Source organism: Mustelus asterias, chromosome 23, assembly GCF_964213995.1.
Source record: "Mustelus asterias chromosome 23, sMusAst1.hap1.1, whole genome shotgun sequence".
Lineage (NCBI taxonomy): Eukaryota > Metazoa > Chordata > Chondrichthyes > Carcharhiniformes > Triakidae > Mustelus > Mustelus asterias.
The window spans coordinates 18451160-18523248 of NC_135823.1; positions in this window are offsets into that span (position 1 = coordinate 18451160).

Sequence of the window (72089 nt, forward strand, 5' to 3'; positions counted from 1 at the left end):
CATCATGTCTTTTGGACTGTGGGAGGAAATTGGAGCACCCGGAGGAAACCCACGCAGACACGGGGAAAATGTGCAAACTTCACACAGGTAGTGACCCAAGCCGGGAATCGAACCCAGGTCCTTGGCACCATGAGGCAGCAGTGCCAACCACCGTGCCATCATGCCGCCAGGAACACAGGTTATATTAAAGGCTGAGACAGAATGTAGGTCTCGGGAAATTGAGGGATTTAGGGAATGGGTGGGAAAATGGAGTTGAAACCCAAGATCAGCCATGATTGTGTTGAATGGTGGAACAGGCTCGATGGGCTGAATGGCCTACTCCTGCCCCTGCTCCTAGTCCTTGTCTTCTTGTAAGGACATGACTATGATTTTTACTCTAATTCTCAGACCTGTGATATTTTCAACAGGACTGACCAATGATTTGCCACAAATTGTACAGAAGTTGTGTTGTCCTCCTGGTGTCTCATTTAGTTAACTTATATCTTTTTCACTGCTTTTCATTCCTGCGGGTGGCACAGTGCTTGGCACTGCTGCCTCACAGCTCCAGGGACCCAGGTTCAATTCCGGCCTCGGGTGACTGACTGTGGAGTTTGCACATTCTCCCCGTGTCTGCGTGGGTTTTCCCCGGGTGCTCCAGTTTCCTCCCACACTCCAAAGATGTGCAGGTTAGGTGGATTAGCCACGGTAAATTGTCCCTTAGTGTCATAAGATGCGTAGGTTAGGGTGATTAGCAGGGTGGGGTCTGGGTAAGATGTGCAGACTCAGTGGGCTAAATGGCCTCCTTCTGCACTGCAGGGATTCAATGTATCTTGTCCCAGTTTCTAAAATAAAAGTTTACTCCGTATTATAATGCAAATATTTCATGAAGTCACTTTGCGGTTTGAAACACAGGTTTGTAAAGGGCAGAAATGACAATGACAAGGGGGCACAACTTCAAGGTAAGGGGGGAAAGGTTCAGTGGAGATGTGCGGGAGAAGTTTTTTTACACAGAGGGTGGTGGGGGCCTGGAATGCACTGCCAAGTGAGGTGGTTGAGGCAGACATGTTAGCAACATTTAAGACTTGCCTGGATAGGCATATGAACAGGCGGGGTATAGAGGGATACGGGCGGTTGGTCTAGATAGGACAATATGATTAGCACAGGCTTGGTGGGCCGAAGGGCCTGTTCCTGTGCTGTACTGTTCTTGATTCTTGTTGGGAAGCTTCTTGGAGGCTTTTTGGGGTTGGAATGAAGACCAAGAGACCTGGGTTTGGCCAGCTCCGCAGTTATTGATGGCCCTGAGTTAATGACATCTCTCCTTCTGTGTAAAAAAACTTCTCCCGCACATCTCCACTGAACCTTTTGGAGAGCCGGGTCCCCTGAGATCATTACATTCACAGCCTGCAATGCGAGAACCCCTCAGGGCCCAAAGCTTATAATCCAGAGACCAAACTGACATTAACGTCACGGGCAAAATGCTCAGCTACACCACAAGACTTTGAGCACTCATTCGCTGCTGACATTTACTGCACATTTCAGGTTGGTCTTCTGGGGCGGTGCATTATCGACAGTCAAAGCCAAATGCAGTGTTCAGTTCAGCAGTGACAGGGGGGGTGAGGGGGCTAAATGATTCAGACAGGTTGGACGAGAAAGGAGGATAAGGGTTAAAAGCAGAAGGGGACTGGGGCAAGGAAGAGGACTTCCCTAGTGGTCTAGTGGTTAGGATTCAGCACTCTCATCGCCGCGGCCTGGGTTCAATTCCCGGTCAGGGAAAACAAATTTATTGTTCAGCAACAAGCCATTAATTAATTAGTTGCCAGTACCAGTAAGGGAGATGTACTGTTTTAGGGTGGCACAGTGGTTAGCACTGCTACCTCACAGTGCCAGGGATCTGGGTTCAATTCCCGGCTTGGGTCACCGTCTGTGTGAAGTTTGCACGTTTTCCCCGTGTCTATGTGGGTTTCCTCCGGGTGCTCCGGTTCCTTCCCACAGTCCAAAGATATGCGGGTTAGGTGGATTGGCTGTGCTAAATTGCCCCTTCGTGTCAGGGGGACGAGATAGAGTAAATGCATGGTGTTATGGGGATAGGGCCTGGGTGGGATTATGGTCGGTGCAGGTTCGATGGGCTGAATGACCTCCTTCTGCACTGTAGGGATTCTATGTTCTATAGGAGAATTTAAAATGGGGGATGGGGGTGGTGCTATAGGAGGAGAGGGGGATGAGGAGGGGAAGGAGCGGCCTTGGGAACTGTCTTGACAATCAGTTGACAGGAAGGAAGGAAGTGGATGATTTCTCTGCTCACAGGAAGTTGAAGTACTCCAAGGTCAATTTTTATTTTTATTCATTTACGGGATGTGGGCTTCGCTGTCTAGTCCAGCATTTATTGCTCATCCCTAACTGCCCTTGAGAAGGTGACGGTGAGCTGCCTTCAAGATCGCTGCAGTCCATGTATTTGCTACCAAATAAACCTGTTGGACTTTAACCTGGTGTTGTGAGACTTCTTACTGTGTTCACCCCAGTCCAACGCCGGCATCTCCACATCATGTAGATACTTCCACAGTGCAGTTAGGGAGGGAGTTCCAGGATTTTGATCCAGCAACAGTGAAGGAACAGTGATACATTTCCAAGTCAGGATGGTGAGTGACTTGGAGGGAACTCGCAGGTGATGGTGTTCCCATGTATCTGCTGCCCTTGTCCTTCTAGATGGAAGTGGTTGTGGGTTTGGAAGGTGCTGTCAAAGGAATCTTGGTGAATTGCTGCAGTTCATTTTGTAGATAGTACACACGGCTGTCATTGTGCGTCAGTGATGGAGGGAATGAATATTTATGGAAGGGGTCCTAACCAAGTGGGCTGCTTTGTCCTGGATGGTGTCTTGAGTGTTGTTGGAGCTGTACCCAACTAGGAGACTATTCCATCACACTCCTGACTGGTACCTTGTAGATGGTGGACAGGCTTTGGGGAGTCAGGTGGTGAGTTAATCACTGCAGGGCTCCAAGCCTCTGACCTGCTTTTGTAGCCACAATATTTATATGGTGGGTCCAGTTCAGTTTCTGGTCAATGGTAACCCATAGGATGTTGATCGTGGGAGAATCAGTGATGGTAATGCCATTGATTGTCAAGGGGAGATGGTTAGATCTTCTCTTGTTGGTGATGGTCATTGCCTCTGGCACTTGTGTGGTGCAAATGCTACTTGCCACTTGTCAGCCCAAGCCTGGATATTGTCCAGATCTTGCTGGATTTGGATGTGGACTGCTTCGGTATCTGAGGCATCGCGAATGGTGCTGAACATTGTGCAGTCATCAACGAACATCCCTACTTCTGACCTTATGATGGAGGGAAGGTCATTGATGAAGTAGCTGAAGATGATTGGGCCTAGGACACTACCCTGAGGAACTGCCGCAATGATGTCCTATAGTCGATAAGATACAATCCAACAATCACAACCATCTTTCTTTGTGCTAGGTGTGACACCAACCAGTGGAGGGTTTTCCCCCTGATTCCCATTGACTCCAGCTTTGCTGGGGGTCTTTGATGCCACACTTGGTTAAATGTGGCCTTGATGTCAAGGACAGTCTCTCTCACCTCTTTTTCCATTGAGAGTGGGGAGTAATTATTGGCCAGTGCATTTCCCTGCTCAGTGAAGTTTACCATTTAATTATAAACATTGATGCTGCCTGTATTTACCAATACTGATAGAGCAGCAGGCACAGAAGATTAGGTTGCTCCACAGACACAGTTGGATAATTGGACATTGATGTACAATATACCGTGTTTTAATAGCAAAGTTTACATAACATTCAGTTAAGAAACACCAATGCAACGTCACTTACAGGAGTGAATTGCGTTCGTATTTAAAACTTGATACTTGTGTGATGTCTTTTGCTCCAAAGATATCAGGCTCTGACATGCATTTTTGAAGTTATATGTTGTAGGCCACTCAATTGCTTTAATATATCATCGATCAATTTTCAAAGAATCATAGAATTGCTACAGTGTAGAAGGAGGCCATTCAGCCTATCGGGTCTGCACTGACTCATACCCAGGCTTACCCCGTAACCCCATGTATTTACGCTACTAATTCCCCTAACCTACACCTCTTTGCACACTAAGGAACAATTGACAGAAAATGCTGGAAAATCTCAGCAGGTCTGGCAGCATCTGTGGAGAGAGCACAGAACCAACATTAAAATGTTGGCTCTATTCTCTCTCCACAGATGCTGTCAGAGCTGCTGAGATTTTCCAGCATTTTCTATTTTGTTTCCAATTCCAGCATCCGCAATACTTTGCCCTTTTGATGAGGGGCAATTTACCATGGCTAGTCTACCTAACCCGCACATCTTTGCAGTGTGGGAGGAAACTGGAGCACCCGGAGGAAACCCACGCAGATACGGGAAGAATGTGCAAACTCACACAGACAGTCATCCAAGGCTGGAATTGAACCCGGCTCCCTGGCGCTGTGAGGCAGCAGTGCTAACCACTTCCTTGCGTTTTTTGCATTGTGTCAAATAAAATAAATTCCAAAAAAAATAATTGCAAGGCTTCTCGGCCTTTTGTCTCAGATCGAGCCCCAGGTGGGGTGCAGTGCCTTTGCTTGTCAGCTTGGATCTTGTTTGTCTCTCTTGTTGGGGACCATGAATTGGATTCCATTTGAATTGGGTTTTGGAGCAAGCAAGGAGATCGATTTAGGTCCACTCTGCATGTTGATTTTGTAACTTAAAGAATGGAGTCAACATAAAAAAACGTTAAAAATGAATAAATTGCAACTTATGCAGTTCTCAATTCTCAAGAATGACAGGTAAGATTAAAGTGGGCTGGAGAGTTATTAAAACAGGAGCTGAGTGATTTACATTGCCTGCAGTTTGCTGAACCTTTTCTCAGCCTATCGTTCACTATATTAGCTTTACTTTTGCTGGAGTGTGGTGACTAGGGGATTTTCCCAGTAACTTCATTGCAGTGTTAATGTAAGCCTACTTGTGGCACTAATAAATAAACTTTACTTTTCCTCCGAGCTTTGTGAGCACAGCTAGGTTCGCACAACTTCCTCATAAAAATGAAATGGATTCCGTTTTGAGATTTCCAATTGCCTTCCTCAGAGCTATGATTGATTAGAATTTAGTGGACACCTTTTAGTACATTTTGGACCCCTCTGGAACCTCCTTGTCACAAGCTACGAACAGGTTCTGTGTTATCACAGCAACATTACGCAGGCCTTCAGGGCTGTCACAATATCTCACTGATGTGAATCAAGAGCTTTCTACACATGATAAATAACCCTTTACACATTTCAAAGTCTGTAAACATGCAGTGGCTGCAACGTAATGAATCAATTTATACCCTTCATTTTTGCAAAGCAGCTGCTCTTTGCAATGGTTTAATGGATTTGGATATCATTGGGATAATTGCTGTCATGATGCGTCAGGTATCAGGAACTTTCCTTTAAACACCGCTAAAATGTAAAGCATCCAAAGGTGCTCTATTAGTGAGCAAAGTGTGACACCGACCCACATAAGGAGATATCAGAATCGATGACCAGAAGGTCATGTAGGTTTGATGGAGTGTCTTAAAGGAGGATGGAGAGATGAGGAGAGACTGCAAGGTATAGGGAGGGAATTCCACAGCTTAGGGACTGAGCAGCTGAAGATACGGCCAATGTGGTAACGTGGCCCCTTTAAGGAGGTGATCCATTGTGGGCCACGTGATCAGGTCAGACCCTATGGAGAGGCCATGCGGGAAGCCGAGCCAATCAGGCCGGTGTGGGGTGACGTCAATGGGAGTTCCCATTGACAGCAGTGGGACTGAAGAATCCCACCGCCAGCAAACAACGCGCCACCTCCCGCCGGCGGGAAACACGCGGCTGGGAAGCCAGCGAATCTCGCCCGTAACTAGAGGCCATAATTTGAGAATTCCTTTGTGAACAGAGCAACCCAGGACAGACATTATTCATACATTATCTCTCTTTTATGTGGTTTTAAAAGCCATCTCATTTGATGATTAACAAACTCTTAATAGCCGAACAATTTAGATCCCGGTCATTTCAATCCTTATGTAGATAATCTGTGAGAAGCATGCCATTGGCTACCTAATGTTGCTGTTAACACCTGAGAAAGCACATACTACTGATAAACTTCACAAAATGTGGAGATTATGGAGCGGCACAGTGGTTAGCACTGCTGCCTCACAGCGCCAGGGACCCAGGTTCGATTCCTGCCTCAAGTCACTCTCTCTGTGTGGAGTTCTCCCTGTGTCTGCATGGATTTCCTCTGGGTGCTCTGGCTCCCTCCCCCAGTCCAAAGATGTGCCAGTTAGGTGGATTGGCTGTGCTAAATTGCCCTTAGTGTCAGGGGGACTAGCTAGGATAAATGCATGGGATTGTGGGGATGGGGCCTGGGTGGGATTGTGGTCGGTGCAGACTTGATGGGCCAAATGGCCTCCTTTTGCACTGTAGATTCTATGTTTCTAAAAACAGGAGTAGGCCGTTCAGCCCCTCGAGCCTGTTCCACCATTTAGGCATGGCTGATCTGATGAAGTGGTCAACTCCACTTTTTTGCCCCTCCTTCATGTCTAGCTCAGCCTTGAATATATCCAATGACCCGGCCTTCATTGTTCTCTGTGGAAAAGCATTCCAAACACATACAACCCTTTGAGAGAAGAAATTCCTCCTCACCCCCGTCTTCGAAGTTTATTTATTCATCACAAGTAAGACTTACATTAACACTGCAATGAAGTTACTGTGAAAATCCCCTAGTCGCCGCACTCCGGCACCTGTTTGGATCAATGTACTTAACCAGCATGTCTTGCAAAATGTTGGAGGAAACCGGAGCACCCGGAGGAATACCACGCATGGGGAATGCCCAGAACTGTGCCACCCTCTTCCCACTAAAGGCTGATGCGAAAGTGTTTGGCACACTTGCATTCATCGGTCAGAGCATTGAGTACCAGAGTTGGGACGTTATGTTACAACTGTACAAGACATTGGTAAGGCCACATTTGGAGGACTGCATACAATTCTGGTTGCCCTTCTATAGGAAGATTGTTATTAAACTAGAAAGGGTGCAAAACAGAATTTACAAGGATGTTACTGGGACTGGAAGCTTTGAATTATGAGGAGAGGCTGGATAGGCTGAGATCTTTTCCCCTGGTGTATAGGAAGATGAGGGGTGACCTTATAGAGATTTATAAAATCATGAGGGGCATAGATAAGGTGAACAGCCCAAGGTCTTTTCCCCAGGGTAAGGGAGTCCAAAACTAGAAGGCATAGATTTAAGGTGAGAGGGGAAAGGTTTAAAAGGGACCTGAGGGGCAACTTTTTCACACAGAAGGGGTGTGTATAGGGAATGAGCTGCCAGAGGAGTGGTAGAGGCGGGTATAATTACAACATTTAAAATACATTTGGACAGGTACATGGATGGGAAAGGTTTAGAGGGATATGGGCCAAACGCAGGAAAATGAGACTAGTTCAGTTTCGGAAACCTGATCGGCATGGAGGAGTTGGGTCGAAGGGCCTATTTCCGTGCTGTATATCTCCATGACTCTATGAGAAAGCTGCCCAATGCTTTCAGAGTTGGAGGAAGCAGAACCCATGGGTGCTTTTTGGAATAAGTTACTCAGGGAACAACACGGCTATGTAGAGAATCTGCAGAGTATATACAACAGCTGACAGGTGTGTCTCTACATCTGTGACCTTCATTTGCAACAGCATCAGGGAAGCTTTATCTTTGTTGCAGACATTATTGAAGAATGCAGATACCAATGTTTCTCTAATTGGATTTTGTTTCACACATAAGAACATAACTAGGTCAAAGAACTAGGTTGATTCCAGAGTTGAGAGGGTTGGCTGATGAGGAGAGACTGAATAGACTGGGTCTATACTCATTGGAATTCAGAAGAATGAGGGGAGACCTTACAAAGACATATAAGATTATGAAGGAAATTGATAAGAATAAAAGCAGGGAAGTTGTTTCCACTGGCGGGTGAAACTAGAACTAAGGGGCATGGCCTCAAAATAAGGGGGAGCAGATTTAGGACTGAGTTGAGGAGGAACTTCTTCACACAAAGGGTTGTGAATCTGTGGAATTCCCTGCCCAGTGAAGCAGTTGAAACTACCTCATTGAATGTTTTTAAGCCAAGGATAGATAATTTTTTGAGCGGTAAAGGAATTAAGGGTTATGGTGAGCGGGCGGGTAAGTGGAGCTGAGTCCACGAAAAGATCAGCCATGATCTTATTGAATGGCGGAACAGGCTCGAGGGGCCAGATGGCCGATTCCTGCTTCTAGTTCTTATGTTCTTATGTTGTTAAGAATGAAGACACCAACGTTTCTCTAATTGTATTTTGTTGCACACGGCCTGTTCATATCAATGAGTAAGAAGCTTAACAACACCAGGTTAAAGTTCAACAGGTTTATTTGGTAGCAAAAGCCACACAAGCTTTCGGAGCTGCAAGCCCCTTCTTCAGGTGAGTGGGAATTCTGTTCACAAACAGAGCATATAAAGACACAACCTCAATTTACATGAATAATGGTTGGAATGCGAATACTTACAACTAATCAAGTCTTTAAGAAACAAAACAATGTGAGTGGAGAGAGCATCAAGACAGGCTAGAAAGATGTGTATTGTCTCCAGACAAGGTACAGTTCACTGGCTGTCTTGTCTGGAGACAATACACATCTTAGCGTGTTTTAGACTTGATTAGTTGTAAGTATTCGCATTCCAACCATTATTCATGTAAATTGAGGTTGTGTCTTTATATGCTCTGTTTGTGAACAGAATTCCCACTCACCTGAAGAAGGGGCTTGCAGCTCCGAAAGCTTGTGTGGCTTTTGCTACCAAATAAACCTGTTGGACTTTAACCTGGTGTTGTTAAACTTCTTACTATGTTTACCCCAGTCCAACGCCGGCATCTCCACATCATGAATATCAATGAGTGGCACCTCTTAATTATTCTGCCTGGTGGCACCCATGCAGTGTCTTAAATGTGATGATGTGTGAGTAGCTTGCAGGCTATCTTCCAGAGAGCTGCACATCTGTGCATGTGTGCATCTTAGAGAGGGCACTTAGAGATTGCCAGGCAAGAAATGCCCAGGAACCACCCTGTACCTTTATGGAAACACAGAATGTGGCTCTGGGGGCTGGCGGGTCCGGGGTAAACAGCACCCAATGCACCTGTAGGCCGGAACTCTACCACCTCGCCCGCCACAGAATCGGCGAGGGCGAGGGTCCAACAAGCAAGGCTGTAAAATCCCGCTTATAGTCTCTCAGGCTGCTCCTGATCAGATAGCCCTCATTAGCGTGTTTTATAATAAGCTGCTCAGGGGCTTGCCGAGCCAATCACAGAAAGCACGAGGTCACATGTGCAAACTCTGGAATCAACCTAGTTGATTGACCTAGTTATGTTCTTATGTGTGGAAGTCCCATGCTTATGTTGTTGGAAGCAGCCTCACTGTGGTGAACCATCGTTGGTTCCCACCAGGTAGTACTGAGCCAGGGTCTGGCCAGTACTATGAGTCTGTATATATGTTACTGTTGGGGTTAGGGTTGGGCTGTTCTACATGTTACTGTTGGGGTTAGGGTTGGGCTGTTCTACCTGTAATATAGTTATTATGGTACATCCCAGTCGGGCTCCGCCTCCTGGGAGAGGTATAAAGGTCACTGCTCTGTCTGGGACCCTTTAGTCTGGGATCGTGTATTATATATGGTAGCTCTATTGTAGTAGTCAATAAAAGCCTTTATTTCCTCGAGCATCTCTAGCCTTGTGAGTTATATCGCGCATCAATTTTATTGACTATTAATTGAACTCTCGTCGTTGAAAAAAAAAGAAAACGACACAGAGAGCATGGAGCAAATGCTTAAACCCGAACGGCTTATGCTGGACCCACGTGCGGCGGGCGCCTCGAACACCTTCGACCACTGGTTGAAATGTTTTCAGGATTACCTCGAAGCCTCCGCAGCGGTCACCACCGACGCCGACAGACTCCGGGTCCTCCACGCGAGGGTGAGCGACGCTGTATATTTAGCGATCCGTGTGGCCACCGACTACAAAGGGGCCCTCGAGCTTCTTAAGAAGCGCTACATTAAACCGCCAAACGAGATGCATGCTCGATATCTCTTAGCCACTCGACGACGGCAGCCCGGCGAAACGACGGAACAGTACGCGTGCGAGCTCCTACAGCTAGCCAGGGGCTGTAACCGCAAAGCAGTGTCAGCAAACCAGAACATGAACGACCTCGCTCGAGATGCGTTTGTGGCGGGAGTCGGATCATCTTATATCCGACTTCGGCTGTTGGAGCAAGGTAATCTCGATCTCACTAAGTCTATAGAGCTAGCGGATGCGCTAGAAACGGCCTCCAAAAGCCTGGCGATGTATCCCGACGACCACGTGGAGACAGCGTGGCAGGGGCAGTCACAGACCCCACTTCATCCAGCGGGACCGAAAAGCTGCGTGATGGCGTTCCCACCCAGGCGGCCCGCGGTGTTACTTCTGTGGGGGAGTGAAGCACCCTCGGCAGCGATGTCCCGCTAAAGCGGTGTTGTGCTCCGCCTGCGGCAAGAAGGGGCATTATTCGAAGGTATGTCGATCCAAACTTCCATCCAGGAACAGCAGTGCGGCATGTGACTCCCCGGAGCCGGTTTCCTCGTCGTCGGCATCGTCAAGGGTTTCTTCCACGTGCGAGGCCAGGACATCGCCATTCCAGACGACGGAGTCGCAAGAGACGCGCGACCACCAGGGGTCGCTGATTTTGGCGCCATCGCCCACGTGCGACCTATGGGAGCAGCCATTTTGGTCGGCACCGACCGCGAATGACCAGCAGGGGTCGTCATCATCCATCTCAGCTGCCTGCAGTGGCACCCACGAACCAACGGTGGCGTCGATCATCCTGGACCAGGCAAAGCCTCACAGACTCGACAAGTCCATGATGGACATACAGGTAAACAAACGCACGATTTATTGTCTGTTTGACAGCGGGAGCACGGAGAGCTTTATTCACCCAGACGCCGTGAAGCGGTGTGGCCTCCAGATCCAGCCTGGCAAGCAGACAATTTCGATGGCGTCAAGGTCCCGGTCTGTCACCGTGCTAGGGAGTTGCGTGGTAAATCTAACGGTGCAGGGCACGGTTTACGAGAGCTTCAAGCTCCTGGTGTTACTGCACCTTTGCGCACTAATACTCCTCGGACTAAATTTCATGGTCCACTTGAAGAGTGTAACCCTACAGTACGGTGGGCCACTCCCTCCGCTTTCAGTGGGAGACTCACAGCCTCTAAATTGCCCAACGCGCTCCACCTGTAGCCTCTCGACGCTGAAGATCACCACACCCTCCTTATTCCAGAATCTCGTGCCAGGCTGTAAGCCCATCGCGACTAAGAGTAGGCGTTACACCGCTGAGGATCGGATCTTCATTCGATCTGAGGTTCAGCGGCTCCTCAAGGAAGGGATCATACAACCTAGCGCTAGTCCTTGGAGAGCGCAGGTCGTGGTGGTCAAGAGTGGGAACAAACCCCGGATGGTCATAGACTATAGTCAGACCATTAACAGATACACGCAGCTGGATGCGTATCCCCTCCCGCGCATATCTGACATGGTCAACCAGATTGCGCAGTACCGGGTGTTCTCCACCATCGACCTAAAGTCTGCCTACCACCAGCTTCCCATTCGCCCAGAGGACCGACAATACACGGCTTTTGAGGCGGATGGTCGCTTGTACCATTTTCTAAGGGTTCCTTTTGGTGTCACGAATGGGGTCTCGGTCTTCCAGCGTGCTATGGACCGAATGGTGGACCATGACGGACTGCGGGCTACCTTCCCGTACCTGGATAACGTCACCATCTGCGGCCATGACCAGCAGGACCACGATACCAACCTTCTTAGATTCCTACGCACTGCATCCCGCCTGAATCTGACCTACAACAGGGAGAAGTGTGTATTTCGCACGCGCCGCCTAGCTATCCTCGGATACGTGGTGGAAAACGGGGTCATTGGCCCTGATCCAGACCGTATGCATCCCCTCCTCGAACTTGCCCTGCCCACTAGCGTAAAAGCACTGAGAAGATGCTTAGGCCTCTTCTCTTACTACGCACAGTGGGTTCCCAATTACGCGGACGGGGCCCGTCCGCTCATCAAGTCTACCACTTTTCCCCTAGCACCAGAGGCTCGTTTGGCCTTTGAAAAACTGAAAGCCGACATCGCGAAAGCCACGATGCACGCTATCGATGAGTCCATCCCCTTCCAGGTGGAGAGCGATGCATCTGATTTTGCCCTGGCCGCCACACTTAACCAGGCGGGCAGGCCCCTCGCCTTTTTCTCTCGCACCCTCCAAGGCCCCGAAATTCGACATTCGGCGGTGGAAAAGGAGGCCCAGGCCATTGTGGAGGCCGTCCGGCATTGGCGCCATTACTTGGCGGGAAAACGGTTCTCCCTGCTCACGGACCAGCGGTCCGTGGCGTTCATGTTCAATAACACGTTACGGGGCAAGATCAAGAACGATAAGATCTTGAGGTGGAGAATTGAACTCTCCACCTATAATTACGACATCATGTATCGTCCAGGGAAATTCAACGAGCCCTCGGATGCCCTGTCACGTGGAACATGCGCCAGTATGCAGGAGAATCGATTGCAGGCTCTCCACAATGACCTCTGCCATCCAGGAGTCACTCGGCTCTACCACTTCATAAAAGCCCGGAATCTACCCTACTCGGTGGAGGATGTCAGGTCCATAACCAGAAGCTGCCGGGTATGCGCGGAATGCAAACCGCACTTTTACCGACCTGACAGGGCACAACTCGTTAAGGCCACTCGTCCCTTCGAAAGACTGAGTGTGGATTTTAAGGGCCCCCTTCCCTCGACAGATCGGAATGTGTACTTCCTCAATGTGGTTGATGAGTACTCATGATTCCCTTTTGTCATTCCCTGTTCTGATATGACCGCTGCCACGGTTATCAAGGCATTTTGTGATCTTTTCACCCTGTTCGGTTACCCCTGTTACATCCACAGCGATAGGGGCTCGTCGTTCATGAGCGATGACTTGAGGCAATACCTGCTCTCATACGGGATTGCCTCTAGTAGAACCACGAGCTACAACCCTAGGGGTAAAGGACAGGTGGAACGTGAGAATGCTACAGTCTGGAAGGCTGTCTTACTGGCGTTGAAGTCAAAAGGCCTTCCAGTCTCCCGTTGCCAAGAGGTGCTCCCTGATGCGCTCCACTCCATACGCTCACTCCTGTGTACGGCAACCAACGCTACTCCCCATGAGAGACTGTTTTCATTCCCTCGGAAGTCTTCCTCTGGGACCTCATTACCATCTTGGTTGACGTACTCAGGACCTGTCCTCCTGCGGCGACATGTTAGGACCCGCAAGTCTGACCCTTTGGTTAAACAGGTCCATCTCCTCCACGCCAACCCTCAGTATGCCTATGTGGCATATCCTGACGGGCGAGAGGACACGGTCTCGATTCCAAGCCAGCAGGGGGCTTGGAAACCTCTGTCGCTCCCATACCTCCTGTTAGAGACCCCCCAACTATTGTTTCCCCTCCTGACACGGCGCGGGCAGCATCGGGACCATCACTTAACCCTTTTACTCCCGTGTACAGCTTGCCTGAGTCCAGGAGATGGTCGCCACTTCAAGGCGTGTCCGAGTTCAGCGGATTGTCACCACCTCGGGGTCTACCGGCCCGTGAGACATTGGAGGAGCCGTTGGACACCGCCTTGGGGAGAACGCCACCGCGAGTGCCTATACCGGTGTCATCGCCGGTGTTGAGGAGGTCACAACGACGGTGCGGTCCCCCAGACCGTCTGAACTTATAGACTGATGATCAATTGTTCTGTGTGTTTTTTTTGTTTTGTACCCCGCCGGCCTTTGTCTTCAAAGGAGGGGTGAATGTGGTGAACCATCGTTGGTTCCCACCAGGTGGTACTGAGCCAGGGTCTGGCCAGTACTATGAGTCTGTATATATGTTACTGTTGGGGTTAGGGTTGGACTGTTCTACATGTTACTGTTGGGGTTAGGGTTGGGCTGTTCTACCTGTATTATAGTTATTATGGTACATCCCAGTCGGGCTCCGCCTCCTGGGAGAGGTATAAAGGTCACTGCTCTGTCTGGGACCCTTCAGTCTGGGATCGTGTATTATATATGGTAGCTCTATTGTAGTAGTCAATAAAAGCCTTTATTTCCTCGAGCATCTCTAGCCTCGTGAGTTATATCGCGCATCACTCACCAATTGTCACTTCCTCTGTTGAAGTTTAATTTATTATAATAAATGCACTGTGCTGTTTACTCCTTGTTCGCACATGTAAAAATATACTCAATGACACATCAGGTGAATAAAACGCAAAAAGTAATCAGCAATGTGCATCAGGACATAAGACTTCGGAAAGCTACACACGAAATTAGCTCTATATGGTTCACATGAGCACCATTTGCAGAAACCATGAGGGTTAAAGTATTTTGGGATTTTTGCAGAGGCAACTGCCCACAGTTTGTCTTTTGGAAGCTGAGGGAATTTCTGACGGTAAGCAGCAAAGCCTACGACAACAGCACCGTCTCATTAAGCTCACCACTGAATCATCTCACCTCTACTGAAGAACCGAGTAAATGCCAAATACCATGTTTAATTTGCAGGTTGTGACCTAAAGGGTTGACCTGAGGGGACTGTAAAGATGAAACCACGCTCGGAACTTGACATAAATGCTGGTGATTTGAATGAAGTTGAACGCAATTAAGTTGCGCTCTCAATTACAGTTCAGCGAGCTGGCTTAATCTGCTTTCTGGAATAAGGATTAGTGTTGTGCATGGTGCTGTTTAGGAGAACGTGGTTAATGATTAATTAATGCAATAACTAGAGCAATGAGTAATGTGTGTAGTCGTTATTAGATAACAGAACTTGCAATGATATAGCCATATGTGGTGATCAGGCAGTCACTGCTGTGTACATAATGTTCAGGAGTTTTGATTTCAGGAGTGTAGTTGACGCTTGTCGATTCGTCCATCAGTTCCTAATGTGAATTTGGTAACATAACAGAGAATTGAATATGTTTCATGGATGGAGATAGAAACGTCGCAGAATCGAGGTGCTATAATCCTCACGTTTTCTGCAAATGGTGTTCCTGTAAACCATATAAAGCTATTTCCGTGCGTCGGTTTCCTCGGTCATATGTTCTCTGATGCACATTGCTTATTATTTTTGCTGTCTCACACATTTTATTCACCCTGATGTGTCACTGAGTATATATTTACAAGCACAAACAAGAAGTAAACAGCACAGTGCATTTATTGTAATAAATTAAACTTCAACAGGGAAAGTGATCCCTTGCTTATTTTAAGCTTAGGCAAAGCTACATCCTATTGTGCATACTTTGCAAAGTGTGGATCAGAAGCATTGATGTACAAAGGGATCTTGGGATTCAAATCCATAGCTCCTTGAAAGTGGCCACACAAATAGAAAGGGTGGAAAAGAAGTTTCTTGCCTTTATTGGTTGGGGCATTGAGTACAAGAGTCGAAATGTCATGTTGCAGCTTTATAAAACTTTGGTTAGGCCACACTTAGAATATTGCGTTCAATTCTGGTCGCCACATTACAGGAAAGATGTGGAGGCTTTGGAGAGGGTGCAGAAGAGGTTTACCAGGATGCAGCCTGGATTAGAGGGTATGAGCAATAAGGAGAGGCTGGACAAACTAGGGTTTTCTCTGAGGGGAGACCTGATAGATGTCTATAAAATTATGAAAGCTATAGATAGGGTTGAAATGTCTAATACTAGGGGGCATGCACTTAAGGTGAGAGGGGGAATCCAAAGGCGATGTGAGGGGCAATTTTTTACACAGAGAGTGGTAGGTGTCTGGAACTCGATGCTGGGGGTGGTGGTGGAGGCAGATACAGTAGGGGCGTTTAAGGGGCTTTTAGATAAGCACATGAATATACAAGGAATAGAGGGATATGGGCAGGCAGAAGGGGTTAGTTTTAATTTGGCATCACGTTCAGCACATTGTGGGTTGAAGGGCCTGTTCCTGTGCTGTACTGTTCTATGTTCTAAGTGGATATTGCCATGAGGCTATGCACGTTTAATTTTGAATATCTGATTTTTGAACTTTCAACTCACTGGAAATTCTGCAGTTTTGAAATGACACACCACTTAAAAATGTAAGGCCACCTTCCAAGGTAAAAGTTCAAAGCAAACAAGACCCCCTCGAGAGTGTGAAGAGAAAGATATTTCTTACAATTCAAAGATCTACTAAACTTGTCACTATCTAAGGAAGAGACATTAAAATGCTATGTGTTGGATATTGAAATAATGGCCACCACAGACAAACCCACCCAGAACTCCTTGGAACTACACAATGGGTGAAGTATAGGCTCCAGCCACTGCAGGGAGATTGCAAGTGACACAGGGAGTGTTAAGAGAGTTTTCAGCAGAGGAAACAGGACTGAAAAGCTGCATTCTCTTCACAAAATCAAAGAATTGTTACCTTGCAAAAGAAGGCCATTTGGCTCATTGTGTCTGCACCGGCTTTCCAAACGAGCATCATGAGGTAGTGCCATTCCTCTGCCTGCCCCCCACTGTAGCCCTGCACATTGTTTCTATTTTGTTTTTCTCTTTTGGAAAAAGTGTGTGTCATCCAGATCAAGAAGTTAACGATCAGAAACCTACCAGCAAATCTTGTGATAATTGCAACATCATCTATATCTGGCCACATCCAAGAAACCAGTTGACCTAAATTGGCCACTACGTTTAAAATCTACACCTCAAGGAAAATCAAAAGACACTTAACTGTAAGTTTTTTAAAAATTGGACTCTAGCTTTCTTTATTTCTCATTCCAGTGTGTCCAGATTACCCTACAAGAGGAAACATCCTCTCCACATCTACTTTGTCAATCCCCTTATCATCATATACACCTCAATTAGATCTCCTCTCATTCTTCTAAACTCCAGCGAGTATTGGCCTAAACTGCTCAATCTTTCATCGTAAGTCAAACCCCGCATCTCTGGAATCAATCTAATGAACTTCCTCTGAACTGCCACCAATGCAACTGCATCTCTCCTCAAGGAGACCAAAACTGTACACAAAATTCTAAGTGCGGCCTCACTAATGCTTTGTACTTCACTACTTTTATATTCTATTCCTTTATCAATAAATGCCAAGATTCCATTTTCCTTCCTTATTACCTGCTATACCTGCATACTAGATTTCTTCAATTCATGTATGAGGACACCCAGATCCCTCTGCACCAAAACACGACAAGGTTTCTATCCATTTAGATAATAATTTGTCTTTGCATTGTTGCTACCAAACTGGATAACCACACACTTATCCATGTTAAACTACATCTGCCACATTTTGCCCCATTCACTTAACCTATCCAAAACCATTTGTAAATTTTTAATTTCATTATTGCAACTTACTATCCCACTTATTTTAGTGTCATCTCCAAACTTAGCTCTGGTGCCTTCTACCCCTGCATCCAAGTCATTAATACAGGTTGTAAATAGTTGGGGCTTGAGGACTGAACCCTGTGGCACCCCACCTCACATCTTGCCAACCCGAGAAAGACCCATTTATCCCGACCCTGTTTTCTGTTGCTTAGCCAATCCTCTATCCAAGCTAATAAATTACCCCAAATCCCATGTGAACTAACCTTGTGTATTAGCCTTTTGAGTGGCACCTTCTCAAATGCCTTCTGGATGTCCCGATGTACTACATCTACAGTCACCGCTCTTGTCCACACAGGGAGCAAGAATCTCAAACCTGTTGGACGAGGGAAGGTGCTGGGGCTCCTGCAGTGCTACCTCTTGGATCCCTCTACCTGCCTCACTCCCAGTCACACCTTCCTGTCCCTGACCACTGACAGAATTTAAGGGGTACAACTCCCTTCTGAAACACAGCGTCCAGGTAAGCCCCCCCTCCCTCAAATGTCGCAGTGTTCGAAGCTCAGACTCCAGCTCACTAAATCTGCACCAAATTTCCTCAAGCAACCAACATTTGCTACAGACGTAGTAACTATGAACCACAATGGGGTCCACCAGTTCCCGCATGTTACAGCTAGAGTACATCGCCTGGCCCCGCATCCCTATTTTATTGAACTTAAATTTGTTATTACTCATACCACTAATCTTTACTTTCCGCAATTTTGGTCTCTCTAACTTGCCTTCACTTCCAAGGTCAAAAAGGTAGAAGAGAAAAGGGTTCACCTACTCACCTACCTGTGATACCACACAGATATGTTCACTCCTCCTGTCTTGGCCTCCAACTGCCCCCACCACCACCTCTAACCCCCTCCCCCTGTCCCTGACCTGTGGACGCAATAAAAAAACCAAGGCACAGCAATACTCCCTCCCCCACCTTCTTGAACCTCCGCACTTAGCTTAACTCCCAAGTAAAAAGGCACTCCAGAAATGTCTGACCGGTTTTTCAAGGGAATAATTGGTTTCACTTCCTTTGTTGCAGGCCACTTGGGTTCAATAGGATTATCCCCAATATGGAGGGATTGTCTTATAAGCAAAGGTTAAACGGGTTGCGGCTCTACACGTTGGAATTTAGAAGAATGAGAGGTGATCTCGGTGAAACATATGGGATGTTAAGGGGCTTGACTGGGTATATGCTGAGAGGATGTTTCCCCTCATGGGAGAGTCTAAGACCAGAGGGCATAGCCTCAGAAGAAAGATGGAGATGAGGAGGAATTTATTCTGTCAGAGGGTTGTGAGTCTTTGGAACTCCTTGCCACAGAGAGCTATGGGGGCAGAGTCCTTGGGCGGAATTTTCCCATCCTGCCACTGGAATGATAGTGGGTGGCAGGGGTGTGGTAGGGGTGGGGCGGTGGGGGGGGTGGGGGGTGGGGGGAGGGGGTGGACCATGCAAAGGTCTGTTGACCTCAGACTGAATTTTCCAGCCTTGGGGTGAAAACCCTGTACCTTGTGCATATTAAAGGCTGAGATGGATAGATTTTTGATCAGTAAGGGAATCGAGGGTTATGGCAAAAAGGCAGGAAAGTGAACATGAGGAATGTCAGATCTGACATGATCCTGTTGAATGGCGTAGCCGACTCGAGGGTCAGAATGACCTACTCCTGTTCCTATTTCTTTATGGTCTTGTATCCATTGAAACGAATGATCAGAAAATCAGGCAGATTTGATTTGATTTGATTTATTATTGTCACATGTATTAGTATACTGTGAAAAGTATTGTTTCCTGCACGCTATACAGACAAGGCACACCGTAATAGGGAAGGAAAGGAGAGGATGCAGAATGTAGTGTTACAGTCATAGCTTGGGTGTAGAGAAAGATCGACTTAATATGAGGTAGATCCATTCAAAAGTCTGGTGGCAGCAGGGAAGAAGCTGTTCTTGAGCCGGTTAGTACGTGCTCTCAGACTTTTGTAGGATTTTCCCGACGCACGAAGGTGGAAGAGAGTATGTCTGGGGTGAGTGGGGTCCTTGATTATGTCGGTGCTTTTTCGAGGCAGTGGGAAGTGTAGACAGAGTCGATGGATGGGAAGCTGATTTTCATGGTGGACTGGGCTTTGTTCACGATCCTTTCTAGTTTCCTGCGGCATTGGGCAGAGCAGGAGCCATACCAAGCTGTGACACGGCCAGAAAGAATGCTTTCTATGCTGCATCTTTTAAGGTTGGTGAGAGTCGTAGCTGACATGCCAAATTTCCTTAGCCTCCTGAGAAAGTAGAAGCGTTGGTAGATGAGGCAGTGCAATTGATGTTGTCTACGTGGACTTTTGCAAGGCGTTTGACAAGGTACCGCACGGTAGGTTGTTGCCTAAGTTTAAATCTCATGGCATCCAGGGTGAGGTAGCCAAATAGGTACAAAGTTGGCTTGATGGCAGAAGACAGAGGGTGGTTGCAGAGGGTTGTTTTTCAGACTGGAGGTCTGTGACCAGCGGTGTGCCTCAGGGATCGGTTGGGTCCACTGTTATTTGTCATTTATATTGATGATTTGGATGAGAATTTAGGAGGTATGGTTAGTAAGTTTGCAGGTGACACCAAGATTGGTGGCATAGTGGACAGCGAAAAAGGTTAACTCAGATTGCAATAGGATCTTGATCAATTGGGCCAGTGGGCTGGCGAATGGCAGATGGAGTTTAATTTAAATAAATGCAAGGTGACACATTTTGGTAGATCAAACCAGGGCAGGACTTACTCAGTTAATGGTAGGGCGTTGGGAAAAGTTATAGAAAAAAGAGATCTAGGGGTACATGTTCAGAGATCATTGAAAGTGGAGTCACAGGTGGACAGAATGGTGAAGAAGGCATTCGGCATGCTTGGTTTCATTGGTCAGAACATTGAATACAGAAGTTGGGACATCTTGTTGAAGTTGTACAAGACATTGGTAAGGCCACACTTGGAATACTGTGTACAGTTCTGGTCACCCTACTTTAGAAAGGATATTATTAAACTAAAAAGAGTGCAAAAACGATTTACTAGAATGCTACTGGGACTTGATGGTTTGAGTTATAAGTAGAGGCTGGATAGACTGGGACTTTTTTCTCTGGATTGTAGGAGGCTTGGGGTGATCTTATAGAGGTCTATAAAATAATGAGGGGCATAGATTAGCTAGATAGTCAATATCTTTTCCCAAAGGTAGGGGAGTCTAAAACTAGAGGGCATAGGTTTAAGGTGAGAGGGGAGAGATACAAAAGGGTCCAGTGGGGCAATCTTTTCATTCAGAGGGTGGTGAGTGTTTGGAACAAGCTGCCAGAGGTAGTAGTAGAGGCAGGTACAATTTTGTCTTTTAAAAAGCATTTAGACAGTTACATGAGTAAGATGGGTATAGAGGGATATGGGCCAAACGCGGGCAATTGGGACTAGCTTAGTTGTTAAAAAAAAGGGTGGCATGGACAAATTGGGCCAAAGGGCCTGTTTCCATGCTGTAAACCTCTATAACTCTATGATTCTACTCCATCTCATCATTGTTTGTTTGATGATACCACTATGGTGGCATCATCAGCAAATTTGAAAATCAAATTGGAGGGCAATTTGGCCACACAGTCGTAGGTGTATAAGGAGTATAGTAGGGGGCTGAGGACACAGTCTTGTGGGGCACCGGTGTTGAGGATGATCGTGGAGGAAGTGTTGCTCCCTATCCTTACTGATTGCGGTCTGTGGGTTATGAAGTCTAGGAGGGAGAGCTGAGCCCCAGGCCACTGAGTTTGGAGATGGGGTTTTGTAGGAATAATGGTGTTGAAGGCTGAGCTGTAGTCAATAAATAGGAGTCTGACACAGGTGTCTTTGTTATCCAAGTGCTCCAGGGTTGAGTGTGGGGCTTGGGAGATAATGGGCCCGATTTTACCAAAACTTCGCGCCCGAAAACAGGTGCGAAATCAGGGTAAAGTTGGGCGTCGGGCCTATACTGCGATCTGCACCCGATTCCGAACAGATCGCGGCTTTACCGACACCCGATTCGGGCGCAGGTCCGGCCCACACCCGAATCGGGCGGCCTGACGATTTAAATGCATTTGCATGCATTTAAATCAACTTAATGGACCGCGCGCCCAACCCTACCACCAAATCCCACTTTACCGTCTTCTGGTCCGATGCGGATCCGCGCTCTAATCGACCTGCCGAATAAAAATCCGAAGTCGCTGCTGTAGCCTCCGAAGAGTGAGGTCAGAGACTGCAACGGCTCTCTGACCCAGCTCCTCCTCTGGGAGGGGGTAGGAGGAGAAGAGGGGGTGTGACGTATCATCCTCTGCAGAGGGGGGGGGTGGGGGGGGAGGGTGGGAGGGGGGAGGTGTGACGTATCATCCTCTGGGAGGGAGGGGGGGTTGGGAGGGGAGGGGGTGTGACCAATCATCCCCGGCGGGGGGGGCGGAGGGGTGGGGGGAGAGGGGGGAGGAGAGCGTTCCATTGAGGTGAATAATGACAGTCGTGGTCTTTGAAGTATGTGGCCACTCCGGAGAGGAGGGATTCATTCCTCTGGTGGGGAGGAGGGATCGGCCATAGAGTGGCAGTGGAACTCCCCTGCCCCCTCCCTCCCCACCGATCGGCCGCAGAGTGGCAGCGCCCTCCCCCCCCCCCCCAGAAGATGATACATCACACCCCCTCTCCTCTCACCCCCCCTTCCTCCCCCAGGGAATGATCGGTCACACCCCCTCCCCTCCCATCCCCCCCCAGAGGATGATCCGTCACGCCCCCTCTCCTCCACCACCCCCCCCCCTCTCCCCCCCACCCCCCAGATGGTTTGGGTCAGAGAGCCGCTCTCTCTGCTTTTTTCTTTGCCGCCCGGGCGCGCTGCTTCAGATTTTTTTCGAACTGCGCATGCGCATTTCAGAGCTCCGATCGTTCCAGCAGCGCTAAGCCCCGCCCACAGCGCGAATCGGACCGGAGCTGGCAAAACGTATATGGGCGCGCTGGAAAGAGGATTCCGGGCTCGGATCCGTATTACTCCCGGATCTCGCCCTTAGGCTCCGATTTGTAAAATCGGGCCCAATGTCTGCTGTGGACCTGTTGCGGCGATAGACGAACTGTAGTGGATCCAGGCAATCTGGGAGGCCGGAATTGATTCGTGCCGTGGCTAACCTTTCGAAGCCCTTCATAACGATGGATGTCAGAGCCACTGGGAGATAGTCATTAAGGCATGCTGCCTGCCTTTTCTTTGGTACAGGGATGAAGGTTGTCTTCTTGAAGCAGATAGGGACCTCATATGCATGGAATCTTCTTTGCCTCATTTGTTTTACTCACTGTACGAAGACAACCTAATATGTCCTGTACAGAGTCAGGAAAGTATGGCTTGTTTGAAGACTTCTGAGGATTTGAAGAAAATAACAAAATGTCTGAACCCACTGTACAGTACATTGTACAATAAAAATACAACAGGTGTTTAATGTTATTTGCGACCAAATAGGACAGCATTAGTTACTGAAAATAAAGCTATCATTAACACTGAATAAACAACTACTTATGATACAGCTTTAGAATATAACTTGCAAAGCATCTGTGCTGCGTTTAAATTTAGAACAGCAGAGATTAGTTACCATAGACACTGGCATGCAAAATTCATCAATTACGGTTTAGAAAGCGACTGTGTTCTCGCATCCAAGTGAACAGGATTATCTCAATTATGGAAACATGCACTTCTTCATCGGCTGTGGTGGTCACTGGAACTAAGTTCTCAGAACGGATTCAGACTATGTATGCTGCAATAGATGCCTCACCTCCGACGTCAAAGGTCAAAAGTGAAACAGGTTCTTTTCAATAAACAATTCTGACAAATATAGGCATGAACAGAAAGGTTAACCTAACCCTGCAAACCAGTTCAATGGGTTGACGCCACTACAACTAGTTGGCTGGCACAGCTGGTTGAACCAGTACAACCCGTCGGTACCTTGTTAGATATTTTTTGCCTCCAGTTGGTTGTCAGCGATAACTTAGCCATATCGATTGAACGTTGGGAGTGGATCTCACCTGCTGGTTCAAGGCTGAAGTTTAAAGTTTATTTATTAGTGTCACAAGTAGGCTTACATTAACACTGCAATGAAGTTACTGTGAAAATCCCCTAGTCGCCACACTCCGGCGCCTGTTTGGGTAACACTGAGGGAGGATTTAGCATGGCCAATGCACCTAACCAGCATGTCATTCGGACTGTGGGAGGAAACAGGAGCATGGAAACCCAGGCAGACATGGAGAGAACGTGTAGGCTCTGCAAAGACAGTGAGCCAAACTGGGAATTAAACCCGGATCCCTGGCGCTGTGAGGTAGCAGTGCCATACCAAGCTGTGACACAACCGGAAAGAATGCCCCCCAATCCTGCACCCACCTTCTCCCAAACCCCACCAGGTTATAGAATCATAGAATCCCTACAGTGCAGGAGGAGACCATTTGGCCCATTGAGTCTGCACCGACAACAATCCCACCGAGGCCCTATCCCCATAACCCCATATATCTACCCCACTCATCCCCCTAACACTAAGGGGCAATTTAGCATGGCCAATCTACCTAACCCGCACATCTTTGAACTATGGGAGGAAACCGGAGCACTCAGAGGAAGCCCCCGCAGACATGGGGAGAACGTGCAAACTCCACACAGACAGTCACCCAAGCCAGGAATCGAACCTGGGTCCCTGGCGCTGTGAGACAGCAGTGCCAACCACTGTGCCCCCGTGCCGCCCTAAACTTAAGTAAAACATCGCTGCCTCATAATTTTCAAAAATACAATTACCTTTGCCCATCAGATTGTGTGTATTTTAATAACTTTAATTCATGATTTTACTTCAGGTTGTCCGCTTCATGAGTTTAGGCCTCAATATTTAACTAAATATTTTTTATCTCACAGCAGACAGAGACAGCATTTACACACACTCGGCATCTTATAAAATTTTACAGCGTATGTCCAGTGCATGGAGGGAGTTGGAGGATGGAATGGGATGTCCTGTTACTCTGAGGATTTGGACGTCTCTTCGCTTTTTCCGGAAGACATTGGAACAAATCGGAGATTACGTTGTCAGAGTTACATTTAAGGCTGCAACCTGGGACTTATTTAAATTTATTAGCAAATCATGTTTTCCGTTAAGAATTGGTCAGATGGCCAACTCCAGTGAACAGTTAAACCCGCGCTCAGGATATGGTAGATAAAGACACACCCAGCATTTTTAGCCATTCTCCACAGTTTTAAATAAAAATGAATTATCTTCTCATTTTTGAGTAAGAAGGCAAAAATCTTGAAAAGGACAAATTTTTGGCTGTTTTACGAGGTCCGTTTAGTTTGCTTATGGAAACTGTGTCAAGGACTGTGGGGTAGATTTAAACTTGGACTCCTAACAACTGGCTCCTTCTCTTCTTGAGCAGTCCCCCGGGTGGAGGATGACGTACCTCCACTCTGGTTCATTGGGTTATGAGATGGCCGCTAAGTCCAGTGCGTGTTCTGCGCGGACTCTGTCACGTGTGTGGGGCAAGTGGTGCTTGGGATGTTGTTTGGAAGTTTGTGCTCTCCCTCGGACACCTCCACTTCACCCTCGTCTATTGCTGACAAAATCTCTTGATGTGTTCGGTGCCTTCTAGAATGAGCCTTCTCCATGTTGGTCGGTCACAAGCCAGGGACTCCCAGGAGTTGGCGGGATTGTTTGATCTGTTCAGGAAGGCTTTGGGAATGCTCCTACAGTGTTCCCCGCTGTCCTCTTGCCGTGACCAAGCTCCGGGTAGGTTAGTCGCCTCTGGAGTCTGGTGCCAAGCATACAACTGAGATGTCCCACCCTGCGGAGCTGGCTTTGTGTGATTAGTCCCTTGATGCTGGGCAGGTTGGCTTTGGAATGGATAATGCTGTTGGACTGCTCTTCCTGGCACCAGGTTCTTGCAAAGGCATCGCTGTCAGTAACCAGCTGTAATGTACTGGGCAACATACACCCCATCGGACTTCAGTCATAGAATCCCTACAGTGCAGAAAAGTTTTAGAGTTTATTTATCAGTGTACATAAACACTGTGAGAAAATAAATATTGCGGTTGTTGGAGGGAAGTGGCCCCTTGAAACCGACACTGAGGCGTTCAAAGGGGCGGGTAGCTTTGATGAGCTGTGCTCTGTCCGGCCGATAGAAGTGCGGTTTGCACTCCGCGCACACCTGGCAATGCCTGGTGACGGACCTGACTTCATCAATGGAGAACGGCAGATTCCGGGCCTTGACTAAGTGAAAGAACCTAGTGACACCGGGATGGCAGAGATCGGTATGGAGCGTCTGCAGCCGGTCCAGGTTCGCGCTGGCACAGGTCCCTCGAGACAGAGCATCTGGGGGTTCATTGAGTTTCCCCGGGCGGTGTAAGATATAGTAGTTGTAGGTGGAGAGTTCGATCCTCCACCTCAATATCTTATCATTCTTAATCTTGCCTCGTTGCTCATTGCTGAACATGAAGGCAACGGACCGTTGGTCCGTAAGAAGGGTGAACCGTTTGCCCGCTAGATAGTGGCGCCAGTGGTTAAAGATTTTGGAGGCACCAGCAGCCTGAGGATCGAGATCTAACTTGTCTGGCTTTAGCAACTGCTCCATTGCCTTAAAATCTTTTTAGCGAATAAAATTGAGGCGCGTCTGATAAATAGACAAGGCTGATGTTGCCAGGAACAGAAGGCTTTTATTCGCTAAAAAGGAACGATGTGGAACAGACAATAAACAGAACAATACTGGGCATGAGGATCTCCCGACTGAGGCCGGAGGGGGAGGGCTGCAGCCTTTATACCCTGAGGGCGGAGCCTCCAGTTAAAGGTGAGCCGAATTAAAGGTGTCAGGGAGTGTCTCATATACGAACAGTAGTGGCAACAATATATACAGCTCAACCGTGCCGAAGGCACGACAGTGGTTTACCACACACTGCAATGAAGTTACTGTGAATATCCCCCAGTGGCCACACTCCGATGCCTGTTCGGGTACACTGAGGGAGAATTTAACATGGCCAATGTACCTAAGCAACACGTCTTTCAGACTGTGGAAGGAAACCGGAGCACCCGGAGGAAACCCACGCAGACACGGGGAGAAAGTGCAGACTCTGAATAGACAGTGACCAAAGCTGAGAATTGAACTCTGGTCCCTGGTGTGTGAGGCAGCAGTGCTAACCACTGTGCCACTGTTAAGAAAAGTGCTATAAAAATGTAAGTCTTTGTTTTGAAGGTCACAAGTCAGTCTTCCTGGCCCAGTGCTCCAGTTTTTATAAGATCGAGAGAGCGAGAAGCACAAACAAAGTACATCTCGTGTAAACAGAGCCAGCGCTGACTCCAAAGCCACTCGAGGAACTGAGTGTTGTCAAACAAAAGGGATAGAAGCCTGGCTGATCAAATAACGTTTACGAGCATGGGGGGAACGAAGATGAGTCACGTTAAAAAGAAACCACATCTACAAGAAAATGTCCATGTGAGTGAAAGCAAAACATCAACTCTCCCGCATTTACCTGTCCAGATAAGAAATGATGCAGGCACCGCCTGGTGATACCTAATTAAGCGCCTTATTTGGGCAGATTCTGTGCGTTGCTGATAGTGTAGGCCGGGAAACCTCTCTCGTTGTAAATAATATCAGCGTCTGAAACTTCATTCTGAAATCTTCAACTGATTGGTTGCTCACAAGCCTGTCGTCAGAAATTAATAATTTAACTGCGTTAATCGCGGCCTCCAGGTAAACAGCCATTTGAAGGTAAAATTCTAAATAGTAGCTGGTTCTTTCTTTAGGAAAGACAGGATTTACATTCATATCACCCCCTTTTACAACATTCCCAAACCCGTCCCAAAAGACAATCTGCTTTGGAATTGTGCTCAATGTTGTCATGTGGGGAAACTGCAGTCTCAATTGCAAATATAATGCTCCCAAAAGCAGCAGGAGATAAACAATTAGCTAACGGGCTGATTAAAGGATAAAAGATTGGACAGCGCACGAGTGAGAAGTCTCTTGCCCCTCTTTGAATAATGCCATGGGGTGGTTCACATGGTTTGCGAGGGAGATCGGGGGCAGGTATTGTTCCACTCTCGTGTGCACTTGGTGACAAGGAGACATTTAATGAGGGGGGGGGAGGATGACAGGTGGGGAATCCGCTCCATCCAGTCCCCCATCCCAATTAAGCTCCCAGCAGGAAGGCCCTTGGATGGCCATCCAATCCCGACAAAGATTGAGGCCCTAAATGGGCAATTAATATCCATTTAACGAATGATTTCATTCTGACAACTACTGCAACTAATCCAGGGACAGTCTGGGAGCACGAGAGAGAGCGAGAGCGCGACAGAGAGTGTGTCTGAGGGAGGGCGAGTGCGACAGAGAGTGTGTCTGAGGGAGGGCGAGCGCGACAGAGAGTGTGTCTGAGGGAGGGCGAGCGCGAGGGAAGGCGAGTGCAAGAGAGGGCGTCCCCAAGGGGGGGTGAGCGCAAAGAAGGGCGAGCGTGAGGGAGGGCGAGCGTGAGGGAGGGTGAGCATGAGGGAAGGCAAGCACGAGGGAAGGTGAGCACAGCAGACAATCCTGTGTGAGGTTTCTTACAGGCTCCTGAGGGGAAAGGATGGATTCTTTCATTTAAAGAAACTAACTCTCTGATAAAGGGACTTGGTTCTAAATGTTCACAATTCGCTGATGTCACAAGACTGAAATATTCTGAAAGTTCTAGAACAGATGCACACACCTCCATCGAAAGCAGTCAAATCCCTCAGAAGACTCCAAACTAAACCCTCCCTAATCCCCAATAACTCCACCCAACCCAAGCTGCATTTTCTCCAGACCCTGACTCCACCCTTTGATGACAAAATGGCAAAAGCAGATTGGACGCTTGCCTGTGTTGCCCTGGGCACTGAGCTAAAAATCGTATGGGCAAAGTAAAATCCTGATCAACCGCACTTTTGATCCTCTAAATGAGCTTTCTAACTGTTAGCTGGCGCACATCTGACTGAAATATCGCACAAGGGCACCATGTGTCCGTGCCCACCTGGGCAGCGTAGAATTCCAGTCTAGAGGCCACGATCCCAAGGGAAGGTCCACAGCATCTTGTGCTACTCAGGCATCTGACAGGCCAGCGACACACCAGTTAGGGGCGACCTGGACCTCTGACCCACCTTCCAGCCCGCAGCCAAGACCTCTGTCGTCTCCGAGATTTTACCAGGGGCTCAATTCAACACCATAGATCAACTTAATGCAAGGTAAGTCCATTCAAAAGTCTGATGGCAGCAGAGAAGAATTTATTCTTGAGTCGGTTGGTACGTAACCTCAGACTTTTTCCTGAGGGAAGAAGGTAGAAGAGAGTATATCCGGGGTGAGTGGTGGCCTTAATTATGCTGGCTGCTTTTCCGAGGCAGCAGGAAGTGTAGACAGAGTCAATGGATGGGAGGCTGGTTTGAGTGATGGACTGGGCTTCGTTCACGACCCTTTGTAGTTCCTTGCGGTCTCGGACAGGGCAGGAGCCATACCAAGCTGTGATACAACCAGAAAGAATGCTTTCTACGGTGCATCTGTAAAAGTTGGTGAGAGTCATAGTGGACATGCGAATTTCCTTAATCTTCTGAGAAAGTAGAGGCATTGGTGGGCTTTCTTCACTATAGTGTCACACGAATAGTAAGAGTTTTAACAACACCAGGTTAAAGTCCAACAGGTTTATTTGATAGCAAATGCCATTAGCTTTCGGAGCGCTGCTCCTTCGTCAGATGGAGTGGATATCTGCTCGCAAACAAGGCACACACAGACACAAAATCAAGTTACAGAATACTGATTAGAATGCGAATCCTTACAACCAACCAAGTCTCAAAGATACAGACAATGTGAGTGGAGGGAGCATTAGGCACAGGTTAAAGAAATGTGTATTGTCTCCAGACAGGACAGCCAGTGAGATTCTGCAAGTCCAGGAGGCAAGCTGTGGGGGTTACCGAAAGTGTGACATGAACCCAAGATCCCGGTTGAGGCCGTCCTCATGTGTGCGGAACTTGGCTATCAGTTTCTGCTCAGCGACTCTGCGCCGTCGTGTGTTGTGAAGGTCGCCTTGGAGAACGCTTACCTGAAGATCAGAGGCTGAATACCCGTGACCGCTGAAGCGCTCCCCCACAGGAAGAGAACAGTCTTGCCTGGTGATTGTTGAGCGGTGTTCATTCATCCATTGTAGAAGCGACAACGTAGCGTAGCGACAGCAAATATGTCATCTCCACATCATGACTACACGAATAGGTCAGAGACTGGGAATCCTGTAGTGAGTAACTCACCTCCTGACTCCTCCAAAGCCTGTCCACTATCTGCAAGGCACAAGTCAGGAGTGTGATGGAATACTCTCCACTTGCCTGGATGGGTGCAGCTCCAACAACACTCAAGAAGTTTGACACCATCCAGGACAAAGCAACCCACTTGATTGGCACCACATCCACCACCTTCAACATTCACCCCCTCCACCACCAACAGTGACAGCAGTGTGTACCATCTGCACGACATACTGCAGCAACTCACCAAAGCTTTATCAACAGCACCTTCCAAGCCTGTGAACTCTACCATCTAGAAGGATAAGGGTCAGCAGATGCATGGGGGCACCACCACCTGGAAGCTGCCCTCCAATCCACTCAGCATCCTGGCTTGGCAATATATCGCCATTCCTTCACTGTCGCTGGGTCAAAATCCTGGAACTCCTTCCCTGACAGCATTGTGGGTGTACCTACACCACATGGGCTGCAGAGATTCAAGAAGGCAGCTCACCACCACCTTCTCAAGAGCAATTTTAACCAAAAATTATTTCATGGAGATGTACAGTGAGATTGAAATTTGGACAGAGAAAGTGAACCTTAATGTTGGTGCATCATGAAAAAGTATTTAGCAAATAGTCATAGCATGAAGTGACTAACCAAGAGAAGGCTCTTTGTCCCAACTATACCTAACACAATTAATGCTACTATGAAGCCACATCGATGTAACTCATTCCCTTGAGAAGTAGCACATGACTTACACCCTACCCCAGAATGAAGAATCTGACAACTCCCTGTCCTTTCCCCCATGCTGCTTCAATTGTCACGTAGATTCAGAGTTTCATTCTGGTGCTAAGATGCATGGTGCTTATCAACAACAAGGTGGGATTCGATCGAATTTAGTTCATCGTTTCCTCATCTCAGTGCAAAGGGAAATTCCTGAAACTGTCCCACTTCCCAGATAAACAGTGTGAATGAAGCTCCTATCGATGAAATGTCATGTCATTAATCCACAGCCAGCTGGAAAGGCAAACAAGAGGCTGAGAATTGATGGGAGCAATCCAAGGAGCTGTTCTGGCAGAATAAAGGGTTGTAAAAGAGGCGCCTGACTTATCCGACTGCTGGCACGAGATCAACTACATTGTAAAACCATTGCATAGTCTCAATTGAGGTTTAGACAAGACTAAGATTTCTGCAAAGTCTTCCGATCACTGAGATTGTGTTCCAGTCTTGTCACACACTAGCTAAACCAGCTATTGGGTGGGATTTTAGACCATAAGACATAGGAGCAGAATTAGGCCACTCGGCCCATCGAGTATGCTCCGCCATTCAATCATGGCCGATTCTTTTCTCATCCCCATTCTCCTGTCTTTTCCCCATAACCTCTGACCCCCTTATTAATCAAGAACTTATCTATCACTGTCTTAAAGACACTCAATGACTTGGCCTCCACAGGCTTCTGCGGCAAAGAGTTCCACAAACTCACCACTCTCAGGCTGAAGAAATTCCTCCTCATCGCTGTTTTAAAGGATCGTCCCTTTAGCCTGAGGTTGTGCCCTCTGGTTCTAGTTTTTCCTACTAATGGAAACATCCTCTCGATGTCCACTCTATCCAGGCCTCGCAGTATCCTGTAAGTTTCAATAAGATCCCCCCTCATCCCTCTAAACTCCAACAAGTACAGACCCAGAGTCGTCAACCGTTCCTCATACGACAAGCGCTTCATTCCAGGGATCATTCTTGGGAACCTCCTCTGGACCCTTTCTAAGGCCAGCACATCCTTCCTTAAATATGGGGCCTAAAACAGCTCACAATACTCCAAATGAGGTCTGACCAGAGCCTTATGCAGCCTCAGAAGTACATCCCTGCTCTTGTATTTTAGCCCTCTCGACATGAATGCTAACATTGCATTTGCCTTCCTAACTGCAGACTGAACCTGCACGTTAACCTTAAGAGAATCTTGAACAATAACTCCCAAGTCCCTTTGTGTTTCTGATTTCCTAAGCATTTTCCCATTTAGAAAATAGTCTATGCCTCCATTCCTCCTTTCAAAGTGCATAACCTCACACTTTTCCACATTGTATTCCATCTGCCACTGTAAGTCATGGATATAAACAATGGCACAAAGATGTATCTGGCCACGGATACAGATGTATCTGGATGAAATTTTCCGGCCACGCTCGCCTCAAAACCGGAAAATCTTGTCCGAGATCTTAGAGTCATAGAGTCATAGAGGTTTACAGCATGGAAACAGGCCCTTCGGCCCAACTTGTCCATGCTGCCCCTATTTTTAACCACTAAGCTCATCCCAATTACCCACATTTGGCCCATATCTCTTGATACCCTTCTTAACCATGTAGCTGTCTAAGTGCTTTTTAAAAGACAAAATTGTACCTGCCTCTACTACTACCTCTGGCAGCTCGTTCCAGACACTCACCTTCCTCTGTGTGAAAAAATTGCCCCTCTGGACCCATTTGTATCTCTCCCCTCTCATAGAAATCATAGAAATCATAGAAACCCTACAGTACAGAAGGAGGCCATTCGGCCCATCGAGTCTGCACCGACCACAATCCCACCCAGGCCCTACCCCCGCTAATCCCTGCATCCCAGGACACTAAGGGGCAATTTTAGCATGGCCAATCAACCTAACCCGAACATCTTTGGACTGTGGGAGGAAACCGGAGCACCCGGAGGAAACCCACGCAGACACGAGGAGAATGTGCAAACTCCACACAGACAGTGACCCAAGCCGGGAATTGAACCCAGGTCCCTGGAGCTGTGAAGCAGCAGTGCTAACCACTGTGCTACCGTGCCGCCCTCTCACCTTAAACCTATGCCCTCTAGTTTTAGACTCCCCTACCTTTGGGAAAAGGTGTTGACTATCCAGCTGATGTATGCCCCTCATTATTTTATAGACCTCTATAAGATCACCCCGAAGGGTGGGTAATTGGGACGAGCTTCGTGGTTAAAAATAGGGGCAGCATGGACAAGTTGGGCCGAAGGGCCTGTTTCCATGCTGTAAACCTCTATGACTCTATGACTCTAAGATCTCGGACAAGATTTTCCGGTTTTGAGGCGAGGGTGGCCGGAAAATTTCATCCAGAGACATCTGTATCCGTGGCCAGATACATCTTTGTGCCATTGTTAAATCTATCCTGCACTTTTTCTAGTTTAATAATATCCTTTCTAAAATAGGGTGACCAGCACTGTACATAGTATTCCAAGTGTGTCCTTGCCAATGTTTTGTACAACTTCAACAAGACGTTGCAACTCCTGTATTCAGGACCTTTGCACAGTCCGCCTCCCCCCCACCCCCCCTGCCCCGGCCCCCCTCCCCCTCCACCCAGCCCTGGTGGGCGGGATGGGAAAATTCCCCCCGTATCTTTAAAGTACTTGCAGACGAGAAAAATGGCTTGATACCTCGATTAGATGTTACATGTCTCAAGAAATATTTGACAGAAATGACTATGATAGAAGATGGCTTGCCAGCCCCTTCTCAAGGGGCAATTAGGGATGGGCAATAAATGCTGGCCCAGTCAGCGGCTCCCACATCCCGTGAATGAATAAATAAAAACATAGCGGTACCCAGCATCATAATTTGATATCGATATGAACCCAAAATCTGCATTTCGTCAACTGCTTAGTTTGGAAATTGAATACAAGTTGAAAAGATTAGATAACATGAGTGTTGAGTAAAGCCCGAAGTAAGAACAAGAAACTCAAAGGCAGCACGATTACGGAAAGGCATTTATTGTTTGTCCATGTTTCAAAATTTATTGTAGATGGAGTTCAAATAAAACGTGTTTGCAATCATTCGCTTTCTAACTTGACATTCTTGCCTACCCTTGCCAATATTCCACAAGATACATCTTAGTGTCATTGTTTATATCCTTGGCTAACAGTTGAAGAGTTTATTTGCAGTCTTGCTCTCGGTTCCTTGTGCGTGTTTGCTTTAGTCCCCTGTCTCAATTATTCTTTCATTGTGTTTTTAAGCCCCTTTAGATCGATGGATTTTAACTTCATACAAACACGTCTAAGTGCATGATTTCAGGCATCGATATCAAGGGAGAAAATTGATTCTTCTCACTCTGATTGTAAACAGAATAGCCCTGCACACTCTGGGTTTTATTTCAATACAGTGTTGGGAATGGGCCAGAAAGGATAGCTTTGAAATTGGGAAACCCAAAAGGCTGGGTTTACCCCCTCCCCCCAAGTCCTTTTGTTTCAATAGCAAAACCTGACTTATCGTAGAATCATACAATTCCTACAGTGTGGAAGGAGGCCATTTGGCCCATCGAGTCTGCACCGACCACAATCCCACCCAGGCCCTATTCCCATAACCCCATGTATTTTACTCTACTAATCCCCCTGACACTTTAGCATGGCCACTCCACTTAACCCACACATCTTTGGAGTGTGGGAGGAAACAGAGCACCCAGAGGAAACCCATGCAGACATTGGGAGAACGTGCAGACTCCGCACAGACACTGACCCGAGACTGCAGTTGAATCCGGAACCCTGGCACTGTGAGGCAGCAGTGCTAACCACTGTGCCACCCCTTACTTATGTTGGCTTTGTCCCCATTCCCAGGCTGATAGGCTAAGTAAGAAACAATCGGATGTGTAGGCCTTTAGCCCAGCCTGCACTGAGGAGCCGGGAGGAGGGAGGGAAGGATTGGAAAGGCTGGGGCATGGTGGGAAGGTTGGCGGTCAAAGGGAAAACTGGTGCCCTGTGAGCAGAGGGAAAGGTAGGAGGCCAATGGGAAAAATGAGGGAGGCTGGAGTGGGGGCAGGGGAGGTGTGATCAAAGTGGCCAGAGAAACAATGTGAAGCTGGGCTTGCAGTCAGCGGATAGAAGTTTGGAAAAAGGGGAAAAATTGTCAACAAAACAGGGGAAGATTGGAGGTTTTGTGGAAGAGATCGGAAGGTTCAGAGTCAGATCCAGGGTCAGATCCAGAAAAATCTGGGGCAAGATGGATGAATGAGGCAGGGTAATGAAATTGGTCATTGAGTCATACAGGTATAAAGCACAGAAGAAGGCCCTTCAGCCCATCGTGTCTGCGCTGGTCAATAACAAGCCATCTAACTATTCTAATCCCAGTTTCCAGCACTTGGTCCATAGCCTTAGCATTACAAGTGCATTTCAAAATACTTCTTAAATGTTATGAGGGTCTCTGCCTCCATCACCCTTTCAGGTAGTGAATTCCAGACTCCTACCATCCTCTGGGTGAAAAGGTGATTCCTCAGATCCCCTCTAAACCTTCTGCCCCTTACCTTAAATCTATAGCCACTGGTCATTGATCCCTCCACCAAGGCGAAAGGTTTCAACCTGCCTGTTCTATGGTGTCCAGTCTCAGGAGTTGGTGTAGCAAGTGAACTGGATCCAGCAGCTAAGTAAAAATGGATTGACTTCCTGGATCCAGCAGTCCCAGCCTCCCTTTAGCCATTAAGGTGGCAGAGTGGCACAGTGATTGGCACTGCTGCCTCACAGCGCCAGGGACCCTGGTTCAATTCTGGCCTCAGGTGACTATATGGAGTCTGCACGTTCTCCCCGTGTCTGCGTGGGTTTCCTCCGGGTGCTCCAGTTTCCTCCAACACACGACAGGTGTGCGGTGGATTAGGTTGAATGGCCATGCTCAGTTGCCCCTTAGTGTCGGGGGGGCAAGCAAGATAAATATTTGGTGTTGCGGGGATAGGGCGTGGATGAGATTGTTGTTGGTGCAGGCTCGATGGACCAAATGGCCTCCTTCTGCACAGCCGGGATTCGATGATTCTATGACTTCCTGACGCTTAAAGAGCTTGGGTTTCGAGAATGAATTGAATTTACAAAGGTGTTTAAACGTGTGGTAAGCAGCCTCACTAAAACATTTAAATTGCCAAATTGCCTCTTGGTTGCCCACCTCCTGTCCTGCCTCCATTAATACTGGAAGAGGCCAGGTTTTTAACCCTTTAAAGTCCCACCTTATCCAAACACACACATTTTAGACCTTAGAATCCTCCAAAATGAGTCAGGCCACCTTACTTTACAAGGCGAGGAGTGATTGTGACAGGAAATACCCACAAGACATGAAAATGTCATTTCTTCATTTGGAGGGTAAAAGAAGACAAAGCTAAATCTCCACATTCTTCCAAATCTGAGCTTGTTTTTGATGTCTTGTACAGCAATGGGCAAGGAGCCTGAGCAACTGGTGAGGAAGCTCGGAACTCAAAGGCAGCATGTGGTGGAAGTGAAGTGCATGAACATTGATTATTGAGGGCAAAACATCTCCCAGAGGAATATCTATTGTAGGATGTGTGCTTAATCCAATTATAGAGCCTTGTGATATTATATGGAGTACATAGAATCATAGAATCCCTACAGTACAGAAAGAGGCCATTCGGCCCATCGAGCCTTCCCTGACTCTCCAGCAGAGCATCTTTGATTTTGATTTGATTTGATTTATTATTGTCACATGTATTAACATACAGTGAAAAGTATTGTTTCTTGCGCGCTATACAGACAAAACATACCGTTCATAGGGAAGGAAAGGAGAGGGTGCAGAATGTAGTGTTACAGTCATAGCGAGGGTGTAGAGAAAGATCAACTTAATGCGAGGTAAGTCCATTCAAAAGGGAAGAAGCTGTTCTTGAGTCGGTTGCTACTTGACCTCAGACTTTTGTATCTTTTTCCCAACAGAAGAAGGTGGACGAGAGAATGTCCGGGGTGTGTGGGGTCCTTAATTATGCTACCTGCTTTTCCGAGGCAGCAGGAAGTGTAGGCAGAGTCAATGGATGGGAGGCTGGTTTAAGTGATGGACTGGGCTACATTCATGACCCTTTGTAATTTCTTGCGGCCTTGGGCAGAGCAGGAACCATAACAAGCTGTGACACAACCAGAAAGAATGCCTTCTATGGTGCATCAGTAAAAGTTGGTGAGAGTCGTAGCTGACATGCCAAGTTTCCTTAGTCTTCTGACCACTTTGTGTCATTTCTTGCACATGTAGATTTGCCAACATTCCTGGAACCTCCAGGAATTGATAATCAATCTCCAGGACACTGCTGTGTGTGACCCTGGAGAAAAACCATCGGCACATTTAAAAGAAGATTGGGGGTTTTTTTGTCATTGTCTTTGAACATTTCTCTTTACCAGATATAAATATATTGAAATGGGGAGAAAAAAATGGTTGTCTGGCTGACAGTCGAGCATCTTATAATCGGGCAATGAGTCTTTTGTTTTCCAATTGATGTAGGAAGGCACCGCCTCACCAGGATGGATATGTTGGTGACTAATGGCCGGAGGGTGAGTCATGTGACGAAACCTCCAGGAATACATTGATTGACAGTTGGCAACCTGAGTGGCACAGTGGTTGGCACTGCTGCTTCACAGCACCAGGGACCCGGGTTCGATTCCTGGCTTGGGTCACTGTCTGTGTGGAGTTTGCATGTTCTCTCTGTGTCTGCGTGGGTTTCCTCCGGGTGCCCTGGTTTCCTCCCACATTCTGAAAGACGTGCTGGTTAGGGTGCATTGAACCGAACAGGCGCCGGACTGTGGCGACGAGGGGAATTTCACAGTAACTTCATTGCAGTGTTAATGTAAGCCTACTTGTGACTAATAAGTAAACTTATACTTTACTTTAACCTTTGTGGGGGAAGGGTGATAACCTGAAAGTGTGGGATACTCTGAAACTGAGAGTCTGGTTGCTCACTTTGGTTTAGCACAGCATGGGTCTCGAGAAAATAATTCTAGACAACACAAAGCAAATCACCATCAAACTCTGGAAATGCCATTCACACCGATATCAGTGGCACAGAACTGCTTTGCATTGTGCGTGGAGGCCTGGATTAGTGGCTATCCTGATGTCACACAACCCAGCCAGCCAATGTAACAATAGGATTTCACTTTGCTCAGTGAGTCTGCAGGGAACCTTCATGGTGTTCACTCTGTAAACAGCTGTGAAGCTACAAATCAGTAGCATTTGAAGGGCCAGGTACCCAGTTCACACCCACCCTCCTGATTTGCGGACACCCGGTGCGGAGGGGTGGAGGGGAAAGAGGAGGACCTCATCGTCAACCTGCTCCTGGGCTTGGCCAAACTTGCCATCAACAGTCCAGGCAGCGGGTGACTGAGGGGGTCGTCCAGCTCGACTGTCCGTCCCTCTACCACAGCTGCATTCCCAGCTGGGTGTCCCAGGAGAATGGTGACCCAAGCTGGGAATTGAACCCGGGTCCCTGGTGCTGTAAGGCAGCAGTGCTAACCACTGTGCCACCGTGCCGCCTGTCTCAACCTCAAGCTCATGCTTACAATGTAGATCTCGTGCCAGCAACCGGATAAGTCAGGCGCCTCTTTTACAACTCTTTATTCTGCCAGAACAGCTCCTTGGATTGCTCCCATCAATTCTCAGCTTCTTGTTTATACCACCCCATTGAGGTCCTCATCTGAGTCACGCGTAGCTGAACCGACCTGCCACCTTGCCCTTTCGAGAACTGAAAAATGAGTCATCCTTTACTTTATAAGGAGAGATTGGATAGGCTTGGATTGTTTTCTCTAGAGCAGAGAAGGCTGGGGGGGGACATGATTGAAATGCAGGGGATTATGAGGGAGAGGGACAGACTGAGTATGAAGCAGCTGTTCCCCTTGGTTGAGGGGTCAATCATAAGGGGGCATTGTTTTAGGGTAAGAAGCAGGAGATTCAGAGTGGATTTGAGATTATCCTTCACTCAGAGGATGGTGGGAATCTGGAATGCACTGCCTGGGAAAGTAGTGGAGGCTGGAAACCTTACAACCTTTAAAACATATTTGGATGAACACTTGAAATATCATAACATTCAAGGATATGGGACAAGGGCTGAAAAATGGAATGAGCGCGACTTTAGTGGTCAATATTGTCGGTGCAGACACGATTGGCAGAAGTTCCTTTTCTGCACGGTATGGACTCCATGACTTAGCTTGGCCACAGCACACTCTTGCCTGACTGACTTACCATGTGTAATCTCAACTCCTCCAAGGTTAGAGCAGTCCCAGTATCAGTTAGAACAAGTGACAGAACCTTTACTGCAGTGTTATGGTGCTGCTCACTCTCTCTTCCTTCTCCCTTGGACAGCTGGACTGAGTGTTCTTGAGTGTCTGAAGGGAAAGGGAAATAGGGTAGAAAGAAGAGGTCCATGCTCACACTGTTAGCAGCTTTCTCGCTGTTTGGGTGGCACAGTGGCGCAGTGGTTAGCACTGCTGCCTCACAGCGCCAGGGACCTGGGTTCAATTCTGGCCTTGGGTGACTTGGCTGTGTGGAGTTTTCACATTCTCCGCATGTCTGTGTGGGTTTCCTCCGGGTGCTCCTGTTTCCTCCCACAGTCCAAAGATGTGTAGATCAGTTGGATTGGCCATGGCAAATTGACCCTTAGTGTCAGGGGGATTAGTAGGGGAAATATGTGGGGTTACGGGAATAGGGTCTGGGTGGGATTGTGGTCGGTGCAGACTCAATGGGTTGAATGGCCTCCTTCTGTACTGAAGGTATTCGATGATTGTATGCCCTTTGATATCTAAAAATCTATCAATCTCTGGCTCAAACGCACTCAATCACTAAATCTCCACAGCCCTCTAGGGTAGAGGATTCCAAAGATTCACCATCCTCTGAGTGAAGAAATTCCTCCCCACCTCATTCCAATTTGCCTGCCCCTTATTCTGAGACTGTGACCCCTGGTTTGAGATTCCACCAGCTGGTCTTTTGCATGGGGAGCTAAAAACGCAGCAGTGGGGCTTTATTGGATATACCATAGAATCTACAATGCAGAAGGAGTCCATTTGGAACCATCAAGCCTGCAACAATCCCACCCAGGTCCTATCCCCGTACCCCACATATTTACCTTTCTAATCCCTCTGATACTAAGGGAGAATTTATCATGGCCAATCAACCTGACCCAAACATCTTTGGACCGTGGGAGGAAACCAGAGCACCCGGCGGAAACCCATGCAGACACGGGGAGAATGTGCAAACTCCATACGGACAGGCCGGAATCGAACCCGGGTTCCTGGCACTGTGATGCAGCAGTGCTAACCACTGTGACGCCGTGCTGCCCCATATCGAGGAAATGGTATGAACAATTGAGGAAATGTGTGTGCAGTGATGTTTCAGCTAAAAGCTGACTGTCACAAGTGAATTTATTCGGTGTTATAATTCAGGTCAGAAACTCCAAAGTGTTTTATGAAGTCCGTCTGGATCATATGTTTTGCAATTTGAATTTGGCCAGGGTAAGCATGAGATGTTTCACTTCAGGTACGATTTGAATGACCCACAAGGGAGCTTTTGTCAAACAAGGTTTATTTAAGAATACAGCTAACGCGTATAGAAAGAAAATGAGCAATAATCTTCACAAATTACAAATAAGGAAAAAAATATAATATTGTATAAACCTTAACAGCTAAATACCGTTCCAACCAAACAAATCCCACAAACAAAACCCTCGCCACAGGTTTAGCACAGAAAATATAAATGTTCATGTGATGCTGGAACTTAGTCCTTTGGTTGGATGCTGCAGTTCTCTTAATACACACATAACAGGCAAGCTTGAAGTCAGAACAACTTCCCAAAACACCAGGGAGAGAGAGAGAGGCTTTAGGTACTAACTAGCAAACCACCAACAGTAGAAGTTTCACTCCAGGAGGCCAGAATACCTGCTTCCAGCTAGCCAGCAGAATTTGCAAAACCAGGAAGAGAGAGAGAAAACCTGCCTGCCACTTGTCAACCAGCACAGCTTCTGACTCCAAACCTAAACTGAAAATGAATCCTTGGATTCTTCTGGGGAGGAACCACCTGACTTTGACTTGTCAATCAATCTTCCCCCTTACAATGCAGGGTCATAAATAAAATCCCAGGAAGCACCTGAGGCCCAGAGTAAAAATAAATAAAACCCCATTTAAGCCATTGAAGCAGCAATAAAAGGACTTCTAACCAGACAGCCCGGCAACAAAGAAAAAACCCAAAGCCGCTTGACTGCAGAGAACATGATTTTAAAAAAAACATTTCTTAAAGGTACACTAGCGTCGCAATGGGGAAACTCAGCATAATACTATTGTTACATTCCAGCTATGCTGAATGTTTCCTGCTAATTCTGGGTCAAAACTGTGGACTCATCAGTGCCGTACATGTATATGCTATTGTTGAATGGGTTATTTTTAAAATCTTGTTAAGCACTTCAAATGTAAAATAATTCTACCAAAACACGTTACAATTTCTAGAACAAGTTGCATTTCTAGGGCAAGTTACAATAATTTCTTAAGTTTAAAGTTTGTTTATTAGTGTCACAATTAACATTAACACTGCAATGAAGTTACTGTGAAAACCCCCCAGTTGCCACACTCGGGTGCCTATTCGGGCACACTGAGGGAGAATTTAGCACGGCCAATGCACTTAACCAGCACATCTTTCGGACTGTGAGAGGAAACCGGAGCACCCGGAGGAAACCGTTCTAAGTTACAATTTGTAGAGTAATTTCAAGAACATGTGACGATAATCATACATGACAATTTTGAGAAGAAGTTACCATAATTACTGGAACAAGTTGCAGTTTCTATAGAGTTGACACAATGACTTGATTCATATGATACGACCAATGTGATACAGAGTGCATGACTGGTTGAATATTCCGCAACTAATGCTGTGATCATTCGAGACTTTGCTGCTTTGTAGGAAGTGTGGTAATTGACGTCATTGGGAAAATCACCAAGAAAAGCATGAAACCAAGGTGAATGTTTGTCATGAATATTGCTCAAATTCTGCTAATTTTTAAGGTGTTTGCATCCTTTACAAAATCAGTCAAGCGTTTAACACCATTTTAAAATAACAAATGTGCCTCCATTCCACAACTGATTGATATTTATTCTTTCATTTTGTTGTCCCATTGGATCAGTAAAACCTGAACAGGCCGGGACCATAAGGAGTGGATTAATTATTTGGTTATTCGGTTCTCAGAATGCAGACATTAAAGAAATCAGAGGTATGTTGTGGGCAGCCATTTGAATTTGAAATCAGGGATTGGGTGGAGTGGGGGGAATGTTGGGGGTGTGTGGTGAGAGGATTATCACTTTAGTACCATAATCGGGCCAGGAACCAGGACTGAAGTCACGATTCAGGAGGCAGAACTGGCATTTAAGTATCATGGAATCAAACTTTCGTGGGGGCATTTATACCAGAGCTGTTCTCCCAAGCTTGAAGCCTGACTCACAAATTGTAGTTCAGCTTTCCTGTGAAAGGAAGTTATGCAAAACGACATTCTACACAGTGTACAAACAGCAGAAACAGGCCATTCTATATATAACACAGAAACAGGCCATTCAGCCCACCAGGCTGTGCTGGTATTTATACAGCAGACAAATCTCTTCTCATTCCATCTAACACATCACAGCCTTTCAGCCAGTATTTATTGTCCATTCCTAATTGCCCTTGAGAGGGTGGTCGTAATGAGACACTGCCTTGAAATGTTGCAGTCCCTGTGGTGTAGGTACACCCACAGTGCTGTTAGGGTGGGAATTCCAATATTTTGACCCAGCAACAGTGAAGGAACGGCTGATATATTTGGAAGTCAGGACGGTGAGTGACCTGAAGGGGAATCTCCACGTGGTGGTGTTTGCAGGTATCTTGTCCTTCTTGTTGGTAGTGGTTGTGGAGTTGGAAGGTAGTGGTTATGGAAAATAATTTGTCTCCATTACACCCTGTGGCAGCGAATTTCACATTCTAATCACTGTCCAATGGATTGATTGAATTGGATTGAATTGAGTTAGAATCATAGAATCCTGACAGTGCAGAAGGAGGCCATTCGGCCCATCAAGTCTGCACCGACCACAATCCCACCCAGGCCCTATCCCCATAACCTCATGAATTTACCCTAGCTAGTCCCCCTGACACTAAGGGGCAATTTAGCATGGCCAATCAACCTAACCCGCACATCTTTGGACTGTGGGAAGAAACTGGAGCACCCGGAGGAAACCCGCGCAGACATGGGGAGAATGTGCAGACTCCACACAGACAGTCACCCAAGCCGGGAATCGAACCCGGGTCCCTGGCGCTGTGAGGCAGCAGTGCTAACCACTGGGCCATCCTTGAATTGGATTGAATTAAATTGAATTGATTTATCATTGATACATGTATTGGGATACAGTGAAAAGTATTGTTTCTTGTGTGCTATACAGATAAAGCATACCGTTCATTGAGTACATAGGAGAGGAGGAAAGGAGAAGGTGCAGAATGTAGTGTTAGTCATAGCAAGGGTGTAGAGAAAGATCAACTTAATATAAGGTAGATCCATTCAAAAGTCCGATGGCAGCAGGGAAGAAGCTGTTCTTAAGTTGGTTTGTGCGTGACCTCAGACGTTTGTATCTTTTTCCCGATGGAAGAAGGTGGAAGAGAGAATGTCCGGGGTGTGTGGGGTCTCTGATTATGCTGGCTGCTTTCCCGAGTCAGTGGGAAGTGGAGACAAAGTCAATGGATGGGAGGCTGGTTTGCGTGAAGGGCTGGGTTACATTTGCCTTTGTAGTTTCTTGCAGTCTTGGCAATAATAATTGGCAATTATTAAATAATTGTGGTCCCTAGTTTTTGGATCCTCCCTCAAGTAGATGTGTGCATGTGTGTGTGTGTGGGGGGTGGCGGGGGCGGGCGGGGGGGGGGGGTGGTAGTGTGGCCTGGAAGGAGATGTGTGTGTGTGTGTGTGTGTGCGGGGGAGGGGGGAGGGGGGAGGGGGGGGGTAGTGTGGCCTGGAAGGAGATGTGTGTGTGTGTGTGTGCGGGGGAGGGGGGAGGGGGGAGGGGGGGGGGGTAGTGTGGCCTGGAAGGAGATGTGTGTGTGTGGGGGAGGGGGGGGGGGAGAGTGGCCTGGAAGGAGATGTGTGTGGTGTGTGTTGGGGGGTGGGGGGGAGATGACCTCCCCCCTGATTTGGTAGTCTCTGGGACCCCTAGGCTGCACTTCTACTGGTGGTAGGTGAAAGGCAGCTAATTGATTGCTGCCTTGGCAGACATCTCTGTTTGGATAGCCGCCCACCCTCAGGAAATTATGAAGGATGTGATCCCAGCATTGATTCTTGTGGAACACACTTTCATTTTTTATATTCATTCGTGGGACACTGGCTGGACAGCATTTATTGCCCATCCCTAGTTGCCCTTGGAGGGCAGTTGAGAGTCAACCACATTGCTGTGGCTCTGGAGTCACATATCGGCCAGACCAGGTAAGGACGACAGATTTCCTTCCCTAAAGGACATTAGTGAACCAAATGGGTTTTTCTGACAATCGACAATGGTTTCATGGTCATCAGTAGATTCTTAATTTTAGATACTTTTTATTGAATTCAAATTCCACCAGCTTTCATGGCGGGATTCAAACCCAGGTCCCCAGAACATTAGCTGAGTTTCTGGATTAATAGTCTAGTGATAATACCACTCGGCCATCTCCAGCAACTTTCCTTCTTCCAATAGGAGTAACTACTCTCTGTCTCTTTGTTTGACTTTCTGTTCTTTGAGGAATTTTATTACCTGTCCATCTATTGGTCTTGTGGTCCAGTGGGTAGCCTTCCTATCTCTGGGCAAGAAGCTGGGGGCTCAAGTCCCACCTCAGGATTTGATGGCCATGGAAGGTGCATTGATAACATGGCCAAACAGGTTGATTATCAGCCCATAATTCCTTCCAATAGGGCAAGTGGTAAGAGTGGGAGAGTTTCCTAGTCAGCCATATTGGAGAAGGCAACAGCGAGCCACTGTGGTATTTTGCCAAGCATAATCATAAGACCGTTCTATATTGGGGCAGAATTAGCCCATCAAGTCTTCTCCGCCATTCAATCATGGCTGAAACGCATCTAAACCCCATTCTTCCACCTTTTCCCCATAACCCTTTATCCCCTTACCAATTGTTATGAATCAGAGGTGGATTCCCCCCTCCGAGAACTAATACCTAACCACTCAAAGAGGAGTACCTTGCATCAATCTATAAAAGTGAGTGTGTAGTGGTACGATGTGCCCTTCAGCAACTTTTAGTAGTTAAATCAAAATAACTCCCTGACACTCTCTCTAAAATCAACAAGTAACAATTGATTTATCTAACTAGCAGTGAACAGGTTAACTAAACTATTAACAAACCCAATAAAACACGATTCTAATAGAATGCTGTTCAGATAAATACAATTTCCACTTATTAACAAAAAATAGAATTTTAGTCATTCTCTAAATTACAACCAGGTTTGTCATCTGGAATATTCTGGGCCTTCTCTGTTGGTGATTCTTTGCTATCTAGATGAGGCTTTGAGCTAAAAGCTATGAGCTGTGGCAGGTGGCAGTTGCTCTCCTGCTCTGTCACACCGCCCCCTTCTTTTTATACCTGTGATGACATATCAATATCCGGCATAGTAGGATTTGTCCTAGGTTGCCAAAACCATTGGATTTAAATTTAATAGGCTTTTGGTATCTAGGTGCTTAATTCAAATTGATTGGTTGAATTCAAATAATGCAAATGCTTGAACGCCTATTGCCTTGGTAACACTGCTGTTTTACCTTCCGAATACAAATGTTTCAGTCTGAGTTCTCTATATGTACTCACATTTTTTTAAACTTTCTAAGCACAGAAAAAGCTCCACCTTTCAAAGGGACTACACAATGCTTTCTCCCAGCATTTTACAATTTTACAAATACCAATCTACAATTATTCTAATCAACTTCGCAATACCAGTCAAGAATCTTTAGGGAAGGAAAGCTGCCGTCCTTTCTCGGTCTGGCCTACATGTGACTCTGAGGCCACAGCAATGTGGTTGATTCTCAACTGCCCTCTGAAATGGCCTAGCAAGCCATTCAGTTTTAAAGGCAATTAGGGATGGGCAATAAATGCAGGCTAGTCAATGACACCCATGTCCCACGAATGACTAAATAGAAAGAGCAGGAGAGGCTCCTGGTCAGCCACGCTTGATGATAAGTGGTGCCCCTCAACCTATAAGCCCCTGGTAACAGACTAGTGACTTGTTCCGGGAATTACTAACTAGAGAAACAGATGAAAACCTGTCCTTGTGCGCCACTAGGTATGGGAAGAAAAACAACAAAAACATGAAATCCAAATGCAGATACCACTTTCCCTGGCACAGGGAGAGTGTCAGGTTAGGTAAACTTGGCACAGTTTCCTGCTGCATTTTTGATTTAAGCTCAGCTGTCCAACACAGGACTTTTTCATTGGGCAGGAGTTTCCAGCTCTTTCCGCAGGATCTTCTGGTTCACCAAAGGCACCCTCCCCCCACCCGCCCCTCCCCCGGGTTCCCCGGTGGTGCAATCAGCACCGCATATGGCTACTGACTTCGGCGGGACTGGAAGATCCCCTTGGTGGCCATTGGCCTGTCGTCTCCTGTTATATATTAAAAAGCGTGTACGTTACTTTAAAAGCTGATCACATGATGTGATGGTGATGTCATTAGGGTGCGTGTTCAGCCAGCTACTTTACTTTCAGTTTTGTATTCGTACAGAGCAGAGAGCAGCTCTTCAATAAAACCTGTTGTGTGTTTATTTGAAACTACATATGCAAACCAAGTCCTTTTCTTTTCTGTTGAAACCCCGAACAGAGTTAGGATATGACACTCGTGCTACAAATATTGCTCTGGAATTTCATCAGTAACTGTAATTCTGCCACAGGAGTCGCAAAAAATCCCAGCCATTGTTCTCGCATGAATATATGGGCTAATATTTTAAGAATTAAGGTTTCAAAGGCTGGTGATTAGCACCGCTGCCTCTCAGTGCCAGGGACCCGGGTTAGATTCCAGCCTTAGGTCACAGTTTGAGTGGAGTCTGCACATTCTTCCCGTGTCTGCGTGGGTTTTCTCCCACAGTCCAAAGATGTGCAGGTTGGGTGGATTGGCCATGCTAAATTGCCCCTTAGTGTCCAAAGATGTGTAGGTTAGATGGATTAGCCATGCTAAATTGCCCCTTAGTGTCCCAAGATGTGCAGGTTAGATGGATTGGCCATGGTAAATGAGAGGGGTTATGGGGATAGGGTGGGGGAGCATGCCTGAGTAAGGTACGCTGTCAGAGAGTTGGTGCAGACTCGAAGGCCTGAATGCCTCATCCTGCACTGTAGGGATTCTATGATTCTGTCCGTAGAGTTGGGCGGTTAGCTGAGGTTGGTGGCGTTGGGTCCAGTGGGGGAGGGGCTGTAGTTGGGTCTGTTTGGAGGGGTAGCTGGATGGTTCGAGGTTAGATAATTGAGTCAGATTGGGAGGCAGTTGTGGTTGGTGGAGGGTGATTGGCCAATGGTTGTCGGGCGAGAATGGATAATGCAGGTGTGGAGTTACTCGTGTGTTAGACCAGGTTTGAAACTGGGTAATTATCAAGATAAATGCTGCGGATCTATCCCACATCTCCAACTCAAACTTCGAGTTGGAGACATTTGTTGAGGGCCCATGCAGGGAGGAATCAGCCCACAGGTAGTTTAAACTTTCCAGGTAATTCCCATGTTGTCCGTGCATCAGGATTTCCACAGGGTCCTTCTTCCTTTAAACACCCTAGCTCTGGTGATTGGAGACGGGCGATTTGGCCCATTTCACCTTTAAAACAAGACCTTTTGTGCTGCAATGCTTTTCTTATCCAGTAGGGGTAGCTCAAGAGACATCAGCAATATCTCTCACAGCTCAGAAAGCAAAGAATCTGTTGCTGTGAAATGGGGGGAAAAAAAAGAAAAATTATTTCCATGGTTTGAAGTGTTGGAGATCGTTCACCAATTGAACAGCGAACCTTGTTAGGGTGTGTAGTCCCAGTCTCACTGAAAGGGGCTTATTTTGGCCAAAGGGTAAAATCAGGCACTGAGTGGATACAGGGTTAATACACCATGCCAACTTGAAAGTCCAGAATGAACACAAAACGTTACTGCTGAGGGTTGATTGACAGAATGTGAATTTGGAGCAGATGAACGAGAAACCTGCAGCTTTAGTTCTCAAAGCTGAATGTCGATTTTCACTGGACGGTGTTAAAGAGACAGCTCACTCCTATTTTCACGAATGCGTGGGAAGCTCTGGGTCAGTGGGCTCCCGTGGGAATCCTCTGGGTTTTATTAATTCTTTCATGAGTGTAAGCATCGCTGGCTAGACCAACATTTATTGCCCACCACAAATTACCCTTGCAAATGTGGTGGTGAGCTGCCCTCTTACAAGTCCATTAATGTAGGTACACCCACCATGCTGTTAGAGAGGCGATTCCAGGATTTTGGTTTAGCGACACTGAAGGAACGGCAATATATTTCCAAGTCAGGTGGGCTCTGACATGGAGGGGAACCTCTAGGTGGTGGTGTTCCCATGTGTCTGCTACTCTTGTCCTTCTAGATGGTAGAGGTCGTGAGTTTGGAAGGTGCTGCCTAAGGAACATTGGTGAGTTGCTACAGTGCATCTTGTAGATGGTACACACTGTTGCCACTGTGCACTGGTAGTCGAAGGATTAAATGTTTAAGGGGGTGGATGGGGTACCAATCAAGCGGGCTGATTTATCCTGGATGGTGTTGAACTTCTTGAGTGTTGTTGGAGCTGCTTCCATCCAGATAAGTGGGACATATTCCATTACACTCCAAACCTTTGCTATGTAGATGGTGGACATACTTTGAGTGTCAGGAGGTGAATTGCGCAGCGCAGTATGTCCAGCCTCTGACCTGATTTTGTATTTATATGACTGATCCAGTTCAGATTCTGGTCCACAGATACCCCCAGGATGTTGATTGGGGGGGAGAGGGGGCAGAATTCAGAGGAATTACGAACTAGAGAAACAGATGAAAGCCTGTCCTTGTGCGTCACTAGGTATGGGAAGAAAAACAACAAAAACATAAAATCTAAATGCAGATACCACTTTCCCTGGCACAGGGATAGTGTCAGGTCAGGTAAACTTGGCACAGTTCCCAGCTGCTTTTTTGATTTAAGCTCAGCTGTCCAACACTGAATGTCAAGGGGGATGGTTAGATTCTCTCTTGTTGAGATGGTCATTGCCTGCCACTCGTATGGCATGAATGTTATTTGCCATTTATCAGCCCAAGCCTGGATATTGTCCAGGTTTTGTTGCATTTGGACATGGAGTGCTTCAGTATCTGAAGAATCAGAAATGGTGCTGAATATTGTGCAATCATCAGCGAACATCCCCATTTCTGACCTTATGGTAGTGGGAAAGTCATAAATGAAGCAGCTGAAGATGGTTGGGTCGAGGACGGTACCCTGAGAAATTCCGACAGTGATGTCCTGGGACTGAGATGATTGACCTCCAACCACCACAACCATCTTCCTTTATGCCAGGAATGACTCCAACCAGCAGAGGGGTTTCCCTTAATTCCCATTGACTCCAGTTTTGCTAAGGCTCCTTGATGCCACACTCAGTCAAATGCTGCCTTGATGTCAAGGGCAGTTACTCTCACCTCACCCCTGGCATTCAGCTCTTTTATCCAAGTTTGAACCAAAGCTGTAATGAGATCAGGAACCCAAACTAAGCAGGTTATTGCTGAGTAAGTGCTACTTGATAACACTGTTGATGACCCCTTCCATCACTTTACTGATGATTGAGAGTAAACTGATGGGACAGTAATTGGCCGTGTTGGATGTTCCCTGTTTTTGTGCATAGGGCACAATCGGGAAATTTTCCACATTACTGGGTAGATGCCAGTGTTGTAGCTGTACTGAAACAGCTTGGCTACGGGCACGGCAATTTCCAGAGCACAAGTCTTCAGGACTATTGCTGGAATATTGTCAGAGTCCATAGCCTTTGATGTACCCAGTGCCTTCAGCCATTTTTTGATATCACATGGAGTGAATCGAATTGGCTGAACATTGACACCTGAGATGCTGGAGACCACTGGAGGAGATCAAGATGGATCATCCACTCGGCACTTCTGGCTGAAGATTGTTGTAAATGCTTCAGCTTTATTTTTTGCACTGATGCACTGGGCCCCTCCATCATTGAGAATGGGGATATTTGTGGAGCCTCCTCCTCCAGTGAGTTGTTTAATTGTCCACCACTATTCATGACTGGATGTGGCAAGAGTGCTGAGCTTAGATCTGATCCATTGATTGTGGGATCACTTAGGTCTGTCTATCACTTGCTGCTCATGCTGTTTGGCACGCAAGTAATCCTGTGTTGTAGCTTCACCAGGTTGACACCTCATTTGTTGGTATGCCTGGTGCTGCTCCTGACATGCCTTCCTACACTCTCTATTGAACCAGGATTGATCCCCTGGATTGGTGGTAATGGTAGAGCGGGGGATATGACATTACAGATTCTGCTGGAGTACAATTCTGTAGCTACTGATGTCCTACAGTGCCTCATGATTGTTCAGTCTTGAGCTGCTCTCCCAATTCTGGCACAAGTGCTCAGATGTTAGTAAGGAGGACTTTGCAGGGTCAACAGGAGCTTAATGTTTCTGGGCTGATACCGGGTGGTCGCTCACTGAGAGGAGGAGTGTGAAGTATCTCAGGGAGTAGCCCCAGTGTTGACTTTAACCTTTGTAAATAGTTAACATGAAAATAAAGGCTATGAGCAAAAGACCACCGTCTCCATAAAGATCCATTCTACAGAAATAAGCCAGTGAATCCCAGGATAAACCCACAATAACAGAACTTCTATGAGGTACAGATAAGGTGGAGTCCCAAACTATTCTCTCTTTTTTTAGGTGAAGACTTCATAGGAACTTATGGAACAAATATTCGTCCATAATAGTGAAATCTTGGCAAACTCTTCCAGGAAGCTGCTTGGTGCGGCAGAGGAGCTTTCCACAGCTCCAGCAGCGAGTGAATGGGAAAATGGTGGGCATCCCTTTATGTAACACTTGAAATCCTCATCAATATCTTATTCACTCCCAAGGAGCGGGTCAATGTTAGGAATGGACATTCGGACAAATGCCAATCGCAAAGTGCCCTTCGAGTCATAGAGGTTTACAGCACAGAAACAGGCCCTTCGGCCCAACTTGTCCATGCTGCCCTTTTTTTTAATGGCTAAGCTAGTCCCAATTGCCCGCACTTGGCCCATATCCCTCTATACCCATCTTACTCATGTAACTGTCTAAATGCTTTTTAAAAGACAAAATTGTACCCGTCTCTACTACTACCTCTGGCAGCTTGTTCCAGATACTCACCACCCTCTGTGTGAACTAACTGCCCCTGTGGACACTTTTGTATCTCTCCCCTCTCACCTTAAACCAATGCCCTCTAGTATTAGACTCCCCTACCTTTGGGAGAAGATATTGACTATCTAGCTGATCTATGCCCCTCATTATTTTATCGACCTCTATAAGATCATCCCTAAGTTTTCTGCGCTCCAGAGAAAAAAGTCCCAGTCGACCCAGCCCCTCCTAATAACTCAGACCATCAAGTCCCAGTAGCATCCTAGTAAGTCTTTTCTGCACTCTTTCTAGTTTAATAATGTATTTTCTATAATTAGGTGACCAGAACTGTACACAGTATTCCAAGTGTGGCCTTGCCAATGTTTTGTACAACTTCAACAAGACATCCCAACTCCTGTATTCAGGACCTTTGCATGGTCCGCCCCCCTCCCCGCCCACTATGATTCCCCTGGCGGGCAGGACAGGAAAACTCCCCCCATACCTTTAAAGTACTTGCAGACAAGAAAAATGGCTTGATAACTTGATTAGATGTTACATGTCTCAAGAAATGTTTGACAGAAACTACTATGATAGAAGATAGCTCACCAGCCCCTTCTCAAGGGGCAATTAGGGATGAGCAAGTGATGGGTGAGATCCTAAAGTAATATTTCTCATCGGTATTTACTGTTGAGAAAAGCATGGATGTTAGGGAACTTGGGGAAATAAATAGCGATGTCTTGAGGAGTGTAAATATTACAGAGAAGGAGGTGCTGGAAGTTTTAAAGCGCATCAAGGTAGATAAATCTCTGGGACCTGATGAACTGTACTACAGGACACTGTGGGAGGCCAGGAAGGAAATTGCAGGTCCCCTAGCAGAGATATTTGAATCATCGACAGCCACAGGTGAGGTGCCTGAAGATTGGAGGGTGGCAAATGTTGTGTCTTTGTTTAAGAAGGGCTGCAGGGAAAAGCCTGGGAACTGCAGGCCAGTGAGCCTCACATCTATGGTGGGTAAATTGTTAGAAGGTATTCTGAGAGACAGGCATTTAGAAAGGATCTACAGGCATTTAGAGAGGCAAGGACTGATTAGGGACAGTCAGCATGGCTTTGTGAGTGGAAGATCATGTCTCACAAATTTGATTGAGTTTTTTGAAGGGGTAACCAAGAAGGTAGATGAGGGCAGTGCAGTTAATGTTGTCTGCACACAGAGGGTGGTGAGTGTCTGGAATAAGCTGCCAGAGATAGTAGTACATGGACTTTAGCAAGGCATTTGACAAGGTACCACATGGTAGGTTGTTGCATAAGGTCTCATGGGATCCAGGTGAGGCAGCCAAATGGATACAGAATTGGCTTGATGACAGAAGTCAGAAGGTGGTTGTAGAGGGTTATTTTTTCAAACTCGAGGCCTGTGACCAGTGGTTTGCCTCAGGGATCAGTGCTGGGCCCATTGTTATTTGTCATTTATATTAATTTAGGAGGTATGGTTAGTAAGTTTGCAGATGACACCAAGATTAATGGCACAGTGGACAGTGACGAAGGTTATCAGGGATTGCAATGGGATCTTGATCATTTGGACCAGTGGACTGATGAATGGCAGATGGAGTTTAATTTAGATAAATGTGAGGTGATGCATTTTGATAGATCGAACCAGGGCAGGACTTACTTAGTTAATGGTAGGGTGTTGGGGAGAGTTATAGAACAAAGAGATCTAGGGGCATAGGTTCATAGCTCCTTGAAAGTGGAGTCACAGGTGGACAGAGTGGTGAAGAAGGCATTCAGCATGCTTGGTTTCATTGGTCAGAACATTGAATACAGGAATTGGGGCATCATGTTGAAGTTGTACAAGACATTGGTGAGGCCACACGTGGAATGCTGTGTACAGTTCTGGTCACCCTATTATAGAAAGGATATTATTAAACTAGAAACAGTGTAGAAAGGATTTACTAGGATGCTACCGGGACTTGATGGTTTGAGTTTTAAGGCGAGGCTAGATAGACTGGAGTGTAGGAGGCTTAGGAATGATCTTATAGAAGTCTCGAAGCCGTTGCCTGGGGTGTGGCCGCTGTCGCATGCAAACAGCTACGGGGAGCCAGAGGTGAGAGCTGAGTGCCAGGTGAGAACCAAAGGTGGACAAACCACCCTAAAAGGGATGTGACATGTTCCCCCACCAGAGGTACTACCGCTCCCTGACACCCCATACACCCCAAAACTAAACCAGGTGAGGGTAGCCGATGGGTCTCAACCCTCGGTGAGATTGGGAGATGTCTATCCTAGCATATGAAGACAGACTCCGGCGGATCGAGCGGACGAGACCAATGGAAGGTCCAACGGTCAAGAAGGCGGTCTCTGCAAGCGTCGTGGAATGCGAAGAGCAGGACAGGACACAGTAGACGTCCTGGTCACCCACTGCGCCTCGTCCCATCTCCAGCCGTCTCGACTTTTGTCTTGCCACTGGATCCAGATGGGAATTGGGAAGAGAGAGTGAGGCTGACGCTGCACAACTCTCCCTCACTTTCATCCAAATCATGCGCTAGTCTCGACACCATCATCATCATTATCATCACCGTCTTGTTCAACCTTTGAAATCCTGTGCCGATGGGCGAGTGACGAAGCAGCAGGTGTGGATACACTGGGAGCTGTAGTCACGGACATGCTCACAGGTGGCTCAGGTCTAATGGTCGTTTTCCGCTGACCGAAGCAGAGTGAAACTCGGTGTCTACCTGGGCGAATGAGCAGCCCTCTTCAGGAACACACTGCTCACCTCCGTAGAATGAGGACGGGGCTAGAAAAGGTGCCCTAAACATTGCCTGCTTCACTACACCCTGGCCAGTTTACCGCGGCTGGCGGGGTTCCCATCTTGCGGTCGAACAAACAAAATAAAACACAAGGTGACACCGCTCACCATTGGCACTTGGAACGTGCGCACGCTTTTGGACAACCCTACAGCAGATAGACCAGAGAGAAGAACAGCCTTAGTTGCTAGAGAGCTTGCAAGATACAACATTGACATTGCAGCCCTGAGTGAAACTCGTCTTGCCAATGTAGGTCAGCTGACTGAAACTGGAGGTGGATACACTTTATTCTGGAGCGGTCGAGGCAGCAATGAGCGTCGTGATGCTGGACTTGAATTCGCCGTCAGGAGTCACCTTGTTCGGAAACTTGCTAGTGCCCCAAGGGTGTGAACGACCGGCTTATGACACTACAGCTTCCGCTACAGAACAGAGGTCAAGCCACCCTGATCAGCGCTTATGCCCCCACAATGAACAACCCGGACGAGATGAAAGACAAGTTCTATGAAGAACTAGATGCCCTACTATCAGCAGTGAGCTGGGGGTTACTGCCCAGGATGTTGGATTTATGTCACATTATCAGTAACCCCCACAGCTGGCCTCCTGGACTTGCAGGCTGTCCTGTCTGGAGACAATACACATCTCTTTAACCTGTACTTAATGCTCCCTCCGCCCACATTGTCTGTATCTTTAAGACCTGGCTGGTTGTAGGGATTCGCATTCTAATCAGTATTCTGTAACTTGATTTTTGTGTCTCTGTGCCCTGTTTGAGAGCACATTTCCACTCCATCTGACGAAGGAGCAGTGCTCCGAAAGCTAATGGCATTTGCTACCAAATAAACCTGTTGGACTTTAACCTGGTGTTGTTAAAACTCTTACTGGCTCAGAGCCAGAGATGCAAGTCGGTATGGACAAATTTTCCACGGCTTGTGACAACTTTGGACTCACCATCAACATTAAAAAGACCGAAGTCATGCACCAGCCTGCTCCTCATGCACCGTACACAGAACCCATAATCACAATCAAAGGGCAGAAACTACAGACAGTGGACCAGTTCACTTATCTCGGCAGTACCCTCTCCCGAACAGTGACTATTGATACAGAAGTTAACTGCAGAATAGCAATGGCAAGTTCTGCTTTCGGTAGACTGCGTTCCACTGTATGGGAACGTCGAGGAATCAGCCCAGCAACAAAACTGAAGGTCTACAGCGCCGTGGTACTCACTACCCTCCTGTATGCCTGTGAAACGTAGACTGTGTATCAAAGGCATGCAAGACAGCTCAATCATTTCCACATGACTTGTCTTCGCAGAATATTACGCATCAGACGGCAAGACAAAGTACCAGACACTGAAGTTCTCTCGAGAGCAAGTCTACTATCAGTCCACACACTGCTGATGAGAGCACAGACCCGTTGGGCAGGTCATGTCATCCGTACGCCGGATGAGCGCATACCCAAGCAGCTCCTTTTTGGGGAACTCTCTGCTGGAAGACGCTCGCATGGAGGGCAGAAGAAACGTTACAAAGACACACTCAAGGTCTCCCTGAAGTCGCTTGACATAGACACGACCACCTGAGAAACGCTGGCACAAAACCGCCCTACCTGGCGCTGCCTCATCCACAAGGGCTGTCAAGCTTGTGAAGCAAGGTGCAATGCTGAAGCACAACTTAAGAGCGAGCTGCGCAAGTCCAGAGCCACCAGCGCAACAACTACAGCACCTACACAAGTTTGCCCAATATGTGCCAGGACATTTCGTGCCTGAATTGGCCTGATCAGTCATCTTCAGACACACCGCATCCAGCCTCATAATGACTAATGGTGTCGAGGTCCTCATCGACAATGATGGACGAACAACAACAATAGAGGTCTATAAAATAATGAGGGGCATAGATCAGTTAGATAGTCAACATCTTTTCCCAAAGGTAGGGGAGTCTAAAACTCGAGGGCATAGGTTTAGGGTGAGAGGGGAGAGATACAAAAGTGTCCAGAGGGGCAATTTTTTCACACAGAGGGTGATGAGTGTCTGGAACAAGCTGTCAGAGGTAGGAGTAGAGGCAGGTACAATTTTGTATTTTAAAAAGCATTTAGACAGTACATGGGTAAGATGGGTATGGAGGGATATGGGCCAAACACGAGCTTAATCGTTTAAAAAAAGGGTAGCATGGAGAAGTTGGGCCGAATGGCCTTTTCCATGCTGTAAACCTCTATGAGTCTGTCCTGAAATCCACTGAGTTCTAAATTCAAGCTCTAGTTTACAAGCACACCAATAGCTTCACCCCTCCCTACCTTTGGAACCTGCTGAAGCTCTATAATCTTCTACTCTTCCTCCCACTCCCCCTCCCTCAGTGCACCCCCAGTGTCTCTTCATCTTGGGCCCTCCCCACACTGGAACATTCTCACAATGATCGTCCTGTCTCGACCTTTTTGTCCCCTCCTTCAATAGCTTAGCAAAAGCTTCCCTGACCCTTCCTTCAATTACCTTCCCTCACTTTCCCATCAGTGTTCAGAGTCCGTTTCTCGCCTATGTGAAGCAAATTGGGGTGTTTGCACAATGGGAGAATGGTACTAATTAAACTCTAACCAATTGAAGATATAGAATTCTTGTGCTGGATATGGAATCTGTGCAGCGCAGAAGGAGGCCATTCAGTCCATTGAGTCTGCACCGACTCTCTGGCAGAGCTTCTTACTCAGGCCCTATTCCTGTAACCCCGCATATTTACCCCGCTAATTTGCCTAACCTATACATCTTGGGACACTAAGGGACAACTTAACATGGCCAATCCATCTAATCACCTTTGGACTGTGGGAGGAAACCGGAGCACCTGGAGGAAACCCACGCAGACACGAGGAGAATGTGAAAACTCCACACGAAAGTCACCAAAGGCCGGAATCCAAGCTGGGTCCCTGCCGCTGTGAGGCAGCAATGCTAACCACTGTGCCACCATGCACCCAGTCCTCTGTCGTTCCCAGACAATGTTCATTTCTCATGGCTATATATTTGAAACATGAAAGAGAAAAATTGCAATAAAACTTGCTGTTGGTAATGTGGCCAAAGTTTTAAAATATAGCGGGTCATTTTGACTCTGGACGACAATAAAACATGTGATGTCAGCTTGTGCACACTTCCCCCAATTCTAGCTTCCACTGAAGATACAAAACACAGAACTGGGTGAGATGTTGGATGGTGATGTTGGAGCTGATATTGTATGTTCTACTCTGTTGTCAAAATTACCCCATAGCTTTAGCGAATGGTCCCATCTGAAAGTTGTGAAATGAACTCTCCTATAAATGATTTTTTAGTCTAACAAAACAGACCAAAAATCCAGCCTTAACCAACTGCCTGGCAGCTTATCTGACACTGTAATTGAAAATTACATCAAAATGATTTGTATAGATCTTTGATGCATGATTATTTCCCAAATGTCCTAACTTTAATTGAACCAACAGTGTGGCACAGTGGTTAGTACTGCTGCCTCACAGCGCCAGAGACCCGGGTTCGATTCCCGGCTTGGGTCACTGTCCATCTGGAGTCTGCACGTTCTCCTCGTATCTGCATGGGTTTCCTCCGGGTTCTCGGTTTCCTCCCACAGCCCAAAGATGTGCAGGTGAGGTGGATCTGCCATGTTAAATTGCTCCTTAGTGTCCCAAGATGTGTAGGTTGCATGGATTGGCCATGCTAAATTGCCCCTTAGTATCCCAAGATGTATGGGTTAGGGGGATTAGAGGGGTAAATACATGGGTTATGGGGATAAGGTTTCGGTAAGATGCTCTTCCAGAGTTGGTGCAGACTGAGCCGGTAGGCTGGTGAAAAAGGTTGGATCTCATGGGATAAAGGGGGAGGTGGCTAGATGGGTGGAGAACTGGCTTGGTCACAGAAGACAGAGGGTGGTAGTGGAAGGGTCTTTTTCCGGCTGGAGGCCTGTGACTAGTGGTGTTCCGCAGGGCTCTGTATTGGGATCTCTGCTGTTTGTGATTTATATAAACGATCTGGAAGAAGGTGTAACTGGGGTGATCAGTAAGTTTGCAGACGACACTAAATTGGCAGGACTTGCAGATAGTGAGGAGCATTGTCAGAAGCTACAGAAGGATATAGATAGGCTGGAAATCTGGGCAAAGAAATGGCAGATGGAGTTCAATCCTGATAAATGCGAAGTGATGCATTTTGGTAGAAATAATGTAGGGAGGAGCTATACGATAAATGGCAGAACCATAAAGGGTGTAGATACGCAGAGGGACCTGGGTGTGCAAGTCCACAGATCCTTGAAAGTGACGTCACAGGTGGAGAAGGTGGTGAAGAAGGCATATGGCATGCTTGCCTTTATAGGACGGGGCATAGAGTATAAAAGTTGGGGTCTGGTGTTGCAGATGTATAGAACGTGGGTTCGGCCGCATTTGGAATACTGCGTCCAGTTCTGGTTGCCACACTACCAGAAGGACGTGGAGGCTTTGGAGAGAGTACAGAGGAGGTTTACCAGGATGTTGCCTGGTATGGAGGGGCTTAGTTATGAGGAGAGATTGGGTAAACTGGGGTTGTTCTCCCTGGAAAGACGGAGGATGAGGGGAGACTTAATAGAGGTGTATAAAATTATGAAAGGCATAGATAGGGTGAACGGTGGGAAGCTTTTCCCCAGGTCGGTGGTGACGTTCACGAGGGGTCATAGGTTCAAGGTGAAGGTGGGGAGGTTTAACACGGATATCAGAAGGACGTATTTTACACAGAGGGTGGTGGGGGCCTGGAATGCGCTGCCAGGCAAGGTGGTGGAGGCGGACACACTGGGAACGTTTAAGACTTATCTAGACAGCCATATGAACGGAGTGGGAATGGAGGGATACAAAAGAATGGTCTAGTTTGGACCAGGGAGCGGCGCGGGCTTGGAGGGCCGAAGGGCCTGTTCCTGTGCTGTATTGTTCTTTGTCCTTTGTTCTTTGTTGTTGTTCTTAAATGGCCTGCTCCTGCACTGTAGGGATTCGATGATTCTATGTTCCCACCGTCTATTTATCTGTGTTCTATGCAGTAGTCACATCAATTTGAATTCACAATGAAAATTGCCATGCTTCTCAAATGTTTACTACCTGCAATTTTTTAATAAAGTTCCCTCAATTACCAAGGCGAGGAAATAACAAGGGCCAGCTCTAATCTCTGGAATACCAGTCACGACAGCTTTTCAATCTAAGTATCTTCCTTTCACCTTTTAGTCTCTTTCTTTGTTCTGTCTGTTATTATGCTAAGCTTAATTATTCTGTGCTTATTTTCATAAACACGAGGCTCAACAACTAGTGGCATGTGGAAGTTAGCAAAGCAGCTTATTCAAGTTAAACTATGTAGAAGGATGGATAATAAATGTCACCTTACACCTCGACACCCCCTGACAACAACTGACCTGCCTCAACCACCACTCCACCACCAGCACATAGAGTCATAGAATCCCTACAGTGCAGAAGAAGGCCATTTGGCCCATCAAGTCTGCACCAGTTACAATCCTACACAGGTCCTATCCCCATAACCCCACACATTTATCCTGCTAATCCCCCTGACACTAAGGGTGCAATTTAGCATGGCCAATCAACCTAACCCGCACATCTTTGGACTATGGGAGGAAACCGGAACACCGGAGGAAACCCACGCAGACACAGGAAGAATGTGCAAACTCCACACAGACAGTGACCCAAACCTGGAATTGTGAGGCAGCAGTGCTAACCACTGTGCAACCATGCCGCCCACATCTCCCTCCCCCTTAAAGTTCATTCTCTATTTATGAATAGAGAACTATCTACAACAATACACAATAAAAAAAAATAGTCAGGTAACATAGTGCAATGTTTAAACATTTCAGTCTATCAGGGGATTTCCAAATTCTCTGCGAATGTCTCCGCTCTCTGGCTGGCCCGGCCTCAGTTGAAGTAGCGATGTCTTGAGTAGTGGTCGGGAGTAGTGGTCTTGAGTAGTGGGCAGTTTCAGGATGTGCGGTAGTGCAGACATTGCTCCGGTTCCCTTGGGAACAACATGAGTGCTTTCCCCTGGAGTAACCAGTCCCACTGAACTTGGAACTATTGAAGGAATGCTGATAGATGGTTCTGGATTATCATTCTCAGTTTGTATTATGTTAGTTTCCCACTTCCTTATGTTGGTTTACACGTTTCCTTACTTTTCTTCCTTGGAGATCAACTAGATTTGGTTTTGATTTGATTTACTATTGTCACATGTATTAACATACAGTGAAAAGTATTGTTTCTTGCACACTATACAGACAAAGCATCCCATTCATACAGTAGGAAAGGAGAGGGTGCAGAATGTAGTGTTACAGTCGTAGCTAGGGTGTAGAGAAAGATCAACTTAATGTAAGGTAGGTCCATTCAAAAGTCTGACAGCAGCAGGGAAGAAGCTGCTCTTGAGTCGGTTGGTACATGTTTTCAGACTTTTGAATCTTTTTCCCGATGGAAGAAGGTGGAAGAGAGAATGTCCGAGGTGCGTGGAGTCCTTGATTATGCTGGCTGCTTTTCCGAGGCAGCGAGAAGTATAGACAGTGTCAATGGATGGGAGGCTGGTTTGCGTGATGGTCTGGGCTACATCCACGACCCTTTGTAATTTCTTGCTGTCCAGATAGGACAGAGAAAGGATAGAAAACTGAATAGGACCCCAGACCTGCTTTTTTATGATCTTCCCAGGGAAGACCAGGCTTGATCAACCTTAAAGCTCTGGATGAATATAGGCCTTCACTTTGAAGGACCTACACCTTTAACAGAATTCTGATATCCCTTTTGTGTGCCTTGTTTCACTTTCCTCGCTAAATTTGGACGCACCAGGTCATGTCTTGTCCAGAGGTGCCTCCCCATTAGCAGCTCTGTGGGGGATACTCCCGCAGTAATGTGTGGTGTTGCCCTGTAAACAAGGAGGAATCTAACAAACTTCAGTTGTAATGGTGTGGTCGATCATTTGTTTTCATCGCTGGACAACTCTTTCTGCTGAATCATTCGAGGCTGGGTGATAGGGTGCTGAGCACAAATGTTTTATTCCATTGTTTTGTATAAAGTGCTTGTAATGACTTCAATCAGGCCATTGAGGTTGGCCTATTGGAGTATGAACTCCCTGATTAAGGATCTAATTGGTGGGCCAATCAGGGAATCTTTGCCTTGTATTTAACCAGGAGTGTCAATTCCTCTGGGGCCCCGGAGGTAGACTGCTGACTGCGAGCACTCTGTGTGCTGCTGTTGGAGTTTGCAAATAAAGGGATTTTGGTGAAGGAACTTCTGCTCCATAGACTTATTACAGTGCTGTAACTGCTCCTGTAAAGGCAGTGCCACTATCCGAGACCAAAATGTCTGGCAGGTCATGCGTAGCAAAGGTTTGTTGCAGTTTTTTAATCATTGAGGATGATGTTTTTGTTCATGAATATCAAGCTGCTTGGAATGGGCATCAATGATAATTAGGAATATGGCGCTCATAAAAGGACCAGCGAAATCCACATGTAACCATGCCCATGGTCAGCCAGGCCACTGCTACGGGTGCAACGAGCCACAGGGGACAGTGTTTGTTGCGATTAGCATTGATCACAATCTTTTACTAGACTCTCAATATCTTTATCAACGCCTGGCTACCAAATATAACTTCTCGCAAGTATCTTCATTTTTATCTGACCTGGGTAAGCATTATATTCCTGCAGTAACCTTCCTCTTGCTGGGCCAGGAACCACTTCTCTAGACCCCCCAGTAACACTCCATCCTCACAGCTCAGTCTGTCTTCACCAACGTTACAAGCTGGTCAAAAGTCTGTAGTTTCTGGGGTCCACATACCGTCAGCAGAATGACTTTTTGCTTATTCTCTCCTGCAACTTCATTAGATGTGAAGAAATAACAAAGTCTTTCAATATACTGAACCCAATGTTCGGCCCCTGGGTCAAAAGGATTGATTTTTACAAAAAGGTTTTTTTTAAAACTTACTGTTGCTGCAGAGAATTTTTTAAACGAACAAAAGAAAAACTCAAGCCAGCCCTCTTCCTCCGGCCTCCCGGATTGGAGACTGCATTTACAGAAAGTTTAAAGTTTATTTATTAGTGTCACAAGTCACATTAACACTACAATGAAGTTACTGTGAAAAGCCCGTAGTTGCCACACTCCGGCACCTGTTTGATTTGATTTGATTTATTATTGTCACATGTATTAGCATACAGTGAAAAGTATTGTTTCTTGCGCGCTATACAGACAAAGCATACCGTTCATAGAGAAGGAAAGGAGAGAGTGCAGAATGTAGTGTTACAGTCGTAGCTAGGGTGTAGAGAAAGATCAACTTAATGCAAGGTAAGTCCATTCAAAAGTCTGACAGCAGCAGGGAAGAACCTGTTCTTGAGTCGTTTGGTACGTGGCCTCAGACTTTTGTGTCTTTTTCCCGAAGGAAGAAGGTGGAAGAGAAAATGTCCGGGGTGCGTGGGGTCCTTAATTATGCTGGTTGCTTTGCCGAGGCAGCGGGAAGTGTAGACAGAGTCAATGGATGGGAGGCTGGTTTGCGTGATGGATTGGACTACATTCACAACCTTTTGTAGTTTCTTGCGGTCTTGGGCAGAGCAAGAGCCATACCAAGCTGTGATACAACCAGAAAGAATGCTTTCTATGGTGCATCTGTAAATGTTGGTGAGAGTCGTAGCTGACATGCCAAATTTCCTGAGTCTTCTGAGAAAGTAGAGGTGTTGGTGGGTTTTCTTAACTATAGTGTTGGCATGGGTGAACCAGGACAGGTTGTTGGTGATCTGGACACCTAAAAACTTGAAGCTCTTGACCCTTTCTACTTCATCCCCGTTGATGTAGACAGGGGCATGTTCTCCTTTACGCTTCCTGAAGTCGATGACAATCTCCTGTTTTGTTGACATTCAGGAAGAGATTATTGTTGCCGCACCAGTTCACCAGATTCTCTATCTCATTCCTGTCATTGTTTGAGATGGGTGACGGTGAGAGGGGCTGGGAAGAAGCAGTCGGTGCAGGGATCCCCTGTGGTCGTTCCCCTTAGCAATAAGTATTCCGCTTTGGATACGGTTGAGGGGGACGACATACCAGTGGTGAGCCGCAGTGAGAGGATCTCCGGCACTGAGTCCGTCCCTGTGGCTCAGGAGGGTAAGGAGGAGAGCGGGAGGGCAATAGTTATTGGGGACTCGTTAGTTAGAGGGATAGATAGGAGGTTCTGTGGCAGCAAAAGAGACTCGAGGATGGTTTGTTGCCTACCGGATGCCAGGGTCCGTGACGTCTCGGACCGTGTTTTCCGGATTCTTAAGGGGGAGGGGAAACAGTCACAAGTCGTGGTACACATTGGTACCAACGACATAGGTAAGAGAAGGGACGGGGATTTAAAACAGGAATTTCGGGAGCTCGGTTGGAAGCTGAGAGCAAAGACAAAACATGTGGTCATCTCTGGTACGCTACCGGTGCCACGTGATAGCGAGTTGAGGAACAGGGAGAGAGTGCACTTAAACATGTGGTTGCAGGGATGGTGCAGGAGGGAGGGTTTCAGATACGTGGATAATTGGAACACGTTCTGGGGAAGGTGGGACCTCTACAAACAGGACGGGGTGCACCTGAACCAGAGGGGCACCAATATCCTGGGAGGGAAATTTGCTACGGCTCTTCAGGGGGATTTAAACTAATTTGTCAGGGGAGTGGGAAAAGGAGTTGTAGTCCAGAAGTCAGTGTTGAGGGTGGTGAGGTATTGGGGAAGGTATCAAGGTCAAGGGTGGGTACCGGTAAACAGGAAGATGGGTTGAAGTGTGTCTACTTCAATGCAAGGAGCATCCGGAACAAGGTGGATGAACTTGGGGCGTGGATTGCTACTTGGGACTACGATGTTGTGGCCATTACGGAGACGTGGGTAGAACAAGGACGGGAATGGTTGTTGGACGTTCCGGGGTATAGATGTTTCAGTAAGTGTAGGGAAGCTGGTAAAAGAGGTGGAGGAGTAGCATTGTTAATCAAGGATAGTTTAACGGCTGCGGAAAAGCACTTTGAGGGGGATATGCACACTGAGGTAATATGGGCTGCAGTTAGAAACAGGAAAGGAGCGGTCACGTTGCTAGGAGTTTACTATAGGCCCCCAAATAGTAATAGAGATGTGGAGGAAGAAATTGCTAAGCAGATTATGGATACGTGTGGGGGTCACAGGGTAGTTGTCATGGGGGACTTTAACTTTCCAAATATTGATTGGAACCTTTGTAGGTCAAATAGTTTGGATGGGGCACTTTTTGTGCAGTGTGTGCAGGAGGGTTTCCTGACACAATATGTGGATAGGCCGACAAGGGGTGAGGCCACATTGGATTTGGTACTGGGAAATGAACCGGGCCAAGTGTTAGATTTGGTTGTGGGAGAGAACTTTGGAGATAGTGACCACAATTCGGTGTCTTTTGTTATTGCAATGGAGAGGGATAGGGCCGGACGGCAGGGCAAGGCTTACAATTGGGGGAGAGGTAATTATGATGCGATTAGGCAAGAATTAGGGGGCATAAAATGGGAACAGAAACTGTCAGGGAAAGGCACTGATGAAAAGTGGAACTTTTTCAAGGAACAAATACTGGGTGTCCTTGATAGGTATGTCCCTGTCAGGCAGGGAGGAAATGGCCGAGTGAGGGAACCGTGGTTCACAAAAGAGGTGGAATGTCTTGTGAAAAGGAAGAGGGAAGCTTATGTAGGGATGAGGAAACAAGGTTCAGATGGCTCGACTGAGGGTTACAAGTTAGCAAGGAACGAGCTGAAAAAGGGGCTGAGGAGAGCTAGGAGGGGACACGAGAAGTCCTTGGCGGGTCGGATCAAGGAAAACCCCAAGGCTTTTTACTCTTATGTGAGGAATAAAAGAATGACCAGGGTGAGGTTAGGGCCGGTCAAGGACAGTGGTGGGAACTTGTGTATGGAATCAGTAGAGATAGGCGAGGTGATGAATGAATACTTTTCTTCAGTGTTCACCAAGGAGAGGGGCCATGTTTTTGAGGAAGAGAAGGTGTTACAGGCTAATAGGCTGGAGGAAATAGATGTTCGGAGGGAGGATGTATTGGCAGTTTTGAATAAACTGAAGGTCGATAAGTCCCCTGGGCCTGATGAAATGTATCCTAGGATTCTTTGGGAGGCGAGGGATGAGATTGCAGAGCCTTTGGCTTTGATCTTTGGGTCCTCGCTGTCCACGGGGATGGTGCCAGAGGACTGGAGAGTGGCAAATGTTGTTCCTCTGTTTAAGAAAGGGAATAGAAATGACCCTGGTAATTATAGACCGGTTAGTCTGACTTCGGTGGTTGGTAAATTGATGGAAAAGGTCCTTAGGGATGGGATTTACGACCATTTAGAAAGATGCGGATTAATCCGGGATAGTCAGCACGGATTTGTGAAGGGCAAATCGTGCCTCACAAATTTGATAGAATTTTTTGAGGAGGTAACTAGGTGTGTTGATGAAGGTAGGGCGGTTGATGTCATATACATGGATTTTAGTAAGGCGTTTGATAAGGTCCCCCATGGTCGGCTTATGATGAAAGTAAGGAGGTGTGGGATAGAGGGAAAGTTGGCCGATTGGATAGGTAACTGCCTGTCTGATCGAAGACAGAGGGTGGTAGTGGATGGAACATTTTCGGACTGGAGGCAGGTTGCTAGCGGAGTGCCGCAGGGATCGGTGCTTGGTCCTCTGCTCTTTGTGATTTTTATTAATGACTTAGAGGAGGGGGCTGAAGGGTGGATCAGTAAATTTGCTGATGACACCAAGATTGGTGGAGTAGTGGATGAGGTGGAGGGCTGTTGTAGGCTGCAAAGAGACATAGATAGGATGCAAAGCTGGGCTGAAAAATGGCAAATGGAGTTTAACCCTGATAAATGTGAGGTGATTCATTTTGGTAGGACTAATTTAAATGTGGATTACAGGGTCAAAGGTAGGGTTCTGAAGACTGTGGAGGAACAGAGAGATCTTGGGGTCCATATCCACAGATCTCTAAAGGTTGCCACTCAAGTGGATAGAGCTGTGAAGAAGGCATATAGTGTGTTAGCTTTTATTAACAGGGGGTTGGAGTTTAAGAGCCGTGGGGTTATGCTGCAACTGTACAGGACCTTGGTGAGACCGCATTTGGAATATTGCGTGCAGTTCTGGTCACCTCACTATAAGAAGGATGTGGAAGCGCTGGAAAGAGTGCAGAGGAGATTTACCAGGATGCTGCCTGGTTTGGAGTGTCGGTCTTATGAGGAAAGGTTGAGGGAGCTGGGGCTGTTCTCTCTGGAGCGGAGGAGATTGAGGGGAGACTTAATAGAGGTTTATCAAATGATGAAGGGGATAGATCGAGTGAACGTTCAAAGACTATTTCCTCGGGTGGATGGAGCTATTACGAGGGGGCATAACTATAGGGTTCATGCTGGGAGATATAGGAAGGATATCAGAGGTAGGTTCTTCACGCAGAGAGTGGTTGGGGTGTGGAATGGACTGCCTGCAGTGATAGTGGAGTCAGACACTTTAGGAACATTTAAGCGGTTATTGGATAGGCACATGGAGCACACCAGGATGGTAGGGAGTGGGATAGCTTGATCTTGGTTTCAGATGAAGGTCGGCACAACATCGTGGGCCGAAGGGCCTGTTCTGTGCTGTACTGTTCTATGTTCTATGTTCTATGTTCTACTACGGTGGTGTTGTCAGCAAACTTGAAAATCGAATTGGAGGGGAATTTGGCCACACAGGTCATAGGTGTATAAGGAGTATAGTAGGGGGCTGAGAACACAGCCTTGTGGGGCACTGTTGTTGAGGATGATCGTGGAGAAAGTGTTGTTGCCTATCCTTACTGATTGCGGTCTGTGAGTTAGGAAGTTCAGGATCCAGTCGCAGAGGGAGCTGCCAAGGCCCAGGCCACAGAGTTTTGAGATGAGTTTCATGGGAATAATAGTGTTGAAGGCTGAGCTGTAGTCAATAAATAGGAGCCTGACATAAGTGTCCTTGTTATCTAGGTGTTCCAGGGTTGAGTGTAGGGCCAGGGAAATGGCGTCTGCTGTGGACCTGTTGCTGCAGTAGGCAAACTGTAGTGGATCCAGGCAGTCCGGGAGGCTGGAATTGATTTGTGCCATGACTAACCTTTCGAAGTGCTTGGGTACACTGAGGGAGAATTTAGCATGGCCAATGCACCTAACCAGCACGTCTTTCAGACTGAGGAAGGAAACTGGAGCACCGTAGGAAACCCACGCAGACGCGGGGAGAATGTGCAGACTCCGCACAGGCAGTGACCCAAACCGGGAATCGAACCCGGATCCCTGGTGTTGTGAGGCACCAGTGCTAACCACTGTGCCACCGTGTTGCCCCTATCATCGACATGCAACAATGACAAAGCTCAACAACTACTCAGCAGGTGGAAGTTAAGAAGATGGTTTATTCAAGTTAAACTATGTACAAGAGAGGACGAAAAATGTCACCTTACTCCTTGACTCCCCAGGCATCAATTGACCTGCCTCAACTGCCCGCTCCAACCGCTGCTCCATGAGCTTGGACACGTGCTCAACTACTGCTCCACGTTCAGCCGCCGCTCCACACTCTCCACCGTGTTACCACATCTCCCCCCTACCCCCTTAATGTTCTTTACTGCCCTCTTTATAAACAGAGGACTATTTGCAACAATACACAATTAAAATGACAATATTTACATGCAACATTAATGTGTAGCAGTGTGCTAGCTGCATGCGTATGCAGTAACTTAAACACTTCGTGATAGGCAAACTGCTAAGAAGATGTCTGAGTAAGTGCATGATTTCCCAGTCAAAGAAACGTGTTGTTAATATAGGCCAGTTCTGCACCCTGTTAACTGTGAAAGCCCCCTGAATCCACAAAATGCCTTTCACATCTGCTCCCCATGAGATTCTGATATTATACTGTGTGCATGGACTGGTTTACTTGTGGTGGTTTATTTCTCATAGAATCATAAAATCCCTACAGCCCAGAAGGATGCTATTCGGCCCATCGAGTCTGCACTGATTCTTACCCACATATTTACCCTGCCAATCCCCCTAACCTATATATCTTGGGACACGAAGGGGCAATTTAACATGACCAATCCGCCTAACCCGCACATCTTTGGAGTGTGGGAGGAAACTGGCGCACCCGGAGGAAACCCATGCAGAGACAGGGAGAGTGTGCAAACTCCACACAGACAGTGATCTGAGGCTGGAATCAAACCGGGTCCCTGGTGCTGTGCGGCAGCAGTGCTAATCTCTGTGCCACCGTCCACCCGAGATGTTGAGGTGCCATACTTCCAGACCTTCCTTGGCACCACATCCAGTGAATGGCATTCCAGAGCAGTGCCCTCCATAGGGACTTTCGAAAGTGACACATTTTTTGTAAATGGCAGCATTTACAAAGAACAAAGAAAATTACAGCACAGGAACAGGCCCTTTGGCCCTCCAAGACTGCACAGACCAGCATTTGTCAGAAGTTGAATTATTCTCCGGGGTATTTTTGCTGTGGGGGAACATTCTCTCTCTGCTTTTCCACACGGTGAACCTGTTCCACATGTAAGGTGGGGTTTCTGTAGGATTCCCACCACCTCGAGGGAGGCTGTTGTTATGATGGCGGAGGACACAGTGGTGTGGGTGTGAACTATTCACTGCAACACCAATAGCTTCAATGTCATACAGTTAAAGCATTGGAAGAGACCAAAGATGCAGCTCTGAAATAAAGCACCCCCATCATTTGAGTGGCCTCCAGTAACGGGATAAACAGAGTCTTACGGGGGGTGGGGAGGTGTTCGGTGTTTATCCAACATCTGCCATCATTCCCCTGAGCAGATATGTCACCATTGCCCAAAGGTCTCTCTCCCCTCCCTCTCCCGCTGCCCTCTCGGGTCAGCAGTCCTAGAGGTGGAAGGTCAGGAAAGTGGTTGCTGCCCAGGTCCTTTGCGCCCGATGTCGCTTCCATGCCACAAGGTGGTGAAGAGGTACAGGCCTCCCAGATACAGAAATTAGAGTTAATTGTGTAGCAGGAAATCACAGTGTGTGTGTGCGCACGTGTACACACACACACTTGTGCTCACTCACTCACTCAATCTAACACTTACTCTCACACTCACTCATTCACCCACACACACTCACTCACTAATTCTCACATTCTCGCACTCACTCTAAAGCAGTTGTGATTTCCATCCTGACTTTGTAGTGAGTCCAGTGTGTCAGCTGAAGCTGGTCTCTGTGGAGACAGTGACCAACACAGGAGAGCAGGGGAAGGGAAAGCACTGGGTCACAGACACCATCATCAAGGGGCTGAGAGAGGACTTGAGGACTCAGAAAAGAGGTCAGGAGGGGAGGGCCTTTGTGAGGCTGTTTGACTCAGTTGGCCAGACAGCTTGTGTGGATCAGAGTGATTGCAAGACCTTCGATTCAATCCCCATTCTGGCTGAAGTGGATTTGAGATCTGCTCCTTGCCCTGGTTATTGTGGAGGGTGCTATGGGTCAGGCCTGCCTTCAAGCAGAGAAATGAAGAATAGGAAATTCTGTCACTCGTTGTGTTGTGAAAGTTGTCTGGATGTACAGGGTCTTGTTTCTTTACTTGGACACTACTTTGGCCTGAATAGAAAGGGTATTCCCACTGATGAGTGCTGCTGACCGGTGCCCTGGTGTTGGTGACTTACTTGCAGTCAAGGATGCCCTGCACACACACTGCTGCAAGCTCACAAGCACTCTCACACTTTGACTCCCGAGATTGATGGAGGAAGTGATGTCACTTTGAGACCTGGTGGGCAAGGATCAGTTTCCTGGTTTATGAAGCTGTCGACTGCCGATGGGGAGATCTCCCCTCTTGTCAAATGAAAAGAGCCCGTTGCAAAACAGTTAAGATCTGTGATGACTTTGACAAAGCTTGTCTCCTAGCAATGAGAAAAGTTAGCAATAACAGCACACATAATAAGTATATGACATTTGCAGTAATCAATAATGCGAGAATTAAGTGACCTGGTCGCTGGAAACTCTTCTGGCAATTTAAGTAGAACAATGGTGCAATTATCCAATTAGCTGCCAGTGAACAGACCTTTAAACACTGCTTCACTGATTGTCAGGGACCAAACTGTTGTATAATTTATATCTCGGAGCTACGCAGAGATGACACTTATTTCTATGTGTCTAACCTGTTTTATTCAGTGCTTTAAAATGTCTGCTCCATGTTTCAGCTCCAGCTTCCAGCACTATTTGCAGCTTTACTTTTCTCTGAGACAACACCCAGTCTTAACCAATCGAGCACAGTGAGCATCAATCATAAATAGATACACATGATCAAATGTGGAACAATTGGCCGCCACACAATCCCACCAGATTTTACTGGCTCGTCCACCATGAGGCAGCAATGTCACAGTTGAGATCCTAATTGTGCCACAGGACTTTGATTCTAATATATTCATGAAGTGCCTCAGTAAAGTGCAGTTAAAACATCAACAGGCCATACATGTTTAAGTTTTTTAAGCTTATTTGTTAGTGTCACAAGTAGGCTTAGATTAACACTACAATGAAGTTACTGTGAAAATCCCCTGGTTGTCAAACTCCAGGGTCTGTTCGGGTACACAGAGGAAGAATTTAGCATGGCCAATGCACCTAACCAGCATGTCTTTCAGACTGTGGGAGGAAACCGGAGCACCCGGAGGAAACCCACGCAGACATGGGGAGAACGTGCAGACTCCGCGCAAACAGTGACCCAAGCCGGGAATTGAACCCAGGTCCCTGGCGCTGTGAGGCAGCTGTGCTAACCACTGTGCCACCCATGATATACCATGACACGAATGCAATGGTAAGTACTTACAGACTATTTCAACTGTCCATTCGCACCCATTCGTGTTGAGTGGGATTAATATTGGAGCTCAATTTTCTGCTTAAACACAACAGTGGTTGTTATTTCTATGCTGGCTTTTCCCAGTTAGCTGAACCTTCCTGTGATCTGAAAGACGGTGAAAGATTTTAATGAATAATTCAGTTTATTTTTTTCAGAAAACTTGTTTTTCAATCACGCCAAAATTGACATTATTCCAGGAAATCATGTTTTCAATGTTGTCTTCAGGAAGAAAGTGGTGGGGGTCAAATGTGACTTTGTTTTACGTCAGCCTTCTGACTGGAATAAGAATCAACACAGAGAGATTGCTTTCCAGACTTGAATTCCTGAATGAGAATTCCGATTTAAACATTAATACACTTTTACCCAGTCAACATGTGTGCTGACCTCAAGTCCTCTAACTTCCAGCCATTGCTAATCCATGTCAGTATTTCTAACTCAAATAAATATGATTTTCGAGAAGAGCAGAATCATATTAATCATAGAAACCTTACAGTGCAGAAAGAGGCCATCCAGCCCATTGAGCCTGCACTGACAATAATCCCACCCATGCCCTATCCCCTTAACTCCACGTATTTACCCTCCTAATCCCCCTGACACTAAGGGGCAATTTAACGTGGTCAATCAACCTAACCCGCACATAGTGTGGGAGGAAACCGGAACACTTGGAGGAAACCCACGCAGACACAGGGAGAGCATGCAAACTCCACACAGACAGTGACCCATGGTGGCTAGCACTGCTGCCTCATAGCGCCAGGGACCCAGGTTCAATTCTGGCCTCGGGCCATTGTCTTGTGGAGCTTGCACATTCTCCCCATTTCTGCGTGGGTTTCCTCCGGGTGCTCCAGTTTCCTCCCAATGATGTCCAAGGGTGTACAGGTTAGGTGGATTAACCATGCTAAATTGACCCTAATGTCAGGGGAATTAGCAGGGTAAATATATGGGGTTACGAGAAATGGGCCTGGGTGGGATTGTGGTCGGTGCAGACTCGATGGTCCGAATGGCCTCCTTCTGCACTGAAAGGATTCTATGATGATTCGATGACCCAAGGCCAGAATTGAACCCGGGTCCCTGGCGCTGTGAGGCAGCTAACCAGGAGGTGATGCGCATTGGATTGCCTACTGCGAGATTTCATCACATGACTTGCCCTCACACTCCCACCATTAATCGGTCAACAAGTCCATCCTTGTGAAGTACAGGCTTCCTACGCCAATTGGAAAGCAAAATATTCATTACCCAATTGGGTGATTCTTGACTGTCAGTCAGATAGCCTGCTCCCACCTATTTTCATTATTTTTAGATTTGGTAACGAGAGCTGTTCAAAGAAAATGACAACACAAAAGGCAAATGTTTTTAGTGTCCATCTCCAAGCCATGTTACAACCTACAACTGGAATATATTAGTGATAAGATAACCTGCTTTATTACCACATAATATACTGCAACATGCCAGGCTCCACATCCTGTTTATTAGAAGGGGAAGCAGGACTATCGTATCTTAATAGACCTTCTGCATACTATCAAGGTTTTCATTTTGCTCTTGATGTTTAGACTTTGCACAACATTTTACTGACATTTAAGAATCCTTGATGGGATCTTGGCTGCCACATGTATTTTGGAAAATGTGGACAGTGTCAAAGGAAGTGGGATTTCAGATGGGGAAAAGAACACACAGCGCAGCACCTGAAGGATGGCTCGAACATGTCCAAGGCTGCAGGCTCAACACTGGTCACTGCTACAGATATAGCCGACATAGCCATCAGGGTTGATCTTCTCCTGAGTTATGCATTGCTAAATATGAGGGTGAAAGGAAAATCTGACAGTGGAGAGGGTTTATTTTCACTCTTCAACAAGTTACCTCAGTTATCCTGTTGATGTTCATCCCAATGGTCAGAATTCTC